Below are 72,089 nucleotides of genomic sequence, written 5' to 3'. Positions count from 1 at the left end.
CTCTTAGGTTGATTGAACTAGATTGAAAAGTGCAATTGATGGTCCATTTTCTAAGCTCATGAGAAATCTGCCCACTCCAATATAGTTGGAAAATCCTTCCCTCCTTCATGCATTCTTTGTCTCCTGATTAGAAACACATCTCTACTAACCAATAATCTTTCTTTCCACTGCATGGCACCTTTTTTTTCCAAGATAGCTAGAAAGCTATTGTTTCATTTCCCATTTTTCTCCCATTTCCCAACTCCATCTCCAACTCACACCTATATTGCTTCTCTCTCACCATCTAGTAAAAGAGTGAAGTCATCAAAATACAACTGCATGAAGTATAAAGGGGAAGAGCTCATGGTGGCATGCTGAATTTTGGGAGTAATGAACCTATAAAAAAGCACCGCATTATGTTAGGAGAAACACTGGTAGCAGTGCATTTGGGGATTTCAGTTTGCTATTTTTTTTAATGTTAATTTATATTTGAGAGAGAAAGAGGGAGAGAGAGAGAGAGAGAGAAAGTGCAAGTTGGGGAGGGGCACAAAGAGAGGGAGACAGAAATTGAAGCAGGCTTGAGGCTCTGAAATGTCAGCACAGAGACTGACCTGGGGCTTGAACTCATGAGCCATGAGATCATGACGCGAGTGAAAGTTGGATGCTTAACCAACTAAGCCACACACGTGCCCCTCATTTTGCTATGTATTGAATCAATATACAGTGTAATATATACCATAGTGTTGCCATCTAGTTGGACATTCAGCAATTCAGTAGCAAGCGGAAATTCACTTATAGTGATTTTTAATTTAGTACATCTTAAATCTAGGAAGATAGTTTCTGACCAAGGCTGAAGACACAGAAAAAAACCAACATACAATGTATTGTATAGCCCAGGAAGGAAAGATTCTTCTAAAGATTAAGGGTTTATTTTTAAATATTGTTTATTAGGGGAAACAGAAGGAAAATAGTTCAAAGTGTTTAAATCAAATGAATCAAAACCTGGCATTCTTGCTCTTGTATTTGAAGATGAAAAAAGAGGTAACATATGGACAGCAAATGACAAGAAATTTGATTTTTTTAAAAAGTGAGAGATCAAGAAATAATTATGAGAATATTCAAAGGATAATGACAGAAACAAAATTCACACAGAGGCAGTGAAAGAAAAACCTGATAATATGGAAATAGATATAATAATGTGGACTATACATTTGGGAAATCCTCTTAGATTGGATTGAAATTTATGAATAAATGACAATATGAGAGAAGATGGAAAATAAATGAATGATCCAGATTTAAGATAAACATGATCATTACTTCTGAGGAAGAAGTCAAAAACAATTGGAACAAATCAAAAGAGTGAGAAAGATATTATTTCTTGAACTAAAATATAAAAATAAACCACCAAAGAATGAAGATAGAAAGAATCACTATGCTCCATGTAGTATGAATAAAAGCTTGTATCCCATTGGGTGAGATTTAATTACATGAATAAATGAAACATGAAGCTTAATTAGCAGTTTCACCCAAGAACTCACAGAAATAAATATACCAATAGGAGTTGCAAGGCACATCATTCACAATAGTAGATGATTCAGATCTTTCAAAGTAGATAGCCCAGAACAAGTTGTGTCATTCTTAAACTCAGTACACAGGGTCAAAAGTGATTGTTGATGAGAGGTAAATATGATTTTTTAAACTTTTAAAAATGTTTTATAACATACAAACATACAATCATAGGGTATACTCTCTTATAATCACTACCTGGATCTAGAAATAGAATAATACTATCCCCTGAAGCACCATGCCCCTTTGTAATCCTATTTCCTCATCCCCTACCTATTTTGGTTAAGAATGACCTTTTCTTTATCATAAAACCTTGCATCACTAAACAATACAGTCTGTTTTTAAGTTTTATATAAATGTAGTCATACTGTGTATATTCTTTTGTATCTTTATTCCTCATTCAGCTTTATATTTATGAGATTTACCCATGCTGGCTATGTGCAGCTGTGGTTCTTTCATTTTCATTGCTATTTTGTGTTCCTTTTAATGAAGACATTACGATTTATGTGTATTAATTCCTCTGTTTTTTGGCTCTTACAAATAATAGTGCCATGATTGTTGTTCATGCTTTTTTGATAAACATTTGTCCATAACTTTGTTGGCTATATACTCAGGAATAGAATTACAGGATCACAGGGGAGGCATTGGTTTAGCCTTAGGAGATACTCTCCAATGGTTTTCCAAATTGTTTAAAATTCATTATGTGTGAATTCCATTTGCCCCACATCGTCACCAACACTTGGTATTATCAGCAACTTGCATTTTAGCTGATCCAATATATATAAAGTGGTATTACATTTTATATTTTTTAATGACTTAATAAGGTTAAACAAATTTTCATACTCTTATTGGCCACTTAGCTTTCCTCTTTAATAAGGTATCTTTTCACAACTCTTGCCTATCTTTCTTGTCTCTTTTCCTTACTAATTTATAAGAAATCAGTATTTCGAAAAAAGTCCTTTGTTTATGTGTGTGACAAATATATTCCCTGGTTCATTTTTTCTCTCTTTTTATGGTATCTTTTAAGGAATAATTTTAATATATTAATATTTATCAATATTTATAGTTATCACATTTTTTTAAAGAAATCATCTTATATCTAAATTCGTGAAGATAATTCTTTTCTGTTCAGAAAGTTTTATTGTTTTCCTTTTACATTTCAAGCTCTAGTTTTATTTCATTTTCCTTATGGCTTATCCAATTATCCCAGAAACATTTATTTGAAAATCTGCTTCTGCCTCACAGCTCAGCAGTTCCACGCCTGTAGAAACCCAAGTGTGCGTGCATGGATAGATCTCTTTCTAGGCTCTCTGTTCTCTGCCATTTGCCTATTTCCCTTTTCTCATTATCAAAGCTTTATGATACAATAGGGTATATGGAAAGCAAATCTTCCCACTTTGTTGTTCTTTGAGTGAATCTTGGCTACTTTTTTTGCATTTTCATAGAGGTTGTACCACTTACTTTGTCAATTTACACATTTGTGCAGACTTGTTGGGAGTTTGATAGTACTTGAGTCTAAAGGTTTATTTGGAAAGAACTGACAACTTTAAATATGGACTCTCCCAGCCCATATATTTAGCTTTCCTGTAATGCATATCAGTAAAGTTTTATCATTTGATTTGTAGAAATCTTGTGCATTGGTCATATAATTACTTGATATTTCATATTTATAGTGATATTATATATAATATTTTTATTACTTTTAATTATGGTTGAACTAGAAATGATTTTTGGGTACAGAAATCTTTTAAGCTCACTTAGCAATTTTAATAAAATTAAATCATCTGTGAATTACGATGGATTTGTTTCTTCCTTTTTTATCCTTCTGTCTTACATTTGTCTCTTGCCTTCTTGCACCAGTCAGAACACCTAGTAAAATGTGGAATAGAATGTGGAAGAGAGTAAAGCCTTGTTTTGTTTCCAATTTTGCTACAAGATTTTAATGTATGTACTTTATTTATTTATTTATTTATTTATTTAAGAGAGAGAATGAGTGTGTGAGTGGGGGAAGGGCAGAGGGAGAAAGAGAAAGAGAGAGAGAGAGGGAAAGTCTTAAGCAGGTTCTATGCTCAGCACAGAGCCTGACACAGGGCTTGATCCCATGACCCTGGGATCATGACCTGAGCTGAAATCAAGAATTGGATGCTCAACTGACTGAGCCACTCAGGCGCCCCTATACACTTTATTTTTAATCATTTTTATGTTTCTCTCTCTTCTTAGCTTGCTAAGGAACTTTATTTTTATTATAAATGAAAGCTGAGTTTTGTCAAATACTTTTTTCTGTGCCATAAATTATCTTTACCCTTAGTTTTCTAATGAGGTGAAAGGGGTGTTTATGTAGTTGATAGGTGGAGTTACATTAGGTAATTTTTTTTAATGTTTATTTATTTCTGAGACAGAGAGAGACAGAGCATGAGTGGGGAGGGGCAGAGAGAGAGGGGGACACAGAATCCAAAGCAGGCTCCAGGCTCTGAGCTGTCAGCACAGAGCCCGACGTGGGGCTCGAACTCACAGACTGCAAGATGATGACCTGAGCTGAAGCCGGATGCTCAACCGACTGGGCCACCCAGGTGCCCCACATTAGGTGATTTTTAAAGAACTATTTATATGGATGTGTTGAAATGATATTTTACTATCATTAGAAATATGAGTAACCTGGCATTAAAAACGAAATAATGGAAAAAATGTATTTTGATTTAAAATGAAAACAGCTACTAAGGAAAAAAATATAATACTTAAAGTACTGAGAGAGCTAATATGGCAGAAGAGTAATTCCTGATAATGAAGGACAAAGAGCTAACTGTCTCGTAATTGTAGCTGGACCAAAAGAGCAGATGCCCAGCTTTTCTTTTCTCAAGCTCTCACCCTCCACTGTAACACCAACTTTGGGGTCAGGAGACCTGGGTATTATTCTTGGCTCTAACTTTGGCCTTGGCATTGACCCTCTCTGAGGTTCCTGGATTATTTTTTCCCACTTTATCTTGCTCTTACCTAGGTAATAGCTGTTATCTGTTGTTGTCCACCTGAAAATTCTCTCCCGGGCTCAGCATACGTCTTCCCTTCACTATCTTTCTCTGTGATTTTTCATTGTGTTGTGCTCATCTCATCCACCTTTTAAATGTCTCAAGAGGACATTTGGGATCCATGTATTAATAAATAGCCACAGTTGCTTTTATTCTGTTGGGAGAGCAGAGAGCACCCTGGGAATATTGCAGCCATTCATTTACAAACGATTTAAGAAATACTTCATCATGCTTTATTGTGTTTTGTGTGATATAAACACACCTCTCAACTGAATTACGCTTTATATTCAAGTGAGAGGTTAAATTACACCGCAGATAGAAGGAGAAAAGTACAATGATTTTAAACACAGTTGGGGTGGGGCGCCTGGGTGGTGCAGTTGGTTAAGCGTCCGACTTCAGCCAGGTCAGGATCTCGCGGTCCGTGAGTTTGAGCCCCGCGTCAGGCTCTGGGCTGATGGCTCAGAGCCTGGAGCCTGTTTCCGATTCTGTGTCTCCCTCTCTCTCTGCCCCTCCCCCGTTCATGCTCTGTCTCTCTCTGTCCCAAAAATAAATAAACGTTGAAAAAAAAAAATTAAAAAAAAAAAAAAAACAGAGTTGGGGGAGAGGAAGAGTATTTTACATTAATTGAATGTATAAATATAAAAAACTTTTCCACCAAGTTGTTTGGCTCCATAGTTCATACATGATATTTGAAAAGTACAAACACACTTTCTAAGTAAAAATGTAGGCTCTCTTGATTCTTGGTTACTATATGAACTCATAGGAGTAGATCTGTTTTTTTTTTAATTTGTGGTGTTATTATTGGAGATAGGAGTAAGTCTTTAGAATTCCTAGGAGACAGTGAGATAAAAAGTTGAAGATAGCGTAGAATGGATCCCAAACAAGATAAAGTATGTTTCTCAAGATCATGAAGAGAGTGTTGCCAATCCATTGTGTTCTAGTGGGGAGATGGTGGTATTGGCTATAATACCACTTAGCAATAAAAGTTATATACTGTTGACATGCCCAATAATATGGATGACCCTAGAAGTAATTATGTCAAGGGAAAGAAGTCAGACAGCAAAGCATGCATATTGTAAATTCCATTCATGTATGCTCTCTGTAGTGACTGAGAGCAGAACCATGGTTGCCTGGAGATGAGGTGAGTGGATTATGGAAAGGAATAGGAGGCAAGGATTACAGAGGGGCAGGAAAAAACTTTTCACTGGCTGATGAATTCATAGGTGTGTACGTACATCAAAACTTCTCAAATTATATGCTCTAACTGTAGGCATTTTTTAAAAATTATACCTGAAACAGCTTTAGTGGGCAACATTAAAAGATATATATTTTGGAATCCCAAAATAAATGAGATCAATTCATAAAATTACTCTGACGATGAAATCAGTAACCCATATTGAGTGCTTAGAATTCTACCTGGCTATAATACAGTCTCTCAAACTCTAAACAGGGTTTTTATTTTTTATTTTTTAATTGCACCAGTGAAAGATTGTATCTGAGAAGAATAGAGAGAGTGCTTTCTGAGTGAATTTTGCAGGTGGAGATTGGGGGGCAGCTACTCCCCCCTGTTATAGACTTAATTGTTCCCTACCCCCAATTCTTAGGTTGAATTCTTAATCCCCAGTACCTTAGGATGTGACTGTATTTGAAGATAAGGCCTTTGAAGAAGTAATTAAGTTAAAATGGTGTCTTTAGTGTGGGACTTAGTCTAATAGGACTAGTGTCTTTATAAGAGGAGATTAGGGCACAGAGATACCAAGAATGCACACACACAAAAGAAAGGCCATGTGAGGACACAGAGAATGTGACCATCTGCAAGCCAAGAAGACAGACCTCAATAGAAGCCAACCCTTTCAACACCTTGATCTTGGATTTCTAGCCTCTAGAATTGTGAGAAAGCAAATTTCTGTTGTTTAAGCCATCCAGCCTGTGACATTTTGTCATGGAGTCCTAGCAAACTCATACACACCCCAGACAGAAGGCCTCTTGCAATAGCACTTCAGTATCTGCCAGGCGACTGCTCATCAACATGTCTCTCTCTGCAGAGCATCCAGCCAGGTTTTTCTGCACATAACAGCAGTGAACTGTCACTCATCTCAGGACATATTGTAATGACAAGTCTTTCAGCATCCAAACCCAAACCAGGCGCAGACCCTCCAGCACCTCCTTCAGTGGGGGGTACCTGCTGGGGTTTGCAGCTGCTGTGCCTATGGTCACCAGGCTCTAGACTCCTGCTCAATGCCATTGTCAGGTGCAGCGGAGCTCAGGCTCTATGTAATCAAGTGCTCTGTGTGCTGATACATCAAAAAGGAAGAAAACAAATGACACTTGCAGATTACTTTACTCATGGGGGTTTTATTTCCTAGTTCATTTATGGCACTTTTCATCCAAAAAGTTTCTCTTGAAACGTGGAAGCTTAAATACCTTCAGTGGAATTACTATACATTTTTTAGACTCTGGTGTTCTTTGTATAAAGGAATACCTGCTTCTGCTCTCTCCCTTAAGATACCGTGTCCTCATTTATTTCTCTGCCTTTTAAACTTTTCTTTCTATATAACAAGCCCCCTGAACATCTCTTAGGATTTTTTTTTTGATCATAAACCAGATTTTTCATTCTTTGAATGCTTGTTCTCTCCAGCCCTCATGTTAAACTTCCTGCAGAGTGAATCTATGAGTGATCTGTCATACATAGGCACACAGACTCCTTGGAGGCAGAGACGTGAGGGTTTATATCTCACACATAGCCTTTTGGGCACTAAGTGTTTTTAATAAATTCCTATAATGGCTTCCTCAGTGTCTAAAGCACTTCCCTTCCATAGAACTCAACTTTTTCACAGAAACCAAAACTAACTGGAAAAATATCACTAATTTAATCATCAGATGCAAATCAGTGGGTGGGGTTGCAAAGTTGAATCAGAAATGTTATTTGCTGTAAGGGGTTTTCAATCTAACAGAGGGTTACAAAACTGTAAATAAATGTGTCTAATAAAGTGTTGTAGGTCCAGGTGGAGTTAGAAGAATGGTCAAGGCTAGAAGTAGATAGAACACCAGCAGAGGAGGAACAGGATCAGGGGACTTTTTAGAGAAGATGACTATGGAATAGAGACTTAAGGTACACGGATGTTTAGTCAGACACCTCATCTCCTCTCCCAGCTCTCATGTAGTTGCCCCAAGGCATGTGGGACAGGACACTTTCCCTGTAAGGAACTTTAGGGGCCAGTTGGGCATGTGTTATGACATGGTATTTGAATATTTTTATTATTTTTCACTCACAAACATGCATTGACCAAGGAGAATTAAAGAGAGACTGAGGAGAATTAAAGACAGTGAAATTTGGCTCTTAGAAATGTGCTAAACTGAGCAAAATATGTGGAGTTTATTTTTTCCCTTTAGCTCCATTATGTGATTAAAAAATTTTTTTAAATGTTTGTTTATTTTTGAGAGAGAGAGACAGACAGAGTGCATGTTGGGGAGGTACAGAGAGAGAGGAAGACACAGAATCCGAAGCAGGCTCCAGGTTCTGAGCTGTCAGCACAGGCCTGATGCAGGGCTCGAACTATGGAATGGCGAAATCATGACCTGAGCCGAAGTCAGTTGCTTAACTGACTGAGCACCCCCATTATGTGATGATTTTGTACAAGCTTTGTCAGGTATATTCTACCCTTCAGTAAAAATGACAATCAATTCTCTTGAAACTCTGGCGATTTAGAGATATACTACTTTGAAAGCAACCAGCTCCTGGCTTCTAGCTTTTTCCAGAAGGCTTTTTTCTTTTCTTTTCTTTCTTTTGTTTTTAAGTTTATTTATTTATTTTGAGACAGAGAAGAAGAGAGAGAAAATGAAAATGAGAGGGAGGAGGGGCAGAGAGGGAGAGAATCCCAAGCAGGTGCCACACCATCAGCACAGAGCCCAAACTCATGAACCCTGAGATCATGACCTGAACAGAAACCAATAGTTGGACACTCAATGGACTGAGCCACCTAGGCGCCCCTCCAAAAGGCTTTACTGACATTCAGAATATCAGTGTTCTTCCTGCTGTTGAATTCTCAAATCCTAAAATAGGAAGATTTGTAACATAGCCCCTAACACACAATTTTTAAACATTTGCTATTTTTTCATTAGTGTTACCCAAAGATGAGATGATCTCCTGGAGGGGCAACTGGGTGGCTCAGTCAGTTAAGCATCTGACTCTTGATTTAGGCTCAGGTCATGATTTCATGGTTTGTGAGTTCAAGCCCTGTGTTGCTCTCCATGCTGACAGTATGGAGCCTGCTTGAGATTTTCTCTCTCTGTCTCTCTCTGCCCCTTCCCTGCTCATGCTCTTCTCTCTCTCAAAATACATAAACTTAAAAAAAAAATAGATGAGCTCCTGGAGAACAGGGATCATGTTTGTCCCCTTAATTACCTTCAAAATGCCTGGCAGAATATGATATACAATTGTCATTCTGGATTATGAAGGACTCAGTCTATCTCAGAGGGCCTTCAACCACTGATGAAGCCTATAGTTTCTAGCTAGTGCTTGCAGGGAGAGAAGTGCTGTTACCTTGAAAAAAAGATGATTTTTTTAGAGAGACAAAGGGAGAGCGCAGGGGAAAACAGCAGAGGGAAGAAGAGAGAATTTTCATCTTAAGTAGGCTCTGATGAAGTTTTCTGGGGTGACAGTGGGGTTCGTGGGGTCCGGAGCCAATGGCCAAGAAAGAATTCTTGAGGACATCTCTGGTGCAAAAAGGTGATTTTATTGAAGCAAGGGGACAGGACCCCTGGGCAGGAAGAGCTGCTCTGGGGCCATGAAGAGAGACTGGTTTTATACTTTGGGGGTGGGGGTGAGATAAAGTCCAGGGGAAGTTTCCAATGAGATTTTCATATGCTAAAGAGGACTTGAAGGATAGTGGAGGCCTAGCTATTGTCAAGCTAAGGTTCTTTTTCCCTCTAGCAAAATATTAGCATTAAGACAGCAGGGAGTTCCTGGAGAAACATTTTACACTTCCTGCCTCAAGTATTTGTCAATGGGCTGCAGGTTATAAGGAAATTTAGTTCTATCTGCCATTTCCTTCTGCCTTTGTTTCCCACACCACTATGAAGGGGAGGAGACTCAGGTCCTATAGGACTATGATCTCCATCAGTTAACCATTTGTTTACTCCCTTTCCTTTGTTCTTGGGAAGCCAGGAGAGGGCAGTGAGGAATATCACACTTATCCCACCTGGTTGTGGGGGAGGTGTTTATGGCCTGTCAGCTTGCCTTATGCTCCCTCATCAGGCTGCATGCTCAGTGCAGAGCCTGATGCAAGGCTCAATCCCACAACTCTGGAATCAGGATCTGAGCCATAATCAAGAGCTGGGCACTCAACTGACTGAGCCACCCAGGAGCCCAAAGAAAGATGACTCTTAAGAAACCTACCATGGAGTGCTTCAGTGCCCATTTTATCCAAGGAAGTTATTCCTAGTAGAAAAGTTGTGGATTTTGAAGGTAAAGAGGGATTGAATTTAGGACTAAACAATGGTATTTTCTTTTATTTTTTAAAAATGTTTGCTTATTTATTTTGAGAGACAGAGAATGTGCACATGTGGGAGCAGGAGAGAGAGAGAGAGAGAGAGAGAGAGAGAGAATCCCAGGCAGGCTCCATACCCAGCATGGAGCCTGACACAGAAGGGCTCGATCTCACTACAGTGAGATCATGACCTGACCCGAAATCAAGAGTTGGACATTTAACTGCCTGAGCCACCCAGGTGCCCCTAAATAATGGTGTTTTCATAAAGAAAAGTAAATTTTTTTTTTCTTTCACAATTATTGTCTTCCCCTTCACATTGCCCTACTGCACTTTTCCTCTAAGGTGGGTCCTGTTACCGTTTACCGATGTCCAGTAAACATCAGTAAGGTGTTCCTCTAAGGTGGGTCCAGTTTACCGATGTGCTATTGTCAGACTTAACAGTAAATGACCCTACCCTGCTCCCTTAGTCTTAGACCAACAGAAAAGCAAAAAGTAGTCATCAGTTGGGTTCCTGGGCCTGCATCGCTGAATTGGCATATGGTGCACGCAGTACAGCTACATCCTCCCTACCTATTTGCAGAAAAAGGATATTCGTTTGCTAGCTGAATGCTGCACAGATCACCATTTTCAATATCATTACTAATGAAGCGCACTGTGCTGCTTTGATTGCCATCCGAATGTGAGCAGCTAATTAGATTGATTGTCTATTTGATGCCTGCTGATTAGCTTATGAAAGCCCTCTGAATTCCTGACTTTGTGAGAAAAATGCCCCTGACTTTATGATTACTGATTGATGCTCCAATTTCTGATTGCTGTGTGAATAGACACTTAATAGCTCTGTCACCTTGACAAGGGTTTTGGTATTCATCTGCTGAGAAAAACAGATCTGGGTGCCCTGTTTATCAAGGTCTACCAAACATTTTAAGTTCTTTAGAGTGTGAAGACCACGAATCAGGGGGATCTGTGGCCTTCTGACAAGGCCACATAACTAATGTCATATGGTTACCGAGAGCAGTAAGAAGGGAGAGACTGGCAGGTGACCCTGAAGCTTTGCTCTTCTCAAAGACTGGTTTTAGGATGAGGATTTATCTGTATGGCCCAAGTCTCATCTCTCTGAGCTGACAGTTTCCTTTCAGGAGTAAGTGTGCAGAGTATGGCCATAGCTCCTGATATAGACCTTCTCTCTCATGTGTGCGCTGAAATACATAGGAAGGCACCAACAAAAATAAATTATTCACAGAGACACCCAAAACTCGTACTGCAGTTGACTTGTTGCTGACAGTTAGGAGATTTTTTTTTACTCTGTGGTGTATAAAACTGGATTGTAAGATGAGAACCCTGATTCAACTAAATGCTGATTGCTGAAGTAAGTAAAAAGCCTCTTCAGCCTCCCCCATGCTTTGTGTCTGGATTCAGAATAGTAACTTGTGCTCTAAGCACAGAATTGGAAGAGTACCTTTTTCTCTTCTATGGGCTAGTTATTTTTGAAACAGGTTTAATGTCCGCTTCGTTGTCTTTCTGTATCCAAGCAGAGAGTACCATAGACAGGCTCACAATTACCCTGTGATACGAAAGTCTGAAAACATACTCATTCCTGGTAGTAAGTTTTTCAAGACATAAGACAAAAAGGTCTATGCACACTGATTACCTTAAAGGAGATGTATTGGTCTGGAGAGGAGTATGAGGATGATATTCAGGGAAAAGTGGGAGTGGTAGACAGATTTGACTCCTTTCATGTCTTTCATTAGGGCTGATGCTGCTGATTATCCAGTAATCACCAAAAATGCCAAGCATTGGTGAGGATCTGAGTGATGAATGCTCATGCATGTGAACTGATATGAGGGCAACTGATAAACTACTTTAGAATACAGTCTGGCATTTAACAGTAACACCGAGAAACCCCCCTTTGGCCACACCTCCCAAACATGAGGCCAGCCATAGCTAGAAGGCACCAGTGAGAAGGCATAGGTGGATTGGGTTGAATCTGCAAAGCACTGAGGAAGATGTGAAATTTCACCTTGCACGGATATAATTCCCATTCTCCCGATTACCAATTTTATTGTAATCAAAAATATCTTTGATCTATGTTTTGCTTTAGGGCTAATAATTTCTGTTTTGTTTGAAAATTTCTCACCACTCTGAAGTCATAAACATATTCTCAGTACTTCTAAATAATTTAAAGTTTCATATTTTAAGGTTTTAATTTATCAAGTATGATAAAAAGTAGGCATTCACTTTTGTTTTACATACGGAAATACAATTTTCCTAAAAAAAATTAATTGAAAAATCGAGGCTATCCCAGTTGAATACCAATTCCAGCTCTTTCATACAGTCTCGTTTGACAGGTGTGTGAATTTTATTTCTGGGGTCTTTGTTGAGAATTTGAGTAGAATTACAAGGAAGCTATAGATCAATTTGGGCAGAATCTTTGCACTATTTAGTCTTCCTATTCATGAATATGTCATTTATCTTCATTTACATCTTTTATGTTTTTAAAAATTGTTTCATACACTTTTTCCTAAAGGATTCATAATTTTTTGTTGAATTTATTCCTATGTACCTTTTATTTTTGTTGCTATTTTAAAAGGAGATCTTTGTAAAATTTGCATTTTTCTGTTTGTTGCTGGCATATAAAAACGTGCTGATATTTATATATTTATCTTGTGTCCAGAAACATAATTGATTAATGTTCTTTCTTATTTGTGCTAATAGTTTGCCTGTAGATTCTTTGTGGTTTTCTATGTAGACAGCCATATGATCTGCAATAATATTTTTTTTCTTTTGTTCTTCAGTTTCTTTTTGTCTTGCTGAAACCAAAGTTGAAAGAGTTGCCTGTTGAAAAGGACAGTAGTGGGTATTTTTGTTTTTTTCTCCTCCTTTTTAAAAGGGATGCTTCAGTATTTCCCTGTTAAAAATTATGTCTATTTAAAAGTGTCAGAGATAGTCAGGATAGGGAAGTTTTCTTTTATTCATAGTTCCCTAAAAGTTCTTTTCTTATAAGGACTGTGTGTTAAATATTTCTGAATATAATTTCTGTAGCTGAGATGATTGTATATGAATTTTCTTCTTTAATGGGATTGTGTGGTAATTACAATAATAGTTTTTAAAAATTTCTCGAGGCCCCCAAATTTGTCATCATGTATTATATTTGATTTTAATCCATTGCTGAATTTGGTATATATTTAGGAATTTGCATCTAATTACATAAACGAGATTGGCTTATAGATTTTCCTTCTTATTTTGTCTGATTTGATGTCAAGGTTTTCCTACCCTCAAAATGAGCGTGGAAGTAGTATTTTTGTGTTCTTTGAAAATGTGTAGAAATACATAAGTATCTTTCTTACTCTTATCTGTTCTTTGAAACTTGATGACAACTTGTCTCTAAACCTATGAAGGTCTGATGCTTTTATTTTGTGGGAAAATTTTTATTTACTTGACTGAATTTTCTTCATGTTTAAGGAAACATTCAGACCTAAATTTTCTTCTTAGGTAAGATTTTGTAGTCTATACTTTCCTTAGAATGCCTCCATTTGACCTAAATTTTCAATTTCTGTGGCATACAGATTTTGTTATAGACTATCACCTGTTAAAGTATATCATGTTGGCATCTGAAATTTATAATCTGATGTTAATTATTTGTCTTCTTTTGTTTCATGATCACTTTTGACAAATGTTTGTCAATTTTGTATATCCAAAGAACTTTAGTTTTTTTTTTTATTTGAAGAATAATTGACCCGCAATGCTATACTAATTTTGTCACCATTTACAACATAGTGATTTGATATCTATATACATTACATAATCACCACCACAAATCTAGTGTCTGTGTGTTTCATGAAAACAATATGTAGTTGGATTTTGTCAAGTCCAGTTTGAAGAATTTTGTCTCTTACATAAACATTAAGTATGGATTTCATATATATGGATTTATATCTACCAACTTATTTTGAGGTCTCTGTCCTGCTTTTGCTGTTTCTCTTCTCTGTCTCTCTCTTCATAGCTTCTTTAGATTTATTTTCCCTTTTTAAATTTGTTTTTAATGGTTATTATTTTTGAGAGAGAGAGAGAGAGAGAGAGACAGAGACAGAGACAGAAACAGAACAAGCAGGGGAGGGGCAGAGAGAGAGGGAGACACAGAATCTGAAGCAGGCTCCAGGCTCCGAGATGTCAGCACAGAGCCCAACTCAGGGCTCAAACTCACGGGCTATGAGATCATGACCTGAGCTGCAGTCGGACACCCGAAGGACTGAGCCACCCAGGTGCCCCGCTTGCTTATTTTCCTTCTGATTTTATTCTTATTCCTGTTATTTTGTAGGGTATATATTGTAGTGTAGTGTATATTGTGTATTGTATGCTTTTTTCTTTATATTTTGTATTTTATAGATTGTATAGTGTTTCTAAATTTCACAAATTTAGGATTGATTGCCTCTTTACATTTTTCAGGTTGTCTCTGTATTTGTTTCCTATTGCTGCTATAACAAATTACCATAGATTTAGTAGCCTAAAACAAATTTATTATCTTATATTTCTGGAGGTCAGAAGGTTGAAATGAGTCTTACTGGACTAAAATCAGGGTATCGGTATGGCTCTGTTCACTCTTGTAGACAGCAAGGGAGAATCTATTTTCTTGCCTTTTCTAGCTTCCTTGGGTCATAGCCCACTTCCATATTTAAAGACAGCTATGGCTGGTGGAGTCTTTGCCACATTGCATCACTCAGACACCAACTCTTCTGTCTATCTTTGCCACCTGTAAGGATGCTTGTGATTACATTGGATATGTGATACCCATCTGGATAATCCGGATAAATTAAGATCAGCTCATTAGTAACCTTAATTCCATCTGCTACCTCAGTTCCCCTTTAACATGTAACATCTTTACAGGTTCCTGGGATTAGGACATGGATGTATTTGGAAGGCTGCCTACCACAATCACCCTAGAAATGTTATCATGCATTTTTTTTAATGTTTATTTATTTTTGAGGGGGTTGGGGCAGAGGATCCAAAGCAGGCTCTGTGCTGACAGCATTGAGTCCAATTCAGGCTTCAAACTCAGAAACTGTGAGATCTTGACCTGAAGTTGGATGCTCAACCGTCTGAGCCTCCCAGGTGCCCTGCTATCACATACTTTTTGATTTAACAAATCTAATTTTAATCTCTTCTTTCCAAAGGGAACAGGGTACTTAAATTTGTGTAAACTTTCATCCGTACCCATTTTACATACAATATTAAGACTTTAGTTCTATCTTGATTTTTCCATACCCATTTTAGAAGCCATTGTTATTGTTTTCTAAAGAAAATAATCATTTAGATATATTTATAACACATGATATTCATTGTTCACAATTTCTTCTTGCATCTAAAATTTTTCTTCTGGGATCATGTTGTTTCTCCCATTGTTTTCTTCTTTACATGTTCTATTAGTGAAGGTCTGTTGTTAGTGACCTCTCTCAGTTTTTATTTGTCTGAAAAGCATCTTTATTTTACTGTTTTTTTTTTTTTAGATAGTATTTGTGGTTATATAAGTCTGGATCAAAGGTTATTTTCTTACAGCAACTCTGGCTTCCAATTTTTGCTCTTTAAAAGTTTGGTGAAGGGAAGTGAGAGATACGGGCTTCCAATTAGGCGATGAATGACTCATAAAAGGCACAAGCACAAAGAATATAATCAATGATATTATAGCAGCGTATGGTGACATAGAGGGTAATAGCATAATGTATAAACTTTTGGAATGACTATGTTGTACACCTGAAAATAATGTAACATTCTGTATCAACTATACTCACATGAAAGAACAGAAAACAAAAACAAAAAAGTTGGATGTCAGTCTGCTTGTCTTTTCTCTAAAAGTAAACTATTTTTTTTATGTTTATTCAGTTTTGAAAGACAGAGAGAAACAGAGCACCAACAGGGGTGGGGTGGAGAGAGAGGGGGACACAGAATCAGAAGCAGGCTCCAGGCTCCGAGCTGTCAGCACAGAGCCCGACGCAGGGCTTGAACCCATGAACCGTGAGATCAGGACCTGAGCCGAAGTCGGACGCTCAACCAACTGAGCCACCCAGGTGCCCAGAGGTTTTATATATATGTATTTTTTTTTCTTTTTTCAATGCTTTTACTTAGTTTTTTTAGAGAGAGAGCGTGAGCAGGGGAGGGGCAGAGAGAGAGGGAGACCCAGAATCTGAAGCAGGCTCTAGGCTCTGAGCTGTTAGCACAGAGCCTGACATGGGGCTTGAACTCATGAACCATGGGATCATGACCTGAGCTGAAGTCGGACGCCCAACGGACTGAGCCACCCAGGCACCCCATAATGTTTATTTATTTTTGAGAGACAGAGAGACAGAGCATGAGCAGGGGAGGGGCAGAGACAAGGAGACACAGAATCTGAAAAAGGCTCCAGGCTCTGAGTTGTCAGCACAGAGCCCAATGTGGAGCTTGAACCCATGGATTGTGAGCATCAGGACCTGAGCGGAAGTCAGACAATTTAATCCACTGAGCCACCCAGGTGTTCCTAAAAATAAACTTTAAAACATACTGTTTTATCCAGCATTGAGGTGCTCAGTTGAAACATTTTTAGAAACATTGTTTCTCTGGAGAAATTTAAAAAACAGAAAACACATAAATGATAGTTGAAAGCAGGGGAAAGAAGTATCTATTTTTGTGCCAGAAGCACATGTCCCGTGTTGGGTGGGTTTGCCCAGCCATCCCACTCATTCTTGCCCCACAGCCCAGATCTTCCTAACGCCAGTGCCTACTCAGAGGATTCATGAACACCATAGCTACGATTGAAACCCAGTCATCTCCAGCTGCCTGCTGATTATTCTGGCCATTCAGGGAGAGAATCAAAATCTGCTCTTTCGTTCCTCTCTTTTGCTCAGTAATTATATTTACTTGCACAAAAGGCTGAGTGAAGGCTAAGTCAGAGATTTGTATGATGTAAGATGTCTCAGTCCGTTTTCTATCCCTAAATGGAAGATGAGGATTAATTCCTTTATTTCTCAAGGACATCAGTGTGGATCCATTGGCATGCTGCTAGCAAAAGTTCTTGATCAAATACATTTTTCACAATGTACAGACTGCCAGCTGTTGTTACAGCACTCCGAAAAGCACATTTTCTTGACTTTAGTGTCAGTTTGTGTTGACTTTGAATTTAGAGGGGGAAAAAAAGCCATTAACCTCCAGAAATTATAGAAAAATAGTGTAGCTGTATGGTATGGGAAAGTAATGGATAAACAATTATATGCAAATGAATGCAGATACTAGAGGTCTCAGAGTGCAGACTCTAACTTCTCAAATGAATCCCTTGCCATAATCTTGTTAATAGCAGAGCACATGTTGAATCCTCACTGACCTTCTAACACTTTAGTCGGGATGTAGTAGGATTAACAAGTCAGCCCAAACTCAGGCTTTTTCAATTGTGTCCCTAGGGATAGCTAGTTCTGTGAGAACCCAAAATGTTTTAAACAGACCAATTACATACATTGATTGATGATTGGATTCAGAATAATTTTCTTTCCTGAGATGAGAAAAAGTGATGTTATTGACTCTGTTCCTTTAGTCAAAATGGTAATGCAACATGAGCGTGCCTGCTTCTAAGAGCAGCACGCGAGGGGAGAGTCTAAATGTATGTAAGGTCTGCCTCTAATCTGTGTTTATATAAACAGTTGATTGACATTGACTATTGCCCCTCCTCAACACACATGCATCCACATGCACTTGTCGTACTATACATGAACAGCACATTGGGATTGCAGGAATATGCTTTTTCTTCATATTTCATTGGGAAGATAGACAATCACTGCTATTCTTTATTTGTGGCTTATGTGCCATATGTGTAAAAGGGGAAAATGATTACATGAAATGTTTTATCAGAAGCACTCAGACCTTGTATTTGCTAAAAAAAAAAAAAAAAAAAAAAAAAAGTTAACTACTTAAAATATCTGGCAAGAGAGTTTAGATCCCTTAAAATGACTGTCTAATTACTGAATGTGGCATTGTATCCTGTTTTCTCCATGTTTGACTAGCCCCTCTGGTCCTGGCTCTTTGACCTCCCTCTCCAGGGGCAGTTTAGCTCCTTGTGATCTCTTTCTTTTTAAATACTCCCAAAGGTGCACAGAATCTACAAGGCATGTTGCTATCTGTCCAGAACCTGAATTTTAAAACAAGTTCATGTGGTGTGGGTGAAGGGACAGAAGAGACTTGGAATAGGGTTGAATGGAGGATGGGTTAAGGGCAGGTTCAAAAAACGTGAAAAGGATAGGTCAGAATTTAAAACAAAACAATGTGGTGGGAAAGTGTTACTTTTTATACTTTTTATGCTTGACCCCTCTTCTGGGAAATGTACCACATTACTTGAAAGAAATTCTCTTCTTTCAGACCAATCATATCTTTTTCGTGTGAAGACTACATTTTTAATGACCTCACACTTTCACCAGGGAGCGGGAGAACCCACCCACATTGTAATCACGCTTCTCTAGATTTGTAAATCAATTTAGAGAGTACAAGAGACAGACTTCATCTCTTCGAAGAATTTGAAACGTGTAAACTTTGGAGGTATGTGTAGGCATGGTTTCAGTTGGTGAGAGAAACCCTTAGGAGAGAGAGAAACTGACACACAGGGAGAAGAGAAAAGAAGGGGAGTTAGAGAGAAATCCTGGGTGGATTTAATACCACAAAGTCATCTGGTCATCTCTGAGGCCCAGTATCATCCCCACTTTTCTTAAAGCTTTTCTGTTTTGTTGAAACTAATTTGGTTTTGTATTTCTAGCACTTTTAGCCCCAAAGTCTTGACTAATAGCACAAAAGGAAAATTGTCCTGGAAACTGCATTGCTAAATCAACTTTCAGATTTTGTCATATTGCACGGTGTTGAGACTTTAACTTGATGCAAAAAAAGTCCCTTTCTGTTGCTGGAATTTGTGAAAATTGGGGGCCTGAGCAGAAGTGATTATTCCTCCCTTCCCATTATTGCATTTCTCACACGTATACTTATTTAACGTGTTTCATCTACGTATTTGTGAGTTTCTTACAGGCAGGGGTCAGGTTTTATTTTTGGCTCTCTACTTTTAGATCCTTGGAGTAGTTTTAGATACAACTTAAGCATCAAAACGTGTTTGTTCAGTTGGATTTGATCAAACTCCAATGTCTTCTCAGGATTTTACACTCTGCCTGGACTGTATTGCCATGCATTTCTCTCTCTCCCCTTCCTAGGATCTTTTGCTTCTCCTATGCCTACTGTGGTTCTTACCTATTGTTCTGATTCTCAACCTGGGAGCTCTAGCTTTCAGGAACTTCTAGGAAGCCAAGACAGCTTTGTGGCTTCAAGAGGAATAGCTTCTTGACATTCTGTTGTGCTTCTTTTCAGAAACAAAGCTCCATTTTGGAAAGAAACAGTGAAACTCCACAGTAAGAAATAATGTCAATCATGTCTCATTTCATTTACCTGGTTGGACACTGGATGGCTTATCTCAGCAGGTTTCTATTCAAAGAACATCTGTTACTTTTTCCAAGTCCCTGCAATGAAGCCAGAATTCAGCTGCAATTCCCTAAAGAACCCACAATTATTAAAATCACAAGCGTGTCCCTCTTCCACTTCCCATTTATCTTAAAAAATATAGTTTAGATGAAACATTTCCTAAGTTCCTACTGTACAGTTTACATATGTTTTCATATTGCATCCCCATTTTACTGAGAGGAGGATTGGTACTCAGAGGTGTCAAGAGTTTCGCCCAAAGTCCATAAGTAGTACTTAGCAGAGCAGGACTCTTAAAGGAGGCTGAACTGTGTCACATGGAAATGTTTAGAAAGCCTGCAGTTCTTGCCATTCAGTTACGTTCTCAATGTTGATGCTGAGGTAAATCTACTTCAAAATGTAGCTACCTTCTGTTACTCAACATTCTTTCAGAAAGAAGTAACATGCCATTTAAGTATTTGGGGTCATCTACAAAATTCTTATTTGCATGGCTTCATATATACATGTTATACATGTTATAAATATTTAACATACAGTGTCATATTAGCTTCAAGTGTACAATCCTTCCAGACATCACCCTGTGCTCATCACAAGTGCACTTCTTAATCCCCATCACCTATTTCACCCATCCTTCACCTGCCTCCCTTCTGCTAACCATCAGTTTGCTCTCTGTGGATAAGAGTCTGTATCCTGGTTTGCTTCTTTTTTTTTTTTTTTTTTTAAATTTTTTTTTCAACGTTTATTTTTTTTGGGACAGAGAGAGACAGAGCATGAACCGGGGAGGGGCAGAGAGAGAGGGAGACACAGAATCGGAAACAGGCTCCAGGCTCTGAGCCATCAGCCCAGAGCCCGACGCGGGGCTCGAACTCACGGACCGCGAGATCGTGACCTGGCCGAAGTCGGACACTTAACCGACTGCGCCACCCAGGCGCCCCTATCCTGGTTTGCTTCTTTCTGTCTCTCTCTCTGTCTCTCTCTTTTTTTACCTTTGGGCATTGTTTTATCTTTTAAATACCACATCTGAATGAAATCATATGGTGTTTATCTTTCTCTGACTTATTTCACTTAGGTTAATACTCTGTAGCTCAATCCATATCATTGCAAATGACAAGCTTTCATTCTTTTTTTTTTCAGCTGGTTAATATTCCATTTTATATACATAGCACCTATTCTTTATCCTTTCATCTACCTATGGACACTTGGCCTGTTTTCATACTTTGGCTATTGTAGATAATGATAAACTTTGGGATGCATGTATCCCTTTGTGTCAAAAATTAGTATTTTTGTATTCTTTGGATAAATACCCAGTAGTAAGATTTCTGGATTCTAGGGAAGTTCTATTTTTAACTTTTTGAGGAAACCCCAACTGTTTTCCAGAGTGACTGTACCAGTTTGCATTCCCACCAACAGTGCAAGAGGGCTCCCTTTTCTCCGTATCCTCACCAACATCTGTTGTTTCTTGTCTTGTTGATTTTAGCCATTCTGACAGGTGAGGTTTTATATCTCATTGTGGTTTTGATTTGCATTTCCCTGATGATGAGTGATGTTGACCATCTTTTCATGTGTCTGTTGGCCATCTGGATGTATATCTTCTTTGGGAAAATGTCTCTGCGTGTCTTCTGTCCAGTTGTAATTTATTATTTATTTTTTGATTGTTGACTTTTTAAAGTTCTTTATGTATTTAGGAAACTAACCCTTTATCAGAAAAGTCATTTGCAAATATCGTCTCCCACTCCATGGGCTGCCTTTTATTTCTGTTGATTGTTTCATTCGCTGTGCAGGAGGTTTTTAATTTTAATGTAGTCCCAACAGTTTATTTTTGCTTTTGTTTCCCTTGCCTGAGGACACATATCTAGAAAGAAGTTGCTATGGTTGATGTGAAGGAAGTTACTGCTTGTGTTCTCTTCTAGGATTTTATGGTTTCAGGTCTCACATTTGGGTCTTTAATCCATTTTGAATTTATTTTTGTGTGTGGTGTAAGAAAGTGGTCCAAGTTAATTCTTTTGAATGTAGCCATCCAGTTTTCCCAACACTGTTTGTTGAAGAGACTGTCTTTCCTATTGCATATTCTTTACTGTTTTGTCAAAGATTAATTAACCATATAATTGTGCGTTCATTTCTGGGTTTTCTGTTCTGTTGATCAATGTATCTATTTTTATGCCAGCACCATACTGTTTTGATTACTACAGCTTTGTAATATAATTTGAAATCTGGAATTGTGGTGTTTGGAGCTTTCGTTTTCTTTATAAAGTTACCTTTTAAAGAAATTTTATACAAATGAAATCCTACAATATGCAGCCTTTGTCTGGCTTCTTTCACTTAGTATAATGTTTTTAAGATTCATACATGTCGTAGCATGTATCAGTATTTCATTCCTTCATATTATTGAATTGTGTATTGTATGGATATATTCCACACTTTATTATATTATCTATTTATCATTTGGTGGATATTTGGATCATTTAATTTGGGGCCATTATAAAAATTGCTTCTATGAACATTTGTGTATAAATCATGTGAGCATGTTTTCATTTCTATGTGGTAGATTACTAAGAGCGGAATTGCTGAGTTATAGAGTAAGTTTATGTTTCACTTTAAGAAATTGCCAAACTATTTTCCAAATTGGCTATCCCATTTTACATTCTACCAAAAGTGTGTAAGGGTTCCAGTTTCTTTTCCAAAACTTAGCATTGTCCAGTTTTTTTTTTAATTATAAACATTCTTATAAGTATGTAATAGTATTACAATATAGATTTAATATCATTTCTTTTCTTTTTAAACATTTTTAATGTGTATTTATTTTTGAGAGAGAAAGAGTGAAAGTGAGGGAGGGCAGAGAGAGAGGGAGACACAGAATCTGAAGCAGCTGTAGGCTCTGAGCTGTCAACACAGAGCCGGATGTGGGGCTTGAACCCACAAACTATGGGATCATGACCTGAGCAGAAGTCAGGTGTTCAACTGACTGAGCCACCCAGATTCTCCTAATATCATTTCTTAATGACTAATAACATGTAACAGCTTTTCATGTGCTTATTAGCCCTTTGCGTATATTCTTGTTGTCAATTTTAGGTAATTTTTCTTATTTTTGAGTTGTTATATAGTATTATATTATACCATGTTATTCTATTATATTGTGTTTTAAATTATATGTTATACAGTATATTATATAATATATAATGAATAGAAGTACTTTTATCAGATATATTTCCCAAATATTTTCTCCCAGTCTATGCCTTGTCTTTTGATTTTCTTTTTTCAATTTTTATTTAACTTTTCATTAGTTAACACAGGGGGAAATATTGGATTCAGGAGTAGAATTCCATGATTCATCATTTACATATAATACCCAGTGCTCATCACAGGTGTCCTCCTAAATCCCTGGACTTTTCATTTTTTTAAATGGTGTCTTTTGAAGTGGCAAATATTTTTCATTTTAATGAAGTATAATATATTTTATAATTTATATTTTACAACTGATTTTGTATCTAATAACTCTTTGCCTAAACTAAAGTCTTAAAACTTTACTCTTATGTTCTCTTTGAAGAATTTTAATATAAGTTTTAGCTCTTACATTTAGGTCAGTGATTGATACTGAGTGAATTTTTGGTAGCATCTAAATTATTCCTTTTGCACATGGATATCTAATTATACCATTACCATTTGTTTAAAATATAATTGAATTGACTTTGTCAAGAAAAAAAAAATGACTGTAAACATAAGGATTTATTTCTGGACTCAGTTCAGTTGCATTGATCTCTTTGTTTATCCTTATGCCAAGACCAATTGTCTTCTTCACTGTTGCTTTATAGTAAATTTTGAAATCTGGTACTTTAAGCCCTACAAAGTTGTTTTCTTTTGCAAAATTGTTTTGGCTATTCTGGGTCTTTGCATTTTAAATTTAGCTTGCTATTTTCTACAAAAAAAAATCTTGCAGGAATTTTAACAAGGATTTCATTAAGTCTGCAGCTCACTTTGGGGAAAAACTGCATCAGTTTGGGGAAATATATTTCAAGCCACGAACATAGTGTGTGTCCTCATTTATTTATATTTTGTTACAGCAATGTTTTATGGTTTCAGTGTACAGATCTTATGCATCTTGTATTAAATTTATCCCAATGTGTTTTATTCTTTTGGATGCTATTCTGAGTAGAATTGTTTTCTTGACTTTATTTTCTGATTGCTCACTGCTAGTATAGAGACTTCAGTTGATTTTAGATATTAATTTTATATTTTTATGATCTTGTTAAATTCACTTATACAGTCTAGTAAATTTTGAGTGAGGGAGAAGGCATTTCGTAGGATTCCTTACGTGTAAGGATTATGTCATTGGCAAATGAAGTCAGTTTTATTTCTTCAGCTTTCAATTCCGTTAATTTCTGACCCCACTCCAGTCTCTTCCTCTTCTTCCTCTTTCATTTTGTCCTTCATTTTCTTGCCTTAATGTATTGGCTAAAGTTGCCAGTGCAAGGTTAAATACAAATGGAGACAACAGAAAGAGTGTATCTACCCTTTTCCACATCTTTGGGGGAAAGCATTCAGTCTTTCACCATTAAGTGTGATGTTAGACATACTTTTTTTTTTGTATTTTTCTTATGGAATACTCTACCTATTCCTAGTTTGTAGTGAAATTTTGTTATGAATGGTGTTGAATTTCTTCCATAAGCTCTTTGCATCTATTGGGTTGACATGCGGATTTTGTTCTTTCTTTTCTTTAATATGGTATATTACAGTAATTAATTTTCAGATATTTAGCCAACTGTGCATTCCTGGTATAAATCCCACTTGGTCATGATGTATAATCACTATATGTTGCTGAATTCAATGTGCTAACGTTTTGTTAAAAATTTATGCATCTCTATTCTCTTTGGTTATTTGGTCTATAGTATTATTTTCTTGATGTCTTTGTAAGTTTTTGTAGTCATGGTAATATTAGTCTTATATAAGAACTTAGAAAGTATATTCTTTTATTATATTTTCTGAAAGAGCTTGCAAAAAGAATGATATTATTTCTTTTTAAATGTTTGGTGTAATTCATCAGTGAAACCACTCGTGCCTAACATTCTCTCTGAGAGAATATTTTTAATTAACTAATTCAATTTCCTTACACATTATAGGTCTATTCAGATTCTATTCCTTCTTTTCTGAGTGAATTTTGATAATGTCTTTCTAGGAATTTGTGCTTATACTCTGACTTGTCTAATTTGTTGGTATTTATTTAATTTAATATTTTCTTTTAAATCTCTTAATTTTCATAGGGAAAACACTGATATTCCCTTTTCATTACTGACTTTGGTAATTCGTTACTCTCATTTTCGTAGTTTAGCTAAGGATTATCAATTTTATTTATTTATTTTGTAAGAATTATCTTTTGGTTTTGTTGATTTTCTCTGTTGCATTTCTGTTCTTTTATTTCATTTATTTACTCTAATATTTATTATTTTCTTCTTCTTGCTTTGAGTTTGGTTTGCTTTTTTTTATAACTTGCTAAGGTGGAAGCTTACGTGATTGATTTCAGACTTTTTTTCCCCCTAATATAGGCATTTGAAGTTCACACTCTAAGATGTTAGCTGCATCCCAGAAAATTTGATATGATGTGTTTTTCATAGTTTCAGTGATTCCAACTATTTTTTAAGTTTATTTACTTTGAGAGAGAGAGACAGCGAGCGAGTCAGAGAGTGGCACGGAGGGAAAGAGAGAGAAAGAGAGAGAGAAAGGAAGGAAGAATCTCAAGAGGCTCCACACTGTCAGTGCAGAGCCTGACATCTGGCTCTAATTTAGGAACCCTGAGATCATGACCTAAACCAAAATCAAAAGTCAGACACTCAAGCAACTGAACCACCCAGGGGCGCCCCTAAACTATTTTATGATCTCCCCTTTGAACCATGGGTTAACATAGTTTAATGCCTATGTATTAGGATTGTCTCAGATTTGTTTCTTTTGTGGATTTCCAATTTAATTTCAAATGGTCAGAGATTATGCTTTACATACTTTCAACCTTTTAAACTTTTGAGAATTGTTTTATAGCTAGCAAGTTGTCTATCTTGGAGATTGTTTCATGTGTGTCTGAAAAGAGTGTATATTCTGCAGACTTTGGTTGAAGTGTTCTATTGATATTCATTAAAAAAATTTATTTGATAGTGTTAATCCAGTCTTCATGTCATTGGTGATTTCTTGCTACTTTTTCTATCAATTTTTAAAAATAGGTCATTGAAATCTTTATTATTATTAAGTTGTCTAATTATTCTTTCAATTCTACCAACTTTTTATGTTCTATATTTGGGAGCTCTATTGTTAGGTGTATATGTGTTTATAATTTTTACATTTCCCTGATGATGTTTGTATTGTTATGAAGTGTCTATCTTTGTCTCTAGTAATATTTCCTGTCACAAAATTGATTTTGTGTGATATGAACATAGCCACTCAGTTCTCTTATGGTCACTGTTTGCATGTTTTTGTTTATTTGTTTGCATGTTATAAATTTTATTTTCAATGTATGTTTTTGAATCTACTACATATTTTTTGTAAACAGCATTTAGTAGGGCTTGCTTTTTTACACAATCTGATAATCTATGCCATTTGGGTAGGGTTGTGTATTTATTTGCATTTAATGTAATTATTGATATGTTTGATTTTACCTCTACCATTTTTTATTTTTAATTTTAATTCTAGTTAATATACACTTTTGTATTAGTTTCAGGTATACAATATAGTGATTCAGTAATTCTGTAAATCACTGGTGTTCATTACGACAAGTGTACTCTTTAACCCCCATCACCTACTTAACCTAGCTCTCCCTATCCCACCCCACTGTACCACACCCCACCCCTGGCCTTCTGGTAACCATAAGTTTTTTTCTCTATAATTAAGAGTGTTTCTTGATTTCTCTCTCTCCTGCCCATTTTTAAATTGGATTACCTGTTTTTTTTGGGGTATTGAGTTATATCAGTTCTTTATATATTTTGGATACTAACCCTTTATTGGGTATGTCATTTGGAAATATCCTCTCCCATTCAGTATACTGCCTTTTAGTTGTGTTGATTCTTTCCTTTCCTCTGCAGAAGCTTTTTATTTTGATGTAATCCCAATCGCTTATTTTTGCTTTTATTTCCCTTGCCTCAGGAAACATATCTAGAAAAATGTTGCTATGGCCTCTAGGATTTTTATGGTTTCAGGCCTCCCACTTGGGTCTTTAATCCATTTTGAGTTTATTTGTGTGTATGATGTAAGAATGTGATCTAGTTTCATTCTTTTGCATGTAGCTATCCAGTTTTCCCAACACTATTAATTAAAGAGACTGTCTTTTTCCCATTGTATGTTCTTTCCTCCTTTGTCAAAGATTAATTGACCATATACTTTTGTGTTTACTTCTGTGTTTTCTATTGTGTTACATTGATCTCTGTGTCTGTTTTCATGCTGGAAACATACTCTTTCGATTATTATAGCTTTGTAATATAACTTGATGCCTCTACCATTTTGATATTTATCATTTGTCCTTTTTTTGTTCCCCTTTTCAGCCTTTACTGTCTTTTTTAAGTCAATATCTTACAAGTGCCATTTTAATTTCCATGTTGATCTTTTTGAAACATATATATTTTTAGTTATTTTCTTAGCAGTTGCTCTCATAATGACAATGTGTATCTTAACATATTCCAGTTTACGTCAAAACCGTACTAACTTAATTGCAGTAAAATATAGAATCATTGGTCCAATATATCTCTTTTCATCTCTCCTTTATGCTAATATTGTTATCCATATCTGTGTATTACAAGCACAAAACAAATGTTTTATTTTTGCTTTATTCAATTTATAATTTGAAAAAAAAAGGATAAAATACATACTTAAAGTCTTTTTTATTTTACCAAACATTTCCTATTTCCAGTGTTCTTCATTTTTTTCTTTTGGATATGTTACCCTCTGGTATCACTTCCTTTCAGCTTGAAAGATTTCCTTTTGTATTGGGGATAATTTAGGTCTGCTAAGAATGTATTTTCTTAGTCTTTATATATCTGTGAACATCCTTTGCTTCAGTTTCATATTTGAAAGTTAATTTTGCTGGATATATAATGTTTGCTTGATTTTTTTTTCACAATTTCAATGTCTTCTGGACTCCATTATTTTAGAAGTCAGCTGTTTATCCTTTCATTATTCCTTTGTATGTGATTAGCTGTTTTTCTCCTACGGCTTTCAAGATTTCTCTTTTTCTTTTGGTAAATTGACCATGGCATGTTTAGATATGACTTTCTGTTTGAGTTTTATTGAGCCTCTCAGATTTGTAGACTACTGATTTTCATCAAATTGAGGATATTTTTGCCACATTTGTATCAATTTTTCAACCCCATCTTTCTCTGTGCTCTTTCTGTAACTCCCATTACATATCTGTTCTTAGGTTTTTATTGTTCCATAGATCTCTGAGATTCTGTTTTTCTTTTTTCACTCTATTCTTTAGGTGGATAATTTCTATTGATCTGTATTCAGACTCACTAATTCTTTCTTATACCATATCAAATATAGTGTTAAACTCCTCTATTGAATTTTAAATTTCGAATATGGATTTATTCATTTTCAGAATTTTCATTTTTTTTTTTAATTTTTTTTCAACGTTTATTTATTTTTGGGACAGAGAGAGACAGAGCATGAATGGGGGAGGGGCAGAGAGAGAGGGAAACACAGAATCGGAAACAGGCTCCAGGCTCTGAGCCATCAGCTCAGAGCCTGACGCGGGGCTCGAACTCACGGACCGCGAGATAGTGACCTGGCTGAAGTCGGACGCTTAACCGACTGCGCCACCCAGGCGCCCCCAGAATTTTCATTTTTTTATTCCTATATTTGTTGTTTTTGAGATCCTCTATCTGTTGACTTGTTGGTATACTTTCCTTCAGTTCTTTAAACACGATTTCCTGTTGTTATTTGAATAAATTTATCATAGTTTCTTAAAAATCTTTGTTGGCTGCATACAACATCTAGGGACACCTGGTCCACCTCTCCAGCTGGGGAACTCAGATAGAATGCATATAGTGACAAATTAACCTGTTATGAATATGTGACATAACCACATTGAAGGGGGTAAGGACAAAAGGTCCTGACCTGAGTAACTTTGGAAAACAGTGTTTTAACTGCATATTGTTAAAACTAAAGTACTTTACACAAATACTGTGCTCAGTTGGTAAATTTATTTTTCACAAGGGTTTGGGTTTAGCAATTATAAAACTCCTTTATGTGTTAGTAAATAGTTGAAGCTTAGTTTCTCAATGCAGGTGAAAGCAATTACGAATAAACAAAGAAGACTAGAGTGAACCCTATGATACTGAATTGGAATTGGAAATATGATTATGAGCCTATGTATGTTTTAATACATCTATCAGGATGGATAGATATAAATAAGTATAGATAATGTGTGTATAATTGAGTTTATATACATACACACATTTCCAAACTTTCCTGGGCCTAGAAGTGACACCCAGTTTCAAGGAGCACACCTTGCTCCTAGATGTTGGTTTCTAAATATCATATCTGGATAGTAAATATCTGGCTAGTTCTTGGGCCAGAGTGGAAAATATAAGGTGAGTCAGAAAGTAAGAAAGTGCTTTTTTAAAAAAGCCCAAAAGGTTGGAACATATCAAAAGGAGCCGATATGAAAAAGCTCCCAATGGCCCAACAAAACAGGATTGTTGTTGTTTTTGTTTGCTTATATGTTGATAAACATAACTTTCCTGGACTAAATTTGTAAGATTTCTCTCCCCTACAATGTGTAGCCATTAAAGTCTCTGATCAATTTTATTTTTTCTGTTCTAGTTTTAAGCTCAAATTCTTAAATTTTGATCTGTGTCTTCAGAGACAGATTTCAAGAAACCCTAAACCTTAAGTCTTCCATATTTTGCTTTTGGATCTGTATGTGTGTGGGCAGGGGGACTATATTCATAGTGTAGATGAATTCAACTGTCTCCTGCTTTAATTTTCTGATAGTTCCTTTAATATATCCTCTGGGTATGTACTTAGGTTCCATCAGCTAGGGACATGTCACTGGTTTGTACCCACTCTACACTATGCTGCATATGTACAAAGCCTTGGGTCTTTCCAGGATATGTGGAGAAATTATCAAGCCTCATATGGCTACCTAATATTTTAGAAATCCCTGTTAACACCACCAGCTAATTTGTGAATCACACTTCAAATCACAGGATCCCCTTTACCCCTTGCAGTGGCATAGAGACTGCTGGTTTCACAGCGGGTTCCACCCTGGTTGAACCGTCACAGTGGGGAACCAGGAGCAGTTCTGGGCAAGAACATCACAGATTCTTATTGTTCCTATTTGTAATTTAATAATTTTCCTAAATAATTATTTCTATTCTTTTCTATGCTTTTATCAGTTTCCAGAGTGCTAAAGTTGGTTTGACTTTTATGTAGCTTCATATTTGGTTACTAGGGAGAGACTTGTTGACCTCCTTACTCTGTCATGCTAACTTATATATATTTTTGTTTTCTTAGTGCCTAGCACAGTTCCTGGCTCATAGTAGATCCTTAAATTTTGTTGAATTAATAAATTAACTAAAGGAATAAGAAAAGAAGTGTTATCTCATGCAGTTCAGGGAACCCCAAATGTAAGTTGATGGCTTTGCTGTGTTTTTTATAAGACTGTACAAGAGACATAATCTGGAGATAATTGGTCTTCAACTTAGAATGATTAACTAACAAGACTTATGGTCCCTAGAGATAAAGAGGAACATGTTGTATATACATGCCAATTTCTGGCCGTTTCTATACACATCTATAGACCTCACGTTGCTAAGACAGACCAAGCTGTTATCCAAAGTAAGGGAATTGTGGTTAATGATTAGGCAATATTTTCATTTTTTTCCAGTTTTATTGAGAAATAATTAACATACATCACTGTATAAGTTTAAGGTATAGAGCATGATACTTTTATTTACATATATTGTGAAATGATTACCACAGTAGGATCAGTTAACATCTATCTTATCATAAAAATGCAATAAAAAGGAAACTGGATAAATCTTGTGATGAGAACTCTTAGAATTTACTCTATTAATAGCTTTCCTATAACTGTAAGTTTATTCCTTTTGGCCACTTTCTTCCAATTCCCCCTGCCCCTACCTTCTGCTTCAGGTAACCACAATTCTGATCTCTTTTTCTATGATTTTATGTTTTTTGTTTGTTTTATTCTTGTTTTTGTTTTAGATTCCATTTAGAATCATACAGTATTTGTCTTCCTGCTTTATGCGTCGTGTGTGTGTATTATATATGTATGCACACACACACCACTTCTCTATTCATTCATACATTGATGGACATTTAGGTTGTTTCCATGTCTTTGCTATTGTAAATAATGTCACTGTGAATGTACAAATGCAGTTACATATTCAAGGTGAATGTTTTCATGTCCTTTGGATATATTCCCAGAAGTGGAATTGCTAGATCATATGGTAGTTCTATTTTTAATTTTTTGATTATCTGCCATTCTGTCTTACATAGGGGCTAACCAATTTACAGTCCCACCAGTGGTGCACAAGGGTTTCCTTTTCTCCACATCCACACCAGCATTTGTCATCTCTTGTCTTTTTGATGATGGCCATTCTAATAGATGTAAGGTGATATTGTATTGTGGTTTTAATTTGCATGTCCCTAATGACTAATGATGTTGGGTCTCCCCCAACTTTGTTCTGCTGATGAGCAAAACCACTGGTTGGTTGCAATTACTACTTGAGCACTTCAGGTATAAACTCAGTCTGCCCAGATCCCTGTGTTGGTTGTTGCTAGCCCCTCCCCACTCCTGTGTCACAGTTAAATTCCCAGGGGTTGACCCTCACAGATTTCCCTGCAATCCTTGTGGTGCAAGATCAAAGTAGGGGCTCCCACAAAGCAACACACAATGCTCTGTGGGAATATTATCCCCTGGGTTCTCTTTTCCCACTGAAGGAATTGCAGGATGGGGAAGAAACTGTGTGGTCAATGTGTAGCTGTTCCTCTTACCCTTCTAACGCAGTCTGTCTTGGTGTCATTAGTGCAGAACAGTGCTTCAGCCTTACCCTTGTGTTCCAGGATTCTGTCAGTGGAGTCTTATTCTTACTGGTTGTGAGTTGTTCTTGTGATGGGGAACAGAGTCAGGAGCAGCCTATGGCACCATCTGAGTAATGTCTGTCAAAAAAAATAGCATATCCATTTTGACTTCAGCTCCCAGCTCTAACTATTGTTTGGAGAATGATTACTAATTTGAAATATTTATGGAATATCCATATTCTTTATGTCATGCCAGGAATTCCAACCCAGCCAGACTTATTTTATTTTATTCTTTTCTTTTCTTTTCTCTTCTTTCCTTTTCTTGTTTTTAATGAAATTTATTTTTTTAAGTTCATTTTTTAAATTTTTGACAGAGAGAGAGAGAGAGAATGAGCACAAGCATGGGGGAGGGGCAGAGAGAGGGAGAGAGAGAGAATCCCAAGCAGGCTCCACACTGTCAGTACAGAGCCTGATGCAGGACTCGAAACCCTGAACCATGAGATCATGACCTGAGCCAGAGTCAGAGTCTTCACTTGACCAATGAGCCACCCAGGTACCCCACAGCCAGACTATTTTAATGTGCTTAAGTTATATCCCTGCCCAAGAAAGAATATTGAGATAAGTAATTAGTCTCATTAAAAGTCAAGTAGATAAAATAATTGGGTTTAGCATACCAATATAGCCAGTTTAACTTTTATAGAATTTTTTTCCAAAACAAAATGTTTAAGGTTTTTAAGAAGGCATGGGATAGAAACTCAGTTCCCAGCTTCAGAAGCTGTCATTAAAATTGTCTGCATGACCATTTAACCATAGTTATCCTTACATATTTCCAGCTTTAGAGAGAACATAAAATCCAAGCATTGTCAGTGATTCATTTATACTACCATATGGCGTGATTCTACTTTCTTTCCAAATTCTTCAAATCTCTGGTATTAGACTCCAAATGTTTCCTCCTGTACTTCTGTACTTAAAACCCATCCACACAGGCAGACAGACACAAGTATGCATCTATGCAATCATCTGCACATTTCTAATGGCTGGTACATTTATCTTTTTCCCTAGGATAAGTGCACTTGGTAAGTTCCTTCCATGTTTGTCCTATCTCTGCATGATCAAATGGTAGAGCGTGCCTCTGAGACTCACCACCAAGTTGTTTGAGATAGTACTCAGCTTTATAACTTTGGATGCTACTGGTATACTGACAGTATTCCTATTGCTAGACTTCCTAAAACGGATACTGGACAGATAGTCATTTATATTGTAGCTGATTATCAAACATTTAGCTGAACTCCTCCATGAGCAATCTAGTCTGACAGTGAAATTAAATGAAGTAAGGGTATCTGGATTCCTGAACAATCCAATGTGAACCAATGCAAAAAAATATAACAGTATCTAGATAAACTAAAATAACATGGGCTGAGAAACTTTATAGAGTTAAGAAAGGTGGAGGAAATGCATTGATACCCAATGGAATAGAGGATTCTTATTTATTTTATCATTTGGATGGGTCCATTCGGATTTTAGTGAATATAAGAGGTCTTTTGGTGTCAATCAAAAAGTAGATGTAGGAGCCAGAGGAAATAGTTGTTGTTCACACAGAGATAATTCTAGGAACTCTGTAGAGGATTATAAATGGAAGGCCCCTGAGATCCCCTTGTTCCTTGCCCTTTGGTTTCTGTGTTTATCTCCATCACAACTCTTATCTTATGTATCATAATAGGTAAAAAAAAAAAAAAAAAAAAAAAAAACAACCTTGTTTTCTAGACAATGGGCTCCTTTAGATGAGGGACTGTTCTTATCACACATATCATAATAAGTTTTGTGACAAAATACTCATTTTCTAGAAAATAAGCTTCTTTAGGACAGGGACTCTCCTTTACTAGTTATTTTGAATCTCTGCTGCCTAACTTTGTGTATGACACAGAGTGGGCTCTCAGTTGTTTGCTAACAATGCACAAAAGGAAGAGGAAGGGAAATGCCCATTTATACTTGGTTCACAATAATGCTTGGACACTTGGTGGACTGACAAGGACTGATGATTGTACTTTTTTGATAAGTTGTGAGTGACTTTTATAACAATCCTTGTTACTAGAACTTGTATTATGGTTTCAAAGTTTACCATATTGCCCTGCTGAGTTGACTGTGTTATTTGGAACCAATTAAGTATTTTGAAAAACCTTGAAAACAAATATTATGAAAATGGAGACAGTACCAAAAATGCAGATAGGAAAGATGCAGAAGAATTGTTGTTAATGTGAACAGATTATAGTTTAGGAGTTTTTTTATTATTATTATTTTCAACTAAATTCTGATATAAGTAAAAATATCTTATTTCTGCAAAGGTTTCATGAAGATGCTTGTTGAACACTTATGTACAGTCGTAGTGCTTTATGCTAGGAAAAAAACATGGATGCAACCTAGTTCACATCTTCAAAAATCTTAAATCCTAACTGGAGAGAGGTAAGGTCTTAATAAAGGCAAAAAATGTGTCACAGGTGTTCTTTTTGAAATGTGTTCAAGGCAGTGCTCTGAGAAATGATGTGGTCAGTTGCACAGTGAGTCTGCAAGGACAAGAGTCTGACTTGGTAGAGGAGGTGACTTTTGAGATAAGCATTAAAGATAAATAAGTTTGGCCGGGGAAATGAGGGAGGGGGAACAGGAAACAGTGTGAGTATAGACATAATCATATGATAGCCCAGAAGGCATATGCAAGTGGGAAAGGCAGCTATGGGTTTCACTGAAATGAGATCTGTACCATCAGGTGCTGTCAGGTGGAAATGGCAGGGTAAGTAGCATATTTGATAGCACCCAAGATAAGGCTCCCTTGCAAATTGAACTTGAAACAAGCTAGATATAAATACAGATCCATCAAGGCAAAGCACTTTATGTGTCAGTATCTATTAACTGGTTGATGCTAAGATGTATTTGTGTTGAATGGCAGGAGCTGGTGGGCCTGCCAGTCCCAGTAGGGTATAAGAGCAAGAGAGATTTTTTTTTCCCAAAGAGAAGTATTTGCTTACAAGTACACACAACCCCTGTTGTATTACAATGTGATTATACTTCAGGCTCTTCTGAGAGATAAAATTGTCTATGATGGAAATCAGAGGGAGAGCACAATGCAAGGCTAGGGGCTGGCTGGCAGCATGCAAGATCAAACTCTCTTTTAACTTGTATCAGACAAGGGATTAACATTGGATTTTGTGATATTTTTGACTGATACTCATATGGTTCCATTAAGAATAATCTTGGGAAATTATCTGAATGCATCTACTCAAATGACAAGGATGGATAATAAATTATATCTCCAGAGCTGTCTTTACGAAGAGGGGAGGATTCTGTAGTTACACACTGGGGATTAGTCTTCACTCTGTATTTTCACAATTATATTATTTCCCCATCTTAAATTAGTAAAGTGGAGCTGATGGTTTTCCCTATACACAGGGAGAGCAAGCATATCACCTTATCCGGAAACCAGAATTCTCCTATTTTGTCTGTATCACTTGCAAGATATCATAATACAAATGATCCTCACTGTGATGAAAAATGCACATTTCTAAGCAGAATGATATCTGATTTAACATTGTGTTTGTGTTTATCCAGTATGCCCCTCTGAAAGGACAAATACATGCATTTCATTTACCATCTAATCTTTATTTTATTCCAACCATCTTCTTACCATCAACACAGGGCTCTGTAACTTCCAGACCAGATTTATGAGATAATAGACTGATGCTGTTGTCACAGAGATAATAGGAAACAATGAAAGTTTTGAGACAAGTAATATTTTTAAATTTTCCCCCCAATATTTTTATGAACTTTTACATTTACTGAGTTTCATGAAATCCAGCAATAACCAATTACAACTCTTTGTCCCTTTGCCCATGGTTAAATTTGATTGAAGTAGGACCAGGTCTGAATGTTCAATGACCATTTTAGATTTCAGCAACATTAATATTGTTGCTTTATCCATGAAAGTACTTTAGAAGGTTTAATTGTACTGATTGAGTAGAAATTGTCAGTATTGTTATCGTTGTAATTCACATACTCCAGGTTTCAATAGTAGGGAGGTAAAAATAGCATTTCGGCAACAATTACACAAACAATTGTACATTTGCCAGTCCTTCCTTTAACTTCTTCCAAATAGTTCTGGAAAACCCCAGATTCTCTTATGTAACTGATGGGCAAGTTAGTGTTCTTAGCAACTCTTAGCAACTAATAAAATTAGCTACTTTTCTTATGCTGTGGCTTGCTCTAATGATGTCTGCTATTTCAATGTTCTCTCTTTCTGTCCCCATTAAACTATTTAAATGTTCTAGTAATTTTATATCTTTCATCTAGGTCACATCATCCCAGCTTCTTCTTGCCCCTGAAACCAAGATAAATATAATTATTCAGACTGTGAGCTACACTTTCAGATTGAAAATATTGTCACAGCTTATATCACCAAGTTTTCCAGTAAGAGGATCACTAGCTGTTTCTTGTAAATCTTTCTCTTTTTCAGATTTTGTATAAAGTAAGATATGATCTATAGTCAAATGAAGCACATCTATTCCAGTCATTTGTTTTCACTGTCCACTGGGGGAATGAGGGAAGGTAGGAGAAATGTCCCTGGTTTGACAACAGTGCATAATTTACCCGTCCAGTGAATATTCTCTCTGGGTCAAACTGAAATGAGCCACCTTGTCAATTAGTATGAGCATCCTCTTCAGTAAACAGATCTGTCTCTTTGTACTGCTTCATTGTGTGGAGAAAAATGTTCCTCAAAGTGAGTTGTTAGTTTATTGTGGTACACATAAGAATTTAGTTTTGTGTTGGCTGAATGGTTTATATTTTTAGAACAAAAGATTATCCATTTTAAAAATATTCCTTCTGGGGTCGCTGTGATTTCTTAGAGAGTATATGGCAGATGAGGCAACTTTAGGCAAACACTGATGTATTCCAGTTTGGCCATAACTGAACTTCTGTTAGAGCAAGTGACACCCTCTCCCCAGCATCAGTTGCATAGAAACACCTACTGGGAAACCAACTCAAGTGATAATGGAGTTCATGCATGTCTGGAAGGCTGGAGGATGGGTAAACTCAGTAGTAACTAAAATGTAAAGTGAGGGTAAGTAGGCAGCACAGAGTGAATTTCATAATAGAAGATGAAGTCTGGCTCAACGGTCAAGATTCTGCTATAGGGAATGGAGGTGAGAAGAGAGAAGTTCTGTTTATGGATTGTTGCTGGTAAAAATAACATTATCTGTAATATAATAGATGACCCTTGCTTGTTCTTTCACTTCTTTTCCTATCAATAGGAACACATATGGACACTATTTTTTTTTTCTAGTGGAACTAAAAATACAAACACATATTTACACACTTATTTGTATAACAGATTAAAACCTCATTCCATGTATTGGAGCAGCCTAATTACATCCACATATAATCATTTGCATATGAAAAGTCCTTGATTTGCATGGACAATTATAAGTACTCTTTTTTTTTGCTGATGCAAATGAAGAAACACCTTTGGAAAATTGGCTTCATAATTTCTAATTATATATCATTGAGTGGTACATACAGTTTTAGGGAAGAAATCGGCATCATTTTAGGAATAAGAAGTCATTTAGGAAGATTTTCTGTGGGAGAAGTGCTTGACAGAATATTTATTTTTCTAGTAATACTTAAAAATTGAGCATTCAATAGTCCCAAACTGAAAGAGATGAAGGACAAACTTGGTGGTTCCTGGATAAATACAGAATTGTATACTTGACTTTGTTTAACATCATATGAAGAATTTTATGAATATTTTCATTAGAAACAACACAGGATTGTTTATAATCTTTGCACAACTGAGGATTGAAATCCCTAAAAGGAAGCATTGTAGGAAGTCATTGATAAAGTTTAAAAAGGTCACATCTCTTGGTTTAGAAGGCAACAAACCATGCTACACATTTCAGTCACATCCCCCAGGTTTTTGTCTCTTTAAATAAATTTCAAGGTGTGTTAAATATTTCCCAAGGGACAGTGAAACTCTAACAACTCTAAACTAACAACTCTAAACTCTAAACTAACTCTAAACTAACAACTCACTTTGAGGAACATTTTTTCTCCACACAATGAAGCAGTACAAAGAGACAGATCTGTTTACTGAAGAGGATGCTCATACTAATTGACAAGGTGGCTCATTTCAGGATTTTAGCCATTGTCAGAAAGCCCAAGATCTCTCAGAAGACTGATTTTTTAACATGATCTTTAATGTTGACTTTCTGTCCAAAGTGTTTCGTCTGTCTTAAGGTGTTTCTTCACAGTTATCAGTTATTTAGATATGTGAAATTGCTTCTTGGCATGAACACAAGCAGGAGGAGAAAATTTTCCATTCCATCATTTATGTACTTTAAGTAATTACACTTCATTTATTGGGTCATGAGAAGTGACATTTTGTTTCTAAATGAATAGAGTTATAATGAATTCACCTCGGATAGTTAAATCTTAAGTCTGTAACTGAGGTGACTCTGCCCTTATAAAATGACTCTGTAGTAAGCCTTCTTTCCCCCTGTTTATCTAAGAATGTAGCCATCTTGAACACATATAACAGATGCCTCCTGTATGGCTGCTGATTTCTCTATCCAAAGGGAGGTTGAAAATAGATCTTTTCAAAGGCTTTGGGAGGCTATGTAAGGAACACATAACAATAGTTTAGTGACTCAAAGTTCAAAGTAGGTTGCATTCCCAGCTTAGAGGACAAGCCGTTTCCCTTCACTTCCTTTAAGGTCCAGATGGATTTGTATCTGCCACAATAATTCTGGGTATCGTTCTCCTCACACATTTCATTCTTATATTTTCAGATCTGTTAGCAATTCCATGAACTGTCATTGACTGGGCATATTGATTAACTTTAAACTTAGAATTGATTCTCAGTCCTTTCATTCATTCATATATACATACCCAGAGAGAGAGTGAGAGACAGAGACTGATAGAGAGACAGAGACAAAGAAGTGTGAATATGTATATAAATATATATAAAACTGAATATAATACATGTATATTTATATATGTTTATTATATATATGTATACTGTGTATATGTGCATATATACACAATATGTGTGTATGTATTCCAACTGAAGAGTTCATCCATAATGATAGTTTTTTTTTAACTGTCATGGGAGTAGGTTTTGAAATCTGAAGTATTTTTTTAGAACAATTCAATAATTATAAGACCTTCTATATTTATAAGACACTTCTATAATTATAAGACCTGTAATATATGTTATGTTTTAGTAACCTTATCATGAAGGTGAGGTAAATATAACAGTCCCTCTTTTATAGATGAGAAGACTGAACCTGACAGGGTTTAAATGATCAGTTCAAATTGATAGCACTAGTAACTGAAGAGCCAGGGCTGAACTCAACCTCAAAGACCCTCGTTTGGTGCTCTAATTGTATTAGGTTTGTGTGTTCCTCTCTCATAGGTCTAAGAGCGCCTACCATAGCCTTGGATAAAGCATAGATTCTAAACTAATACTTGGTAAATTAACAGAAGTTACTTCCTTAGAGATCCCAAAATGTGCCCCAATCAAGTATGCCTAGTGGTCTCACCTGTTAGCCCAACTATAACATCTTGAAAAATGCTGAGAGAAAGGGCTATAACTTAGAAGATAAAAATTGTCATCTTAAATATCCTGGATATTTATATCATGTTGTACATATAACATATTTTGAGGCAGATATGAGAAATTATGGGGGCTGTGTTTAATGTATATCTCATTAAACAACAATAATTAATACCAATATACTATGGCCTGATGAAGTTTGCAGCCTGTCTTCTGCTCTGAAAATTTCTTCAAGGAACATTTCAGTTTCCAAACCTGCCATGCAGCCTCATCTGCCTGTTAAGCACCCACTTGCTCTGTCTTACCCGGCCTCCTGTGAGACTCATCTTTATTACACTGGGCTGCAATATTTGCCCCACGTTTCATGCATATCTCTTTCAACCCCACCACCAGATTAACACTTGGAGTTAAGCATCAGTACCAGAGCTGCTTTTTTATTTTCCTCAAAGCCGTCTAGGTCCTTAATACACGCTTCTTGCATGAATAATGCAATCTAAATAAACAAATTTTGTGTTACACTTATCCATCTGTAGGCATATTCTATCACATTCGGATCACCACAATTTAGGAGATATGAGAGGAGGTAAAAGGGAAATAGTGACTGTGATGAAGTGGATGCAGACTGAGGTCTTGAACCTAGGTGAAATGCCTGAAAAAAACTGTAGTTGTGGCTGAGTTTATGTTTTTTTTTTTTTTTTTTTGAGTTTATGTTTACATGCAACTTTCTTTAACAGATTGTAAGCTTTCGAAGATACCTATGAAGCTTAGCACAGTGTATGGAAAAGAGTACATACTCAGACAGTATTTGTTCACCTGATTAATAGGAGATATTTATAGACAGGTGAAGAACATACCTGCACCCCTACTTCCTCCTTTGCATCCTCAAAATTCACCATTTGGCTAACCATCTGCCCACAAGGTTAACGTTTGGTAAGAGACAAAACTGTGAAAAGTAGAGAGGGCAGGCAGTGCCCTTGCAGAATAAATGTCCTGCAGGATTAGTAGCTGTACTACATCCCTCAACAGTCACGGGTCCTGGGCTGCCACTTAGGAGCTGAGAAAACATACTCTTTGTGACATGTAGTACTCGTAACAGAGATAGTATGTCTTACAACAGGTAAACAGGCCTCACCCCCACTCATGGAGAATGCAAGAACATGGTCCTAGGGCCAGAATATGAACTTGCAGCTTAAACTGGGCTTTGCTAAAACTTTGAAATGTATCTCGTAAGGGAAAGCTGAGTTTTTAGAAAAGCACATAAAAGTTAAAATAAAAAGGTGCTAGCTTAACCATTTCATTAACACTGGGTGATTTTCAGGTACTAAAACATTAAATGGATTATCGTTTCCTGTAAGTGGAGTCCAGAGCTCATATTGGCTCCTCGAGCTGCAATGTCTGTTAATGTAGCATCATGGGCAAGGGGAATCGGAGTTTTTCTACATTGTGAAGGAAACTTGTCATCATCTTTTCCAAGATCTGGTCATCCTGGGCCAATCACTGAGATTTGAATGGGATGGTCATGAGACAGATCTGCTCCCCTTAGGATCGTATATCATATCTGCTGCTCTGGGGACAAGCTGATAATGGTTTTGCACACAGGATCCTGGGGCTCCAGCAGATAAGAATTCAGACTTAATATTACCGAGGATGTTCAAAATCATGTCAGAGAGAATAATTTCACATGAGGATGAATAAATAATACATTTGAAACTTAGCCTGCAAATAAATGATGACTTCTGAAAACTCTACCTATTCACATCCTATCTTTTTGAACAAAATTGGGCTTACCATATAGGCAGAACTGCCCTCCATTTCTAACTTTAATATTTCTGCTTTGGCACAGATATTCTTTTTTTCATTAGAGATTTTCAGCCAGTAGAGTTAATATCTGAATATTTTATTCTACATATTTACTTCCAGCTTAACAGGACTAAAGTTTGGTAGAGCAGTTTACATGTAAGGAATACTAATAAGAGTGAGCAGAGGAGGGGCGTCTGGGTGGCTCAGTCGATTAAGCATCCAACTTTGGCTCAGGTCATGATCTCCTGATCTGTGGATTTGAGTCCCACATCGGGCTCTGTGCTGAAAGTTCAGAGCCTGGAGAATGCTTCAGATTCTGTGTCTCTCTCTCACTGCCCCTCCCCCCTTGCTCTATGTCTCTCTCTCAAAAATAAACTTTAATTTTTTTTTAAAGAGGGAGCAGAGGAGAGAAAGGAAAGAGAACAGAAATACAGTAGACAGTGACCATGTCCCTTATATATGAGTAGTATAAAAGACAGAGTGAGAATCTTAGGAAATCTGGTCAGAAGCAAGATATTTTGAGAAAGATTTAAAAAATGGCACAAAGAGTTATAGTAGACATTGCCACAACTTTTACCAAATAGTGGGCATGTGGGATTAAAAAAGAAAAGACACAAATATAGGTGAACTTAAGATTATTAGTAGAAATAAAAATTGGCTAATGGATTCCCATACCTAAGTGTTTATAAGTAGAGTTTTGAATTTATAAAGAGGGATACATTTTGATACTTCCAAAAACAGAATTCATAGAAAATTTATTTTTGCTCTTTGTAACAAAAAATAAAATCACCAATAGGGTATATGAATCCATCTGAACAATAATGTTGCTGATTCCTTTGCATTTATCAATTTAGCTTAGAGTAGATGAGTATAATGTTGGGAAATGGCTGGAGGACCAGTCAGTCATTTTTGTTTTATAATATTCCTATCGTGGTCTTAAACTCTGGTTCTCATGGTGTATCACCATATAACTTTCCAGATAAATATCTTGTCATATCAACTAAGCAGCCAACTTCTTAGGGGAAATCTTGTATTTTACTTTTTTCCCCTGCCATATGGCACCTAGAACAGTGCTGGCCACATTGAAACACACACATGCATACCCAAGACAAGCCTTCTCCTCCAAAATCCTCACATATTGAGAGGACTGGGTTAGAGCTATGTGGTGGGCAGCTCCCACAATGCTGCTCTCAGACAAATGCTGATTGCCTCTGGCAAAGAACTGTCTCTTGCAAGCATTTCTGAAGACCGGAGCATCTCAGCATCTCCTCATTTAGCATGAGGACTAGCATAGAGTGTGTATCCAGTAACTGACAAAGAGGCATATTTTATTAGTGATTCTATTTAAGATGCAAGACAGCTTTGTAACCTGTACCTCTATAGCCCTTTCACATCATTGTTCTCTCAAAGGATTATTCAGCATAAGGTGGAACTAAAATTCATGAGAAAAAATTGGGTCAAATAAGCCTCAGGTGTTGAATGTGACAAGAGAGAATGTATATGACTCCTCTGAGCTGAGGCACTATGTGTCCTGAGATGAACCAGGCATAGGAGAGGGGGAGATTGACAGTCATGCTGAGAGGCTGGAATAGAAGCAGTGGCTGGGACTTGAAAATGGCACAGCTCCAAGATTTGGGAGCCATGGCGGAAGCAGGTGACGATTTGTTGAGCTATCTTAGTCTCCAAAAGAACAAGAAAAGACAGTTCCAATGAAGATGAAAAAGGATAGAATGTGATAAAAATAAATCTGAAGAAAAATAAGCATACAATAGGCACACATGTAAGTGTACTAAGTGTGCTTCCACTTTGGGGTCACTATCCAGATTGCCCTGGCTCTACAAAGCCACGTGACTCCTTTCTTCTTTTCCTTCCTTCCTTCCTTCCTTCCTTCCTTCCTTCCTTCCTTCCTTCAAGTCACTACTTATTAACCATTTTGTCAATGAGGTTTTCCTCAACCATCATGTTAAAAAAGAGCAGTGCATTTTCTCACACTCTGTATACCCTATTCTACCTATCCTGCTTTTCTCTATAGGAGTTTTCACTTCCCAAAATACCATTTTTTACTTACTTATTTATGGTCTGTCTCTTTTGAGTATAATGAAAGGTCCCGGAAGGAAGGAATGCTGTCTGTGTTTATTCTCTGCTGCCTTCCAGTGCTCAGAACTTAGTAGGGAATGAATGAATGAATGGCACCGAGAACAGGGAGTGCAGAATTCTGGATCCATCCAAATTCTTATTGGATGGGTAATCTGGATCTGCTGGGTAATCAGATTTTCTCTACTGCCTTCAGTGTGTCATCTGTAATTATGTGAGTTAGGAGAGGTTGGGAGTAAGAATAACATCATATTTCCCCAGGGAAGAAGCTAGACTAGTCCATTTCTTTGCATTTCTTCTGGTTCAGAGTCCTATGACTTTGTGATTTTATGATTTCATGATCTAAATATTACATTTTCTCCCATAGTGAATCCTTTGCTTTCAAATTCAATAAATATCTCAATTTTACATGAAATTGAGACTGATTGATTGATTGATTGATAAAAGCAAACATAAGACAAAAAAAAAAAAAAGAAGCCTAAATAAGTCCTGATGCCATTGGTTCCGCCAGTTACTCTTTGTTAGCAAATTGGCTAAAATATCCAATTTAACCAAGGGGAAGGGCATTCAAAGCAGTTTTACTGATGTATTTTCTTTTTTACCACCTGTTATTTAAAAGGATTGACCAAATACAGTAGGCAATTCCTTGTTTGTTATTTAGAGAAAGCTTTGAGCTTAAATCAATATGATATTTTGCTCTGTAGGTATTGAAAATCATTCTACTGCTGTCACTAATTGCTTTGGTATTCTGCAAAAGTACAAAGTGTCAACTATTTATTAATAAATCTGTTTTTGTAATAGGGGGTGCATCTTTACTGTTTATCATGTACTAGCTGTAAAAAATACTGAATCCCTGAATAGAGCATGTAATGAAAGACTCTGTCAGTGTGTGGCACATCTCTTGATTAAAAAGCAGGTAACAGGATGCACAAGGAGAAGGACAACATACATACAATTCTTCTAAAGCCCTCATCGCCAGTGATCACTCTTACATGGATTAAAAGCTGTCAGATATAATCATTTATCAAGCAGTTGCGAAATGGGGAAATATAAAATTAAGAAAAAATTTCTGATGGCTTGTCATCGTCAGCCACTGGGCTAGGCTTGCATAGAATTCATGAGATTAAGTAGATAAAATACACATTTATTTTATTCTCTGGTGCAACTAAATTGAGAAAGGTGGTTTGCAAGACAGATTTCTCATCCCTTTTACTCAGCAGTGAGTGATAGAGAAAGCAGTCCTCTATCTTTATCTTTTCAACAGAGCTCTTCTAGAGAGACAAACTATAGCTCCAAACCATTCTGGGAAACAAAATTGTTTCCTCAGACAAGGAGTGATGGAAGAAATGTACTCCTTAATCATATCCAAGTCATCATGTACCCAAATTTAGTGCTACAAGTAGATTTATATTTATGGAGAATAATTTGGGGCGCATTGAGACAAACCTTTTAGCTCCCAGGGATTATTTGCATCAGCCTACCCCAGTTTCTGAAGTCATTGTTACTATGCTTACCAGCCATAGGGACCAAAGTCCCACGGATTATTTTTTCTGCTAGTTCAGTTTAAGGATGGTATCAATAAATAAACTGTATCAGGATGAAAAATATGAGATAGCTCCTGGGGACCCTGCCTTGGAACCTCAGAGGATCTAAACATGTTTATGGAACCTCCAATTAATCTAAACAGACAACAGGACTCTGATTTTAGAAAAGAAAAGAAAAGAAAACTAAAGCTTTTTCAGAACATGTGAATTAAATGTCTAATACCACGTGCCAAGCAAAGAGGGAGGAATACAAAATGATTTCTGTTCTTAGTGGGAGGCAAATATATATACACACACACACATATACAATAAATATGTATATATTGTACATATATACACACACACATATACATACACTCACACACACACATATGCAATATGCCAACTGAGGAATGCATTATGTTGCTTGGGGTCTGTAGAGAAATTAGTGACACACTGAGCTTGAGGGAAGGGTTTAATAAAGCTTTTTGGAGATAGTGATTCAGGGGGAGACTTCTATAAAGACTAAGAGGTCATCAGATAGACGAGGAAATTTAAAATATTGCAAAAGAAATGCAGGAAAAGGAAACCACCTTGCACAGTTCCTAGTACCTCTCCTACAGCTACTGTTTCTACTTCCCTCAGCCTAGCCTGATTCATTCATTTTTTTTCTCTTCTGGAGCACCTTTCATTCATATAGTCCTATGTAGCTTAAGAGTGTTTACATGTGTCTGCTCATTTGATATTCTAGCTACCTTCAGTAGTATATAGGTATAGCAAAGATTGACCAAGCACTAAAGGATATTTAAGTGATGATTTTCTAAATTTTTCCATGTAGAGTACATAGAAGTCTCTGTTCTACATGAATAGGAGAGAAGTTAGTTTATTACATGTTGTGGGTATTATAGGAAATTAAGACTTAATGCTCTGGTTGAGAAAGCATAAGATATATGTGCACCAAAATTACCTCCTCTTTGTCTTGACCATGAGGATAAACTACATTTTTCAGCCTCTCTAGAAGTGAAGTGGGCCCAAGTAACTAAGTTCTAGTCAATAGAACACATATAAATCGATATGTGCCAGTTCTCAACCAAGCTAATCGAAATCCTGCATGCTTGCCCATATGCTTTCCTTCTCTACTGGCTGAAATGGGAGAGCTCTGAGCATATAAGGAAAAATAGAGCCACAAGATGGAAGGATCCTGAACTTCTAAATTACAGTGTGGAAGGCCACCTGCAAAACACCATTATTGAACTGTTAAACAAATAAGAAGTAAAGTTGTATTATGTTAAGCCATTAAATTTTGGGAGTTGTTTCTTAATCAGCCTTCCTTGATTAATATAGCAGAAGGGACATTGTTCTCCCAGATTTACAACAAAGGAAAGAATGATTCATAGAAAATAAAACTTGACCAAGGCAAAATGGCAAGTAGGTGATAGAAACTCCACTTGAGCACACATCATGTAACTCTGGAGCTGCTTCCATTCTCTACATTATCTTCTATGCGTAGAGGGCAGAGGACTGACTCTCTACTGCACAAGAACTAGGTCTGAGCATAAAAGCTACTTAATAACCAGTGATTAGATGAATGCAGCCAGTTGAATATATGCTTTGGCTTTGAGGATAAAGCCCTATGGTTATGCTTCCTTCAAGAGCTGACTGAGCCTTTGTCCTTCTAGTTACTGCTCGAGTATTGGCATGCTTTCCATTTTCTCCTACGCAGTTCCACAAAAGGCCTGTCTTTCTGCTTTTTCTGCAGCTTTGCTACTCAACACATAATCTATAGACTAGGTATCCTTGGAAAGTTATTAGAAATACAGAATCCCAGTCCCCACTCCCAAGCCTACTGAACAAAAATCTGCATCTTAACAAAATATCCTGGTGATTCTTGTGCATATTAAATTTTGGTAAGTGTTGGTCTATAGCATTGCTTTACCCTGATATTTGTTTTGTTTTTCTGAACTATAGTACTCTCAGCACCTGTTGTCTCTTCCAACTAGTATCATCTTCATCTCAGTAACTTTCTATGTATTCTCTTACCTTGACTGCAGCCTTATCTGCTTGCAACTATGTTGATGTATACAGACCTGCTTTGACCTATATCTAGCCTAGTTTTGATTTCCCTCCATGTGATCTAGCCATCCCAGACTGAGAATCTGGTACTAAAGGCAGACATCACTCCTGTAAATGTGTACACAAAGAAGCACATTTTAGGTGCTTTATGCTCATTAACATCTTAGTTAATTAAAGTGTCATATTAGCTCCAGGTATTGAATTGAAATCTGTGGGAAATGAGCTCTAGAATAGTTAATTACTATGTAAGTCTATATTAAGAGGGAAAAGATCAGAACATAAGAAGTTATCTTGGGAGGGCCTATGTTGTTAGGCACCTGTTTCCATTGATTTTGGGGCTAATTAGCGCTTGATAATCCTTCTCTAGTACATAGCATGTTGGTTGGCTCTCCTTTTATGGCATTGTAAAAATAAAAGTAATAATATCAACTCCCTGAATTTATATGAGAATATATCACTGCTCTTAACTGAAATACCTCAAAAGTCAGCAAAGATGAGTCATAGCATCCTGTTTCAACCTTCTGCATTTTATTGCTACCTGGGCATCCAGCTCTAACAATCGGCCAAGAACAGAAGTGTAGAGGCTTATACATAGAATTAACACAGACAGCTGTAGTCTCTAAACTGTGGCTCGAATATTTTAATAGATTGTATTTGGAGTCTCTGAACCTGAAATTCAATTGCTTAAAAATAATTCTGGCCTCTTATTTATTGGGAACCTGAGTGTGTGGCCCATTGTTCTCCAGCTGCTGACATGTAAGGGATTTTTGGTGGCATCATCGACAGCTGTCCTTAGAGTGAGGTAAAGAAGACTGTGTGTCTTTGGGCTTAGTGGCTGGGTTTCAATTCTGACTCGATCTTTACTTGCTTTATGAGCTTGAAGAATTTGTTTAACCTCTCTAGATCTCAGCTTCCTCATCTGAAAATAGATTCACAGGGTTCTTGTGAAGTTAAATAAGACATGGAAAGTACTTAGAACAGAACAGGCAGCAGTACAAGATCATAAAGAAAACACAGCCATTGTCTCTTGTGCCCATTTGCAGCACTGTCATCCTCAGTAGGTGTGGCAAGAAAAGAGTTAAAAATAAACTAATCTTTATCTTTGGCTGAGATCTTTCCTTCTATTTGGATGAAATAGCACAGTAGGCGGGGACCCTAGGCTGGCAAGTGGCCACATGTAGGCATTAGACATAGAAGTTAAAATAGTATTGGTTAATTCATTTTCTTGAATATTGACCTTACTTTCTTCCTGAAGAACTAGCTTTCCTAAGTCTTCCTGTCTGATTTCCAACATGGTCACTATTATGCATGGCTACAGCTTTCTTGAGTTGATCCAATACATAAAAACAAAATGTTTTCTCTGAGTTTCTCTATCAGTTCCTGGCTCTGGGAGTTCTGCTTTGAGAGGAAGCTCTCTTATAGTGATCAATATTTGTGTGCTAAGGAGCAACGGCTTAGTTGTCAACCATCATGGTTCAGATGCCTCTTAAGACTAAGTGTCTTGTGCGATTCTGATATTCCATCTCACATTTCCCTCTTCTGTGGTGTCCAGTCATTCGTTAATGATACCAAAGCGTAACACATTTACAGGGTATTGTATACTCTTCAAATCTTTCAGAACTGCTTTAATACCATTTTACGGGCCTGTGCAATTCATCCAAACCCTTAAATCATTTTTCTTTCCCCAGCTTAAAGCCTTTCAATTCTATACCTCCACCGATAAGGCTTAACATTATAACAGCTTAAGATGATGTTGCTGTTAGACATGTAAGGGGGAAATAACTATTGTATCATTGTCAGTGTTTATCATCAGGTTTTTTATGGTGCACATCACAGAGTACTAAGACAACCAACATTTACCAAATTCTATTTTCATATTTAGAAAATGTCTTTGAACAGGAAATGACAATTGTGACAATGTTAACTGACTTGCTTCCAGTATATTTTCAGCAACATTATTTTCAGAATAATCAAAGCCTCACATTGGACTTATTACTTTTCTTTAAAAACAAATATTAAAAAGCAAAAAAATTAATATGCATTGCTATATTATAAAACAGAATTGAAACTTTTTACTTTTTTATTGGAAAGTATAGGTTTTCTCAAACCTACTCTATTTCTTTGAACCCAGTATTTTTCTTTTTGACTTTCTTGGCATGTCAGTCATAACTCATTTTCCCTCTTTTCATAACATTCTTATCATTGTGGAATAATTATTTTGGTACCTCCTGTATTCCCTGTTATTGAAGGACAATTTTTCATGTCATAATTATTGAATTATTTACTTTACTTACCTTGATTAAGGCCTTGTACGTAGTAGATGCTCATTAAATATTTCCTGAAAATTGACTGCCAAAATGAAAAGAGCATAAAATATTAACTAGAAATACTGGGTTATAATTTTGGTTGTGTTCCTAGAAATATGCCTATGGGTAAGAGGGGCAGACAGACTCTTAAATTGGTCCTATATTCCCTACCTCTGGATGTTTACACCCTTGCGTGTTTCTTTCTCTAGAGTATAGGGAGGTCTGTGACTTGCTTTTAATCAATATTTGGCAGGGTGATGAGATGTATGAGAGTACATCATTATATCATGCAGCATTGTAGTTCTTGCCTTCTTAGGGTATCTCTCACTCCCTTGTTGACCTTGAGGAAGTAAGTGGCCGTAGTGGGGAATTCCACATGGCAAGGACTATGGATGGCATCTAGGAGCTGAGAGAGGCCTCCAACCAATAGCCAGTAGGAAACTGAACCCCTCAGTACAAAGACCATAAGGAACTGAATTCTTCTAATACATAAATGAACTTAAAAAGTGGGTTCTGCCTCAGTCGAGCCTCAGATGAGACTTTAACCCTGGATGACATCTTTATTGCAACCATGTGACACCCCAAGTAAAGAACACAAACTTTTCTCCAGACATATGACCCACAAAAACTTCAAGAAAACAAATTTGAGTTTTTTTTTAAGTCTGTGGAAATATCATTAAACAATAGGAAACTAATACAGTAAGTGACTCACTGAATATTGGTCTCCATAGTTGCAAAATATAAATAAAAATAATCTGTTTTATTTTAGTCATGGGATTTTTTAAAAAGTTAAAATAGAAGGCAGTATATTAAAGAGCACTATGCATCCCAGTGTTTATAGCAGAACTGTCAACAATAGCCATATTATTAGCCCAAATGTCCATCAACTGATGAATGGATAAAGAAGATGTGGTATATATTTACAATGGAACATTATTCAACAATCAAAAGGAATGAAATCTTGCCATTTGCAACAACGTGGATGTAGCTAGAGTGTATTATGCTAAGCAAAATAAGTCAGTCTGAGAAAGGTAAATACATGATTTCACTCATATGTGGAATTTAAGAGACAAAACAGATGAACCTAAGGGAAGGGAAGGAGCAAAAATATAAAAACAGAGAGGGAGGCCAACCATGAGAAACTCTTAAATACAGAGAACAAACTGAGGGTTGCTGGAGGGGATGTGGGTGGGGGGATGGCCTAAATGGGTGATGGGTATTAAGGAGGGCACTTGTTGGCTTGAGCACTGGGTGTTCCATGTAAGTGATGAGTCACTGGGTTCTGCTCCTGAAACCAATAAAGTTAACATACGCTGTGTGTTAACTAACTTGAATTTAAATAAATTAAAAAAAATAATAAAATGCTAAAAACACTATTTGAGCATTGTATTTTTTTTTTAATTTTTTTTAGCGTTTATTTTTGAGACAGAGAGAGACAGAGCATGAACAGGGGAGGGTCAGAGAGAAGGAGACACAGAATCTGAAACAGGCTCCAGGCTCTGAGCTGTCAGCATAGAGCCTGATGCGGGGCTCGAACTTGTGGACCGCGAGATCATGACCTAAGCTGAAGTTGGCCGCTCAACCTACTGAGCCACCCAGGCGCCCCTTGAGCATTGTATTTTAAAAGAAACACTTTATTAATGTGATCCCATTTATTCTTTGAGTAACCCTCTGAAGGTTGTACTATTATCATCTCTCTCTGATAGCCAAGTGAACTGTTACATACTATTTTACAGATGAAGAACCTGAATCTCAGAAAGGTCAAGTAACCAGCTTAAGGCAACACAGTTATAAATGCGGGATCTCAGATTTAAAGTGACAAATATTAATTCCAAACCCTGGCATGTTCTGCTGATTCGTAGTAAACTGAAGTATGCTGAGAAGCATGTGGGACCCATACCTATGTTTTTAATTTTTCAGGATTCAACTGGGAAGATTCAATCAACATTTAAAAATTATAGTAAATAATAAAATTGTTAGGTTTCGTTAAATAAACTCGTTCCCTAAAACTCTCTGTCACAATTGCTATATCCTTTAACAAGTTTTATTTAACAATGACCACAATGAAAGCAACATTTATCAGGGACTTACTGTGTGCTAGGCCATCTTTTGAGCACATGACATATATTATCTCAACAAGAAATGGAAAACCAAACTTTTAATTAATGACCTTTTTCAGTGAAATTACCACCTTTCATTTTGTTCAGTCTTAGGAAGTAACCAAAATAAGCCTGAAAAACTCATTTCTGTTCTCCATTATGTGAAGAGCTTGCTACATCATATTATGGAAATTTTGAATAAACATCAATGAGGTATAGAGAGGCTTTTGCAAATAGTGCCTGTAGCAAATAATGCTAATCTTTAAATCCTGCCTTGGCCTATGGGTGAAGGGATTTGATGGAAGGCACATTTCTGGTCCCTTGCTATTGCTTGTTCATTCTTTCTTATAGGAGAACCTGATATCCACTGGGCCATTCTATCATCAGATAGACTCATGATGCCAGAAAGATAAGAGACAGGCTCCAATTTCTGTTTCTCTCTAGTTGCCTATCTCCTTGCTGATTTAGAAGGGCCAATGCTTTAATCCCTACTTTCTCGGCAGTAAAACAATTAGGCCAGGCAACCTCTTAAAGGCACAGATGAGAAGGTAAATCAGGTATGCTTTATGTGGGGTGCATTAACTTCAAGCCCATTAGGGAAAGACTAGGAACCCCCCTTTTTGCATTGGGTCCAAATTGCCTTCCTCCATTCATTACCATCACAACAATTTCTGATTCAGCTCCATTTGTCTGTGTGTGCAGTTCTCAATCAGTTGTGATATGGGGGGCAAAAATGGTGAGTGACTGGCACCCCAAATGGCCAGTAGTGCCTTTTTGCTAATGGAGGTTATGTCATTGTCCCTCCTTTGGAGAAGTGCCTCTAATAAATTATTTTTGAAAGTCTATGAAAATGAGTCCCAAACCTGTATTACCTTTTGTTTATATAATTCTAATCCAACTCCCTCCAATTTCCAATTGCTTACAAGTTATTCCCAATTGAATATTATATTGCACCTTGAAATTAACCACTTTGATTCATAAATTGTGATGATGAGCATGTGGAAAGCTAGTTAAACCTATAACTTCCCAGATCCTTCCTCACTGGATCTTGATTGGATCCTAGAATTTGTACTTTTCATGGGTGCCTGAGGTGATTATTGTGCTACCAGAATGTTTAGTAAAGTGTGATTGACTTGAGAGGCTGAGAGACCTCTCAGTTACTCCTTGGCAATATCTCTCCTTCCTAATCATCCACCATGCACCACGAAATCCATATTATACTCTGTACCTATGGGGTCAACTTACCTGCAGCCAGCCATTTGATGTCAAGAATGCTTTAACTCTAAAACAGATTCCTCCCCTGATTTTATAACAATACCCTGGCTGCATCAGAATCTTTGTTCAATCAAACTGTCCTAGGGGTGTGTGTGTGTGTGTGTGTGTGTGTGTGTGTATGTATAATTTTGTTATGGAAAATTGCAAACATACAAGAGACAGAATAGTTTAATGCAATTTTACCCATTGATAGCTCTAACAATTAACCATTAATCTATACCTCACTCATTTCCCCTCATCCCTGTTTTTTTTTGAAATAAATCTGTTATCATATCATTTCACTTATAAATATTTCAGTATGACTGTCTAAAAGTCATACATTTTAAAAACTTCAATACCATTATGATGCATATAAATAATAATTATTAAAATAAATAAGAATAATAAATAATTTTTTACTATTAACAACTTTCTAGTCAGTAGACGTTAAAATTTTCTCACATGTCTATCGTCTTTAGTTTATATAATCAGATTCCAAATAAGGAGCATACATTGACTTTAGTTGATATATCCCTTAGATATGTTTTGAGTTTTGTCTCCATATCTTATCAACCCTTTCTACTTGTTGAAGAAACCAGATTATTTTTTCCTAGAACATATACCATGGTATTGTTGATTGCATTTTCTGTTATTTTCATTTGCTGTAAGTTGAAGTTAGACTTAGGGAGTTGATCACATTCAGATTCTGATATTCAAGCAAGAACACTTCAGAGGTAACCTCAGAGGTAGAATTGTTTGTTTTCATTAGGGACTCATAATATCTTCTTGTTTTGCTTTTTAGAGATGTTAGAAGCCATTGATAATCAACATCTTAGTCCATTGTTTTGTTATGGTATGTTATATGTCATATGGAGAGATTCTAATTCTTTCATTCTTTATTCAATATCTAGAATATTTCCTAGAGAGGGAGAGAATTTCCTTCATTAACTACTTGTTTACCTTGCAGTATATTCCTTTTGGGAAAGGCAAGTGAACTATCTGACTCCTTCCCTTTATTTACCAGTGGTCATTAGATTCCTGAGCATCTTACAAAGACGACCAGGGAGTTTTTAAAAATAAATATCATGATTCATTTTTTTGAATTTGATAGTATTTGAAGTACTTCCATACATTGCAATTATCATCCTCATTGATGTTCATACTTTCTTGTCTCCTTACCCAAGATCTTTTCAGTTTCATGATTCCTTCTGCCCTTAAGTCCACTCTACTTACCATATATTACATGTGAACCCGATACCATTCAGCTGGCTTTTCCTCCTAACTGCTTACCTGCTCCATTGCTACCTGGAAGAAGAGTGGGACTAAGTGTAGACTCTGTTCTGTTCTCTGCCAGTTATGATTATGCTGAGATGTTCTGTAGGCAGTTAGATATATGCTTCTGAAGTTAACAGAGGCTAAGCTTGGAGATAGAGGTGTAGGAAACATTCCTCGTAAATAGTACTAAAGTCATCAAAGACAATGAGATGCTCCAGGGAGACTGAATTAATAGGAAGTTTACAGCCCCAGATTATACTAACATGGAAAAAATGGGCAGAGAAAAGGGAGTACGCGAGAGGAAACCAATAGCACGGAAGAAAACTAGGCAACAAAGCCAGGGTGATTTAAGAGAGGGGGAAGGGAAAGACAACAACTAGATGAGGGCTTGTGGGATATTTTGAATTCATCATTTAAGAGGCAGTTGATGCCTTTTATCAGATGAGCAAAAACTAGCTCCGATTGGTTAGGCAACATGCCCCCAAATCATAGCCGATAAGAGACATAATGAGGATCTAATGTTGGTAGTCAAGCTCCAAATACTGTGCTCTGGCCACTGTGGAATGCTGATCAATCAACTGCATTGTAGTTTCCATGGAAAATTGTCATCTGCTTTATTCCTGGAGGTCTAATTCATTATAATGTCTTCCTAGCTAGATGGGATTTAGAGTCTACTTGAATGTCCCTGATGGCTGCAACACAGATCCGAAATCTCCACACTCTCAGCCTCACATAAAATGTTAGGAAAGAGGCTAAATTCTCTGTATCTTCTGGCATTAGTATCCTCTGCTCTGAAGTATGATCCCTCATTTCATAGCTGCCTGAGGACAGACTAGTCCATGTGTGTTGGGGGAAGAGAGGTACCCACCTGCATGCATTTATTTGTGTGCAGTCATATGCTGATGATATTTCTGTGATTGAGGACTGACATACATTTTTCTCCACACTCATCCATTGTTCTAAACCCCGTAGATTAAGGACTTGTCCTTTACAGAATCAAGCTTGGTCAGTTCCAGGTTCCCCAGTCCTGAAATTGCAGTGGCTATACAGCTCAAATATAAGAAGGAGGGATCAGCAGTATTTCAGAAAGTCTAATCAGAGAGCCAGAACCCTACACAACTTGACTCAGTCAAGTTGTCTGTGTTTTTTCCCCGAAGATCCTCTACCTAAGATTTCTCATCTGGGTAAATTCGTCTCTGTAGTACCTGTTCTCGTATTATTTTCTCCTTAAGATTTATCCTTTCCCTTCAAAGTTTGTTCTGTCTTTTCATTTATGTGTCATTCATTCATTCATCTGTTTGTCCTTCCTACTGTCATATCCATCTGACCTTATTCCTCTCACTACATGGAACATAGTGACTTTCCTCTGGACTCTCCTAACACTGCCTTCATACCTCTATCATAGCACATCACAGTGAAGTTACCTGTTTTCTCTTTGAGGAAGAGGAAGTGTTTTATATTGTTGTGTCTCACATAAGTAGGAGTTCAGTAATAATTATTTACTGTAGAGGAAAATATGTGTTTAGAGCTTAGTATTTGAAAATTACCTAGTCTATTTGAGTTGAGTTTCCCAAATATTCAGAGATTGATAAGGCTGAAATATAAGTGAAACACAGCAGAAATTCAGGGTTTTTATAATATATTTGACTTAGCATTTATACACACACACACACACTCACACATTCACACACACTTCATATAAATGCTATTTAATATAAAGCTTCAATATAATCCTGGGGGTATATATGCATCTGTGTTAAGGGAAGGTAGACATGATCTATGTGTGTGGAATATAAGCAGGTACATTTGGTAAGTCCCATAATGAGTCCAGAGGAGAGAGATAGTATTTCTAACTCTAAAGGAGCAACTCAAATCTCTCCTTACCTCCAACCACCTCTTTTTTGGGTCTGGGTCTCCTTGTTTTGAATGTATGTAACATTAACTGCTTGTAGTGCCCAGTATATTCTAGAATGGTGAGCTATTTCATATCAGTGGTATACTTACCTTGGACATTTTGAGCTACACTCTAAGCAACAGAGGGCCAAGATCATGCCTTATATTTATGTTACCCACAAAAGGTCTAGACAGGAGTTACCACATAGTGGAAACTTAGTGAACTTTCAAGGATGAATGGATACCTATGGAGAATCCATGCGTGTCCTGTTAGTTTAAACAGCATGCAGATTCAGGGGCAAAAAGCACATAATTTCTAGGGTTAAGCATATGACTTTTGTTTCGGCTCATGTCAAGATCTCATGGTTTGTGAGTTCGAGTCCCATATCGGGCTTCATGCTGATGGTGCCAAGCCTGCTTGCGATTCTCTCTCTCCCTCTCTCTCTCTCTCTCTCTGTGCCTCCCCCTCTCAAAATAAATAAACTTAAAAAAAAAAAAGCACATAATTTCTAATAGGGCTACTGGAATATGTTTTACTGTGTTCCTCAAAGAAAAATAGAACCAAATATCTCTCTGGTTTGGGGGTTATAACTGAAGTTTTCAAAGCAGAAACACCCAATGAAAAAGGATCATATCTTTGTGACTTCTGTGGTCCTTTTCTTAGGGTCTCACTAAAGCAAGAAGACAGGATAATGATGACTGGGTTTTTCAGAGGAGGTTTATCAGGCTTCTCTGTGAGAGAGTTTAGATGTGCTTTTAGTGTTTGAAAGACTTCCCAGATATGAATACAGACATTGAGCAAAAAGTTATTGTGTCCTGAATAATTTCAACACCACCAATGGAGACAAAAAATGACCATCTATTTATATGTCTAAGAATTATTCTTTTTCATTGTGTTCATGAAATCTGCTCTCTTGAATGTCTAGAAGAAATGTCATCACTAAATATTTAATACTATTGGGTTTCCAACTTGAAAAGAAGAAAAAAATTGGAAGAAAAAGAATACTCTCAGTGACAATTCTTTAAATTTTTGATGCCTGCTTCCTTTTCCAAAGAACAATGAGTGTTTCTTAACAAATTAATCTGGCTGTTATATATTAAGCTTTCTAGTTAGTCTTTGCCATCTTCACCACTTTTACAAAATCTGTAGAGATTTTCTTGGTACATATTTGGTATTATATGTTTGTTTCTCTTACTCTCTACCTCGTGAATATCTCTCATCTCCCTTGAAGGACAGGGACCAGTTTCAGTGATGCTGAGTCACGTCTCTATTTGTTTTTATTGAGATTTAATTGACATCTAACGTAGTGTTAGGTTTAGGTGTACAACAATGGTTTAATATATGCACATACTGTGAAACGATAACCACAGTAAGTTTAGTTAACATCTATCACCACAAAGTTACAAATTTATTTTTTCTTGGAATGAGAACTTTGAAGATACACTCTTCTAGTGCCTTTCAAATATACAACACAGTATTAACTATAGTCACTGTGCTATACATTATATCCTCAGGACTTATTTATCTTATAACTTGAAGTTTGTATCTTTACTGGCTCCTGCATATGTAGTATTTAGGATGTCAGACTAGGCACTGAGAATTTTAAGATCTTAAATCTTGAAATTACAAATCAGACAAGCCTAGCTTTCTGGTATGTATTTCACGATGAAAGGTAAACACATTAAATGGGTGCAATTTTCTCTAAATTGAATAAAGAGTGCAATTTTCATGGCTTTGTTATAGCATTTAGTGCTTTTGAGGATTATCATTTTATTTATGGATCCACAAAACTCAATCCATTTAAGAGGTAAAGAAAGTCATTCTGGTGGCTTGGTAAGTCACCAGGTTCTTTTTTTTTCCTTCAGTGGAGGACAGTCTCCTGAATCACTGATAGGCGTTTCAGCCCTAATAAAAGCTACACTCATAATTGTCTGAACAGTTGTCCTGAGATTCAATACATTGATCAAAACCCTTGTTCAAAATTGCCTTCTTAGTAATTGGTTTGTTGTCCTTTTGTTCCTTTTTGTTGTTGCTGCTGCTGCTACTTCCTGACCACAGCTGCCCACTAGACCAGTCTCAAATCATGTTTTAGTGTCTTCTCTGAAGAAATGAAATCATTCCATGAAGGTGGCCACCTGCATTGTCTTTTTCAACAGAAAAGGAGAAATGGGCACATGTTAGCCATTGTATCACTCCTAATTCTGGTTCTGGCTCTAACATTAATTATTTTGGTATTGACCAAGCTGCTTAACAACTCAGGGCCTTGGTTTTCTTGTGTAGAAAGCTCATGGATTTGACAGGGTGTTTTTCAGGATCCCTTCCAGTTCTTACTTCCTATGATTTTACATGATCAAATGAAATAAAATCCATTGAGTGCTGTATGAACACAAGGGATTACTACCTAGATGAAGATAATTAAAGAAGGGGGTGGGTTGAAATTTTGCCTCAATTTTTCCACAAAATTATTCATTACATCAGTATTCCAGTCACTCTACTCTCTGCTGAGAGGAGGGGCAAGTCAAAGAGTGATCTCTTGTAAAAGTGTTATATGATGCTATTCATTTTCTATAATATATTTAAGATGCATGTGCTTGTTATTGTCCCATTTCCCTCCCTCCCTCCTTCCCCTCTCTGTCTCTGTCTCTGTCTCTCTCTCTCTCTCTCTCACACACACACACACACACACACACACACACACACACACACACCAGATACAAGATACTTACTAGTGATTCTACAATTAAAAGTTATGTTGCCATTAGGTTTATTTTTCTCTATGGATATATTGTTACCACATTTTACAAGGCTGTTGTGGCCAATGTTGTCTTTTATAACTTTTCTTCTCTGTTGTGCGTCTGGGTCTTTATGCAATGTAAACATTCCAGCTGTGTCCTTAATGCCAAATTAATTTCCTCCAAAGTTCATTTTCTTAGTCTAGTTATATATGATGGGGACAAACTTATAAAATATTCTTTCTTTCCAACTAACTTCCTCCTTCCCTCTCCTCCCCTCCCCTCCCCTCCCCTCCCCTCTCCTCTCCTCTTTCTTGTCCCTCTCAACAGAGTAAATTCTCCTGCTTTGAATCAGTTTTTATTCTATAGACCTATTATGAAAATGGATAATGCATGCAACTGGAGGCTAGTGCCTGGCTTCAGTTAATGGGGACAGTGGATTACTAGAGAAAGGAGAATGGATAATCTGGGGAGAGAGATAGTGTCAAAGACAAACTGTGCTTATTTCAAGCTGCCCATTCCTACCTGTCTCTGCATTTGCCAGAGTCAACCAGTTTTGGAAAACCTCATTATGCTAGCCTCAGCTCAGGGCACTCAGGAACCTTAACTGTTTAAATTTTTTTTTTCAACGTTTATTTATTTTTGGGACAGAGAGAGACAGAGCATGAACGGGGGAGGGGCAGAGAGAGAGGGAGACAGAGAATCAGAAACAGGCTCCAGGCTCTGAGCCATCAGCCCAGAGCCCGACACGGGGCTCGAACTAAAGGACCGCGAGATCGTGACCTGGCTGAAGTCGGACGCTTAACCGACTGCGCCACCCAGGCGCCCCGAACCTTAACTGTTTAAACACTTAACTCAAGTTATCTTGATAATTGCTTCAGAAATTCGAACCCACGAAGTGTAAACTGTCTCCTTCTAGAGGATGTGATTAAATGCTGTTCAATGACAAGAGGCATATCAATCAAAATATAAGTTCTAGAATATATTCCATAAACATCAGTTGAGCACCCACTGTGTAATCTTTCCTGATGTGGTGGATTTTCATAGGTTTTTGCTTGCTTAGTATCCATATCTCCTTTGATAATCATATTTTAATTTTCCACCAGGACACTGGTTTTCAAAAATTTTTAATATCACCTACCAAAACAATGTATTAATACCGCAACCTAGTAAACAGTGTTTAATAGTGAATAAAGTTTTTTATAAAATAAAAAAATTTATTACCTGTTTTACCCTCTGATATTTTTCTTCTTGTTTCTTTTGTTCACATTATTTTTTCTTCCATACTGTCCCCTTCTATTCCCTCTACTAAAAAACTAAAAACAAAACAAACAAAAAAATATTTGGTTGCAACTCACCAAACTGATTTTATCATGTACTAATTGTTCTTTCCAGTTGTTTTGGAAGACTGTCCTACGGACCACCCTTTCGTCTGTGTTCAATACAAGTGCTCTGGTAGAATCCACAGAACTCTCAAATCTAATTATAGAACTTGTGAAGTAACACAATCAATGTATAGTGTTCCCCTGGCCTATGTGATCTGTCCAGCTGGAGATGTGACCTAGCCTGATAAGTCACTCTGAATTTTTATTGTTTGGCGGGACATTCTCTCCTTTCTAACAGATTTGAGGTGATGAGTATGGACTCTAGAGCTACTGCACCTATCTCACACAGAAGATAGGAGATCTGTCTGAAAAATGAAAGTTACTTTTGGAGAGACAGAAGGAAATTTTACAGAATAGAGACCTAATGTTGGGATGGGTTAACTGATTGGTCCAAGATCACATATGTAAAATTTATAGAGTTAGAATTAGCATAGGTTTGTTTGATTCCAAAGCGGATGCTCTTTGTATTCTGTTACCTTCCAGTAAGGACCTTACAATAGTGTTGTAGAAGCAAGGGCACAAGTAAAGCTAATTGTTGGATCTGGGTAAGAGGAAAGCAGCCCAGTAAGGGAACAGCTTCATAAACTAAAGGTGGCAGAAACATGGGGAGAGGAGTGTGTGTGGCGGTGGGTGGAGGGTGTTGAATTTGGACAAAGAATTTGCATGTGGGGTAGAGCAGAAGGTTGGAGAGGTAGGCTTGGCCCAGAAGATCTAGGCATTTATATTCTTATGGTAATTTTACTTTATTTTTAATTAAAGGGAGGAAATTTTATGAATCTTGGAAACAACTATCCTTCCCCAAGGCTAAAGGGATAATCACTTACACGTTCAATTATGTATCTCCCCAAAGAATAAACAATATATAATGAACTCCAGGTATACACAACAAATGTCTTTCATTTTAGCAAGGTGTATCCTCTAAGAGTGAAGATTTTCTGCAGTGTAAGGTGGGCTGCCAGTGTTGCAGGGTTGCATGTTTTGGGGGAGGGTGATGAGAAGAGTATTGTTTCTCATTTAATTTTCAGCATTATAAAAGCTTATGTCTCCATTTCCTCTAAAAACATCTGTTAAACTACAAAGCTGATTCAAGCAAACAAAAGAACTTGAAAGAAAGACCAAATGCGCTGTCTCCGGGAAGACATATTTAGCCTGGTTCAAACTGACATTCATATGCATTTAAAAGCAATTAAACTCTCACAAAGGCAGCACAACCACAGGAGTCTGGAGCACTCCTTGTTTTCAAGCATTTTAGAGCTCCATTTCAGAAGGAGTGAGGTCTGTGGAGCCCATTCTCTGTAGTTGTATCACCAGCTCAGTAAAGTAGTGAACAGATAGCCTTCTCAGACCCTATTGGTTTGGGAAGTCCAGACTTGATTAAAAACTATTAAGATTAAACAAACAAATAAACAAAAACAAACAGCATTCTTATCACTTTCACCACTGATCTGAAAGATCCATCTCCAGAGATTTTATCCTAATATCCTAATTCCTCGTGATTCTTATAACTGTTAAGAATTATCTGTTTATTTGTCTATTGTGTATCTTCCCCATTACAATGTTTATTCAACAAGAGCGGGGAACTTGCCTGCTGGTATATCCAAAAACATTGCCACTGATAGGTGTTCAGTAAATATTATTAAATGAATAAAGGAATGGGTGAATGAATAAGTTAATTAATGGAATTCCTGCCCTAGAGAAATAGAAATCATACTCTAGGCTTGCTCAAGTCTTAAGTCACCATTACATTTCAGTTTATCCTCTTACTTGTTGACATTAAAAGTCAACAAGATGTGGTAGATTGGTAAATTGTAATTTTTGTGTATGTTATACCCTTCCTCAGCCTCCCAGTTTAATAGCTGATAACCCTTACAATTTTGAACAATTGAGAGGAAGAATAATAAATGCCATGTTCTTTGTGTTTAACTTCGTGAAGTACTCTCAGGTACAAAGCAGCAAAAATTAAAAACAAGAATAGATATGTAGGTCCAATTTTCTTCTACCCAGCTCCCAGAATAAAGTTAATTAAAAATCTTCCAATCAGGGAAAGAGGTATAGAAGGTGAGAAGGCATTTACTGGGTGTGTGACACTGTCTCTACCATCCCTTGGGGATACTGGGCATGAAGATGGAGAGGACAAATATGAGCAGCAGCAGTGTGGAGCAGAGTTTTGCCTGTCCCTCTTAGAGTTCTGGTGATAGACAGGTGGTATATTTCTTGAATATAATGGTGCAAAAAATCTGGAGAAGAGATGCCCAATGGTTTGTTAGGGTCAAAGTGAGTGTCTGCTGGCAGCTCAGCCTTCTAAGGCCTCAGGATGGGCTAGCAAAATGGGTTAACCTTCCCAGTGCCCATGGGAAAGGTATAGAAGAGCTAGGGAGGACTGAAAGATCATGGAAACCCTGGGTATGTGAACAAGGAAGACCTCCCACATAGCAGTACTGGACTTAGAAACTGAAGGCTAAGGCAGAACTTTGGACACCTGGGTAAAGTAATAGGAACAGAGACCTCCAACCCAAATCCTTGACCAGATGACTGGTCATCTCAATGGGTGTCAGCATGAAGAGGGTGTGTCTGATGACCACATAAGACAAGGTACATCTCACAGAAAGGTAGCTTAGGACTGTTGAGTAACAAAAATTCAATACAGTAAATATTAAAGATCTAATTGGCTTTACTAACCCACTCAGGAATTGGAGCAGCAAAGAGGAAATAATCAGCAAAGAACCCTTTGTCTTTGGCAAGGTTGTCCTCCTGAGGGGAATGGAATGGGTCTTTCAGGAAATTCCCTAATGCTGGTCCAGAAAGTCCTATGTTGACTGGTTAAAGGTTACATTTCTGGGATGTTGAAACTCCAGTTAGATTAGGTACTGTTAGTTTACTGGCTTGGGGGCAAGTGACACCATTGTGGGCCCCTGGTTTTCTTTTTAATAAGATGTAACCATAAAGAGACTATGGAATGGGGCTTCTCTTTTTCTTTTCATTATTGCTTTTGTAATGGTGGGTGAAGTTTCCCAGAGATTTGAATCAACATGGGGAAAAGGGAGAGAGAATAAAATCTGAGAGTGATTTTAAAAATCTGAATACGGCTGCATTATAAACCTGAATTGACTGAGAAGTGCCTGAATGGGAAGAAATTTACCTGAAAGCAACTTGATAATCAGTTTTCTGCTACTGAGCAGAAATGGGAACTTAATGATAGAAATTATCTTTGACTATAGAAAAATAAGTTACATTTTTGCATATATCAGTTTATGACTGAAAATTTAAATTCATTATGTAGTCCCAGCAATTTAATTTTCCTTTTATAGTTTCTACCCCTGATGATTTTCTTTCTTTTTATCCGCTACCACTCATTCATATGCTCTACCTTTTTTCCTAGGGCCATTCATCATTCAGCTAGTTCAGAGATAGTTGTTAAAACAATACAGACAAGTCAAGAGGCAAGGAAGGGCTTATTCACTGTAGTTAAAAGAAAAAATATACCTCGCTCTATTCCTCTCTCCTTGCTTTTGCTTCTGTTGTTTTCTTGCCTAAAATATTCTCCCCTTTCTACTTAATCAAATCCTGTTGATCAAGGCTTCAATCTAGTCTTACCACCTCAGTTAAGTTTTCTGGGATTGTTCTAGCCCACAGTGTGGTCACCTTCCCTAAACTCTTAAAGATTGTGCAGTCTCTACCACATAGTTAGGAACCGAATTAAAATGGTCTGTTTTTGTTGTTTTTGTAGAAAATGACTATAAACATTTTATCAATTAGATTGTGATCTCCCCAATATTTTCCTTATATATCTTTGAACACATTTTCTTGGGCAAATGTGTAATAATTGCTGACTGATTGAAATGTCGCATTTAGATCCAAAGTTCAAAATGGATAAAGGACCTGAATGTGAGACAGGAAACCATCAAAGTAACAACTTGATTTAGAATACAGGTTTAGTGGGCTTTCATATCCTGGATTCTTCTATGTTAACCCAGCCAACCAACCAATTACTTTGCAAGGAGTTGACCCACGTGATTCTAACTTGAAATGTCATGATCCATACTAAATTCAAAGTACATTTTAATCGATTCAGTATATGGTATGCTTTCCAAGTGGCAGAATATTGGGTGGATTTCTGTGGTGTAAGACAAGTGGATAGAGTTTACACCCCAGGTTTATATAACTTTAGTTCCTGATTGTAACATAGTCACCCTGCCTTGCCCCTTTCCTAGCCCGGCCTCTCTTGTCTCCCACCACTTGAATGTTGTTAGCTTTAGGTACCTGAGGACATATTTAGATCCAAATCCATTTAGAGAATGGGGTATATCTAATAAAAGTGGCAATGCAACTGCTTGGATCACTGCCTTCAGGGGAATGTAAAATTTGTGCTAAGATCCAAACTGAAGAGTGGAAAAAAAAAATACTTCCTGTCTGGTCTTCAAGTTGAGAATGCATTTGAATTTGTATCAGCCTTGATGATTCTTGGTGCCTTTACCCGGTTACTTAGTGATCTTTTATTGGCATATGTGCATTGGATATTCTTTCAAGTCACTCTTCATAGACATCCAGATGGGTGATGGAGATGGATATGTACCCATCATCTGACCATCACTTTGGCTCTTATTTAACTTGGCAGGTTTGATGAAGAGCTGTTTGCACATCAAGATTCCTTGATGGGCCTATTTTTAATATTGACAGCATGAGGTGACTTTTGGAATTTGAGGTTTTGTTTGCTGCACTTTGTCCTCCTTCTTTATGTTCTTATTCATCATCACAGTTCTTCTCCATCTTTTGCATGTTTAGAATTGGGCATATTTCCAATAGTTATTAAACTTATTATGATATATATTTTTTTACAGTTCTAGTGACAAATATGTCTTCTGTTTGTTGAGAAGGTGGGCTAGCTTGTGAAATAAGAGTTGATTCTTTTATTTAACTTGCTGGGTGTCATCATGATGACTCCTTAACCTAAATTTTCAAAGATTCTTCCCCTTTCCAGGGTGCCTGGGTGGCTCAGTCGATTAAGCATCTGACTCTTGATTTCGGCTCAGGTCATGATCTCAGGGTTCGTGAGATCAGGCTCCGTGTGGTACCTGCTTGTGATTCTGATTCCCTTTCTTTTGCCCCTCCCCTGCTCATGTGCCCTCTCTCAAAAACAAACCAAACAAACAAACAAACAAACAAACATGTAAGAAAAAAGATTCTTCCCCTTTCCATTACCTTCATTTCAGGGAATTTGTTTTATTATACTTCCTAAATAATTACATACTGATTTGTTGCAGCTATTAGTAATTACTAATAAAGTCGCTCTTTAGTGACAAGGGGGGGACATATAGAATCTGATTAGAAAATGTTAGGTCACATTGATAATTCCGTCTTTAGATGAGCAAACTTGTCTTAGAAAACTACCAGTGGGGACCTGTTGTGCATGTTTATTAAACTGAGCAAGAATGTCCAAGAACAGCAAAGATAGATGGAAACTCCACTAAGTAGTTGATAAGGAGTCACAATGACTTAAAACTTCCTTGGTGTTTTGAAAACAGTGTTCTCTATTACTGACTGACATAGAAGTTCCACTTACGGATGTTGCACTGCTTTTAGTCTGAGACATCAGCATGCTTCAGGATGGTAGTTTTGTTCTTTTTCCCTTCGCTTCAAGGCTACACACAGGGCCTTGCAAAACCGCATGCAGCACTGGATCTACAGGTAAATCTATCCCCAAATGTGATCCTAAGATATTCATGGGTATTTCCTTCTCCAAATTATCAAAGTATTTATTTTCCTTGAGAAAACTTTTAAATTCACAGGTGGTAGCTGAGCCACCATCAGTTAGAATATGCTTAGAAATACATCGAGCATTCAGTTTTTACAGCTTCCGTTGGCAAATGGTGTGATCTATAGTACTGTAATCTTTCTGAAGCATACAGTTTTTGCTAGGAAATGTAAATGTAAATCCCCATATCAATGTTAACCCTGAAAGAACAATTGAAACTATTGGTGGAAATGTAAATGAACTTCTGGTTCGGAGAATAAAGATGTATTGAAGAGATCATGGCAACTGATAGTTTGGTTCTGGTAAATGTGGAAATTTTTTCATATGCATTTAAACTGCACTTGGTTCCACATTTTGGAATGGGAAAAAAGCACATTGAAATAAGGGGACTATGTTTTTATCACACCAAGAAACCAGCATGAGTGCTACCTGGAAGTCAGAAGTTTCATGAAATGTAGTATAAGATAAAGTCAGTTTGAGGAAGGACTGGCTGGCTGGCAGTTCATTTAATGACAAGAAAAAGTCTTTTTGGGCAGTGAAATGGCAGAGGCTCCTGAAGGAACTCTACTAGCAATTCTTAGCCTAGAGCAGTGAGGTAAGAGATTGGGGGGGGTTATGGGACAAGAGAGAGAAATGCTCCCCTTACCCTTTGGAAGAACATCAGACATTGGGGATCAATTTTGGTGCTAGCTCAAGGTTTATCCTTTAGGTAGAAGGGCACTCTATCTCTGTTGACGTTAAGCTACCATACCTTCTGTGTTGTGAAGGAAAAATTCATTTCTCATGTGTTTCTCTTACTCTCACACTACTACCACACTCACATTTCTGACACCAGATGTGTGAGTTTTTTCCTATACCAAACAATTCTTTGTGACACCAGGTGGGTGTCCTATAATTCAGTTCAATTTCAGAGTTAACACAGAGTTAACACAGACCCTACAGGTTAAGAACTCAATTCCATGAGACTGCTTCCCATGTCAGATGTCAATCACATGTAGTAGGTCTTCAGGTTACTCACAACTTTTAGCCCCCTTAGGTATAAATTAGAAGTTTCCATGACTTCCCCCTTGGATTTGATTATTTGCTAGAATAGCTTGCAGAACTCAGGGAAACATGTTTACCAGTTTATTATATAATAAAAGATATGATAAAGGGTACACATAAACAGCAGGTGAAGAGATACATAGGGTGAGGTCTGGAAGAGTCTCAAGAATAGGAGCTTTGGTCACTATGGCATTGGGGTGTGCAACACTTCTGGCATGTACATGTGATCACCATCCTAGAAGCTCCCAGAACCCCTTATTATTGGGATTTTTATGGAGGCTTTATCACATAGGTATGATCAATTATCAACTCTGTTGTCAGCCCCTTTTCCCTCTCTGGAGAGTGGGATGTGAGGCTGTTAATTCTAAGCTTCTACTTATGGCTTTGTCTTTCTGGTGAGCATTCTCCATCTAGGAGCCAACCAAGAGTTAACTTCATTAGAACAAAGGCACTGCCATCAACACAGAAATTCCAAGGGATTTGGGAGCTCTGGGCCAGGAACTAAGGTCAAAGACTAAATGTTAGAACAAAAGATACTCCTAGCACCTCTGTTTACAAAGGTTTTAGGAACTATGTGTTAGGAACCAGGGGCAGAGACCACTGTATGTATGTATGTATACACAGTGCAAAAGACAATTCTTGGTTCTTTAGCAAAGTATCTGATGGCTGATGGCTAAAGGGGCCTGCCTATTTCTAAAGGCTACAGGATTATAATAGGGCAAAGGAAATCTGTACTAAATTTAAAATTCTTTCTCTTCATTTGTACTGGAAATACTTGAATGGAGGTACCATGATTTTAAACAGACCATCATAACTGAACACATATGCGTCAGTAGGAAGAAGTAGATAGAAAATTACCAGACATATGTAATATAATATTGTAATTTAATTTTATAGTTCATAGTAAGGAAGTAAGAGAACATGTATCCTTGTAAATAATTTCTCTAAGAAACAGGAAGAATTCCTTAGAATATACTAATTTATAGTCTCAACTTGATCTGAAATGTTTCTGTGCCTATGATATTAAGACATTTGTAATCATGAAACAATCTGAACGTAGGAATGATTAACTGGATATTAAAAATGTGGATATTTAAAACTGTGAAATAACCTGTGAATGGCAGCATCCGTTTCATAGAAAACCAAATCAATGAATTAGAAGATGAACTTGAGACAGTTGCCTAGGAGTTACAGGAAAGGAGAAGAATAATAAAAGAAAAGATGAGATTCTGGGGTGCCTGGGTGGCTCAGTCAGTTAAGAGTCTAACTCTTGATTTCGGCTCAGGTCTTGGTCTCACAGTTTGTGGGATCGGGCCCTGCGTCTGGCTCTGTGCTGACAGTGCTGGAGTCTGCTTGGGATCTTCTCTATGCTCTCTTTCTGCTCCTCCCCTGCTCGCTCGCTCTCTCTCTCTCTCTCTCTAAGTAAATGAAGAAACATTTAAAAAATTAAAAAAAAAAGAATATATGAGATTTATAAGGACAAATTTAGGATATCTAAAAAATGTATTATGGAAATTCCAGAAGGAGACAAACCGGCAGGAAGAGAAACAATAATGGACATACCAATAGAAGAGAACAAACTACTAGTGAGAAAAAGAGCTAAACTACTGTTTGGGTGAGGCTCCCAGAAGCAGATTCTCTCACAACATACTCATGATATTTTAACTAACTATAACTTTCAAGAATAATGAGACATTTCCCCAAAATGCAAAATAAATAGTTCTGTGACTTTATAATTACATGTCTAGGACTTAAGCCTAAGCAAATAATGATGATTACATACATACCTTTTATATTAAGTAAAAATATCTTTATCAAATACTACATATGGTGACAAAAGAGGAATTTAGATCACCAAAGATGCTAATATAGGGCTGTGGCCAAGCAAGCGGTTTCTGAAGCTAGATTGCCTGGATTTGATGTCCAGCTCCACTGCTTACTAGATGCATGATGTTGGGTGGTCCCTTAACCTCTCTGGGCTTCAGTTTCCACACCTGAAAAATACACATGGTAATATTCATATCTAACCCAAATGGTTGAGTATTAAAAGGTATACTACATGTATAGCGTTTTTAAAAACATGATTATTTATTTTAAGAGAGAGAGTGGGGGAGGAGCAGAGAGACAGGGAGAGACAGAATCCCAAGCAGGCTCCTCTCTGTCAGTAAGAACCATGAGATTGTGACCTGAGCCAAAATCAAGAGTCGGATGCTTAACCAACTGAGCTACCCAGGTTCCCCTACATACAAAACATTTAAAAGGGTGCTTGGTAAGTTGTAGTAAATGTTATCTTTGTTTGTTATAGATGTGAACCTTGACTTCTGGCAATATTTATGTCAGAAATATAAATTTAAAATTAAAGGTAGCTTTTATTTTATGATTTTTTAATTGTTTTCTAATCTTCCTACAATGACTATGTATTAATAAAATAAAGAGAAAAATAATATTTGTATATATTTTAAAATTATTGGTGATTTTTAACCAGAAAAGTAGAATTTTGTTTTTATGGAAGAATTGCACAATACTTTCAGAAATAACTTCAGTTCTGTGTTAATACTGCTACGATGGCATCTCTTCAATGTTTCAGGCACCCTACTGCATTTCTTGCTGTGATAATTTATTTGCCTAAAGTGTCATAGTTCCCAGTCTACCCTGTTCCAATCTGTTCTGGGATGCAATGCTGGGGCTAGAACATTGTGAACTACGTTTCCCAGAGTCTTTCTAGCTGGCTTCCCCTTAGTTTTGGCCAGGAGGAGGCAGGAGAAGGGGAGTGGAAAGGAGAACGAGGGGGAAAGCAGTTCCTTTTTCCCATGTGCTCAGGGCCCTGTCAGCATCACCTGACAGCAGCAGCTCAGCAAATTGTGTGGTTTACCCCAGCCTCCAGCCCCAGGACCTGGTGCAGCATCTTTCAGCACTCCTGGAACAAGCCTAGAGGTATCACATCCCTTTGGAGGTATCAGAACAGCCTGGCAAATCTACCTCCTCAGAGGTCTGTGTGTGAACTTCACCAGGCCCCTCTGACATCTTAAATGTGCTCACTTTCCAGGAGGGGTGTCTTTTTCAAGATTTGACCAGGATCTCTTTCAGGCTCCTTCTCTGAGCTCTTGCGTTGTTTACAACTGCGTCCTCTCTTGTGTCCCTCCAGCTTTAGGAGTAGTAACTGCTCCCTGTTGTCGTCTCTGGTTTACCTCAGTGATGCTGCTCCTCTCTCCAGATTAAATCCCCGATATTAAATATCCTCTGTTGAAATACACAATTTTGCTTTTGTTTTCCTGACTGGATTCTGGGTAATACATGTGGTATTTGTGAATTTGAGCATTGGATAAGGTTTTCAGGACATTAATTCCTGCATGTTAAGAACCTGTAGCATTTTTTCAGAAGAAGCGATGAATTGGGCCTGATTCTCTCCTCATGTGGCACTCTTATATCAATTCTCAGATACACAGTCTAGACCTGTGGAATAAGAGAGAAATGACATTCTTAGAAAAAAGGCAGGAGGTTATCATAAGTCACTTGTGTTCTCCATCTGAGGGGACTGGAGTCTGCTCCCTAGAACACGTGACCTGCCTAATAGTAACTTACACACATAGGAGTTTCTGTTCTACACCATGAGATCTGGGCACAGGTGATCCAGGACTTGAAAGGCCCATCCAGATGGCATTAAGAAATCAGTTTCTTCTGTCTTCCACTTTGCCATCCTAGGCATGTGACTTTTGTTTTCCTGTCTCCAAGTACTGGTACATTTCCTCATTCCAGGCAGAAGGAAGATGGGAGAAGGGATGGTGTCAGGAGATTTCTCCTTATATTTCATTGGTCAGAACTGCATTACAGGGACTTACCTGAAGCTGCAAGAGAAGGTGGGAAATTGAATTTTTAGCTTTTTTTTTTTTAAAGCTCTATAAATAGAGACTGGCATGAGAGAAGGGCAATTACAATACTCATTATACAGATACATAGGCCCATTATATTACATGGGTGCCTCACAGTAAACTGCTGTATTTAAACCCTAATACATAGCATTTGTATTACTGGTGCAAGAGGCTGATTATATATTGTCCATTTAAGTGCAGTGTTAAGTTCTTCATTATTTGCTTTCTATTTTGTACAGAAAGGAAATTTTGTGAGTTCAAAGGGGCAGAGAACAAAGCAAGCTTATTCTAGCATACTTAGCCACCCATTTGGTAGCATTTGAACTTTCCTGATGATCATTTACCACGCAACAGTGACTCTCTTCTGTACTTTCACCATTTTCTGCAAGGTCACCCTTGAAGAGCTGCAAGGCAAACTCACTGAAGTCTTTAGCACAATGCTTTACCCTCCTTCTTAATTAGCTGCTGGGAAGGAGTGGGATTGTTTTGCCATTCCAGTGTCCCCATTTAACTCATGGGGACTTGGCTCTGCTGATGGAGAAGGGGCTGGGAACAGCCTTTGATAGCACCACCTAATGAGGCTCTTAGCAACACACTCATGCGATTAGACCTCCCAGCATCTCAAATATGTAAGGAGGCAACCTGCACAATACTGTGAAAACCTGGAGCAAGAAAAGGATTTGGTGATTGTGTTTTATTTAACTAAGATGAAAGCAGCAATCTTCCCATCAGGCACTATTTATGATTAATTAAGATAGATTTTGCAAAGCAATCTATGCTTTTTGTGCTCAAGCAGAGGCATGCTAACAAGAGAGGACAATCATGAAGCTCCATAATCTGAACGGTAATAAGCCTGGCTTCAGCCCCACCAGCTAAATTTCATCTCAGTGATATTCAAGGTTTGGCAGCCACCTCCAAGCCACATCACAGACGCTAATAGCAAATCAACTGAAATGGATGGTGTGGGTGATGCCAAACCTACAACACTTTGTATCTTTTGAAAGCCCCATCTCAGTTTTCTAGAAATTTTCTGGGGTTTGATGAAATACATACTCTATGCATGTAAGCTCTGAGTGGGGGTAGCAGAGCAAGGTTAATACATTTCAAGGTGGGCTTCAAAAATCAGATAGTGGAGGGGTACAGGAAAAGGAAGGCAATTTCCTTGATGGAACAAAAATTCAGAGAGGGCCATGGTTTTGAAGCATACTTACACATTGACTAGTGTTTATGGACATCTTGTATAATCCCTCAAAGTAAAAGTTCTGATCAATTGAAGACCTTATTCTCAATTATCAAATTTGACCAAACAAATAGATTTTTAAACCACAGGGCTAATCTAGACAACAACAAAAATAATGATAATAACAACACAATACTAATTTTTTAGGTAAAATTTTCTATAGTCCTTAGGCATTATAGGGTTTTTTTTTAAGTTATTACTACAGGTTTGGGCCAGTAAACTGATCTGTTTATTTAATAATCTGTGCTAATTATTTTGAAAGGGACAAAAGAAGGGATTTCTTTCACCATTTTTCTTTGAAGTACAGAAAGTATTTTATTCTTACATGTTTTTACATTCATTTATTGAATGCCAGCCATGTGCCAGGTGGTGAAATAGGTTTTGGGGATACATGACAGGCCAATCTAAACATGTGTTCTGACTTCACATACCTTGCCAATTATGTGAGATTTAAAGGAGAACGTAGGCAATTAAAACACAGTGTGATATGGGCTGTGAGAGGAGAAGTATAGGGTCCTAAGGGAGAGACAGGATGGGCCCCCTAACAGACTTGATGGTGGTGAGGAAGGGGTAATGCAGAAACTTCTTAGAAAAAGGGTATCTAAGCTTCAATAT

This window comes from Leopardus geoffroyi, chromosome A3 (genome assembly GCF_018350155.1).
Source record: "Leopardus geoffroyi isolate Oge1 chromosome A3, O.geoffroyi_Oge1_pat1.0, whole genome shotgun sequence".
Lineage (NCBI taxonomy): Eukaryota > Metazoa > Chordata > Mammalia > Carnivora > Felidae > Leopardus > Leopardus geoffroyi.
This window is presented reverse-complemented; position numbering follows the sequence as displayed.